General features: G+C 33.0%; 1 protein-coding gene and 3 non-coding genes across 4 annotated transcripts; 3 read left to right on the forward strand and 1 right to left on the reverse strand.

Annotated features, from left to right (window-relative positions):
* Positions 1-25,735: 25,735 nt before the first annotated feature.
* On the forward strand, positions 25,736-30,878 carry LOC123659546 (protein extra-macrochaetae). Its single transcript, XM_045594755.1, has 2 exons — positions 25,736-26,199; positions 29,608-30,878. Exons 1-2 carry the CDS (start codon positions 25,816-25,818, stop codon positions 29,647-29,649), a joined length of 426 nt encoding a protein of 141 aa, XP_045450711.1. The 5' UTR covers positions 25,736-25,815; the 3' UTR covers positions 29,650-30,878.
* Positions 30,879-33,625: 2,747 nt separating this feature from the next.
* Positions 33,626-33,698, reverse strand: Trnar-acg. The gene has a single exon. It is a non-coding gene; the product is annotated as a tRNA-Arg (tRNA).
* Positions 33,699-46,249: 12,551 nt separating this feature from the next.
* On the forward strand, positions 46,250-46,331 carry Trnas-aga. The gene has a single exon. It is a non-coding gene; the product is annotated as a tRNA-Ser (tRNA).
* A 6,385-nt stretch (positions 46,332-52,716) lies between these two features.
* Trnar-acg lies at positions 52,717-52,789 on the forward strand. Its single transcript has one exon. It is a non-coding gene; the product is annotated as a tRNA-Arg (tRNA).
* The last annotated feature ends 19,300 nt before the right edge of the window (positions 52,790-72,089 follow it).

The raw sequence follows: 72,089 nt of genomic DNA on the forward strand, positions 1-72,089 counted from the left end.
TGGTCACTGTGTGACAAAACCTTCAATTTTTTTTTGCCGACTGTTATAACTAAATAGTTTTTTTTTTAATAAAAATAGACATAAATAATACATATATAAATATATAAACACGAGTAAATTATATTTAATATATGTATTAAAGCTTTTTTAAAACTCATTGGACATTTTTAAGTTCTAATACCTTTAAAATAGTTAAACAGGTTATTAATCTCTTATTCAGTTTTTCAAGTATATAAATAATCTATAGCAAATGAAAATTTGAAGGTTAAAACTATGACTACTATTTCAATGTATACTCGTATGTTCATGTTTTTAGAAAACGTTTCAAAACGTACAACGAAACAAATTGTCACTTCATTCGTATTCTAAAACAGTACAGCAGTAACGATATTTCTGGAATAGCTCTTTGAAGGAACCGACATCTGCAAGGCAGATTCAATACATTTGCCCAAAATCCTGCAATCCAGATGTACGTGAGAACTTACAAAACTTTTAAAAGAAAGACATTACAAATAAAAACATTGAAATTTGAAAACATTTGGATACCTCTAAAAAAGACCTTGTATTGTCTTTTAACAAAATATACACAATGGTTTTTTACTACTTAATATTCAGTATATTTGTAGTTTTTTAACTTTATTAACTTTTTTTCTTCAATTATAAAACGCAGTTTTACATTTTAAACTAAATGTTACCTAAATTAAAAAGCCTATTTAAACTACGTAAGGAAAAAGATAAATGAATGAATACCTACTACTACCTCAGCTCGAATTCAGATTTCACCCGTACTAACCACACGTGAGAAATGAGAGCGCTTGGTTATTCATCGCGTTCATCATCATCCCCACAAACATTATCAATAGTTATTTTTTAAAAAAAGCAACATACAAAATGTTCTTCATACTTATTTCAATTACCATGCTTAATCTCAAGTCCATAACTTCTATATTTAGTGAGATATTAAGGTTTTAATACAAAAATAGAGTTAACTTTGCGATTTTGTGGAAAGAGAAAATTTTATGGAATCGTGTTTTCGAAACATATGAAAGATAGTTTATGTCCTGAACATTACCATACATAAATTTCAAACTTAAATATTCAGTAGTTTGGAAGATATAGACATCCTGCCGAGCGGAAAATAAGCAATTTGAGGTAGCATACACTCTTAGAGTTCGTTTTGAAAAAACAGTTGAAAATTTTTAATAACCTGTAATGTTATGGCTCTTATATAATTGTGTTTGCTCGCAAACGAAAAAAAAAACCGCCTTCAATTACATCAACTAGTAATACAACGTAGATCGACGAAAAATAGTTAGGCAACTACGCGTTATCAAAGATTACTCAAAAAGTAGTTATCAGATCTCGATAAAATTTTTATGCAACCACATGATAAACATCAGCTTTCGATTAAATTAAAAATTATCAAAACCGGTACACCCAGTAAAAAGTTATTGCGGATTTTCGAGAGTTTCCCTCGATTTGTCTAGGATCCCATCATCAGATCCTAGTTTCCTTATCATGGTACCAAACTAAGGATATCCCCTTTCCAACAAAAAAATAATTATCAAAATCGGTACATCCAGTAGAAAGTTATGTGGTATAATACAACGTAGATTGACGAAAAAAGCGTCAAGTAAAAACGCATTATTAGATATATCTCGAAAAGTAGTTGTTAAATCTCAAATAAATTTAAATGGGACCAATCGGCACACAAAACCTTTCGATTAAAACAAAATTTGTCGAATTCGGTCTACCTGGTCAAAAGTTCTGATGTAACATACATAAAAAAAAAAAAATACAGTCGAATTGAGAACCTCCTCCTTTTTTGGAAGTCGGTTAAAAAATAAGTACATTTTATTAGGTATTATGAATGTGTTAAATTAATATATTTTAATTATGTTATGCTGTGTGGTTACAGCATTAAAGAATATAGCCACCCCCTCTCTTCCCGTGAGTGTCGTAAGAGGCGACGAGGCGGCTTAAAAAGCCGACCGATGGTGGGATAACAATCCAAGTGCTGGCTTTGAAATACACAGGCTGATGACGAGCCCTGTGGTCACCAACCCCAGGCGGGGCGGCGTGGTAACTATGGTCCAAGCACATGAGTTCACGCCATTTTTGGCGTAAACTTGTGGAAGCCTATGTCCAGTAGTGAACTGCGAACGTCTGATGTGAATTTTGTTATATAGATTTATTACTTAAAAATTATATGTATTAATTAAACAAATCAGAAATAAAAGCGTCAGCGTCGGAACACGTCCTAGTTTTACTAGGCATTCACAGGACTGTCGATTTGTAGTTTTAATGATAAATCGACTGTGGTGTTAATATATACACGTTTAACAAAAGGCACGGGCATTTTAAGTAAGTAACCGACAGGTAGTGGGCTGGTCATCTGTGTCGCATGACCGATGGGTGTTGGAGTAGACGGGTCCTGGAGTGGAGACCGCATCTTTTCAAACGCAGTGTGGGACGTCTTCCGGCCTGTTAGACTGATGATCTACGTAAGATTGTCGGTGTAGGCTGGATGAGGATTGCGGAAAACCGGGATGTCTGGCGCGAACTTGGGTAGGCCTATGTCCAGCAGTGGACTGCCATAGGCTGAAGTGATGATGATGATGATGATGATGATGGGTATTTTGAGCCAGTGGATGTTAATTTTTAAATAAAAAAAGAAAAAAAGAAAAAGGTTGTCGAAACTATATATTTAGAAATGTATTGTTATACGTTGATTATGTTTAATCGCACACGAGTTATATTAGTTTGAAGTGTTTAGACAATGGATTTAATTTCCTTCGATATTACATATTTACTTAATAAACAAATATAGATGATAGATTTACCTGGACAGTTAATGTATCATAGCTATGATACACGTGCACGCAGCTGCGTGTATAAGATGAACACGTGTGACGATTGCGCGCCTAAAAATATGCGCTTTTGTTATACGGGAATTCTTAAGATTCTTACATTGTATTGTTAAATTTAGTCTTTAACACTGTCTATATTATGTTAAACATGTGTCTCCGATTGTGACATTAAAATTAGTGTTACGCTGCACGTACTGTAATTATCTCATGTCACATTTATGTCGATATTTAAATAAGGCTTAGACAGACATAGAAAATTATCAAGGCTTTGGAAATAAAGAGACAATATAGTTTTGTAGGCTTGTTTTTTATTGGAATAGATCGGAAAAGCGGAACGTATGGAAAGAACCGTAGGCTGTCGAGTGGGCGCAGATTGATCAACACGGTGATAGCGTATCGGCGCGAAATCTCTCATTACGAAGATAGCTACCGGCCTACTCCACGAACATCTGTCATTGTTCAACGCGCTTCTATACCTAACGTTGTACGATAAGAACATATCGATGATAAATATGTACACTCAATATGTGTGTAATTTCACTATGATACTTTAACCACATATCACACCACATACAGATGTTCGATTTGTCTTAGCCCTAAAATACGTCGATAAAGCGAAATATTAATACTAATTGCAACACACAACTAAAGAGCCGCATATGAAAATGATTTTTTTGTTGTAGAATGTTTTTCATTGTAAATTATAGTTGTGCTTACGCGTTTACGAAAAGTATCATGCTGAACGAGTATATCAACGCAGCTTGTCAATTTAAAGAAAGTCGATTTAAAAATAGTCGTAACGCAATTAGAAGTCATACACCTACATATCTACTAGTATGACTTATCTATAAATACGAAATTAAATATTAAACGAAAATAAATGTATTACACATTATGTCCGCTAAAAACTGATAGTGCGAAAACGAAACAATAAAAAACGACGCGTAATTGCGTAAATAATGTTTTGTTAAATAATAGATAATACACAAATTTTTTATATTTTCGTTGCGGCTATTTTATGTAGCTATATATTGGTTGCACACAAATTATTTTAAAGCTATATAATAAAAATGAAAAGGCAATAATATTACGGTAAGCGATAAAAAATTAATACCTGGAATTTATGAATAATTGCACCACATTTGTACTTAAAACCGAAGCTCCGATAAAACTAAGTGCATACATCAGATTGCGCCTGAAGTATTTACGCTGATTCAGATAAGGCCGATAATGCTAGAGCTATATGTCACAGTCTAATTAATGTTGAACAAGTTCTACCAAGCTACGAATACTTCTTGAAATAAAACTATGTTGAAGTTGACCCTGCTTTGTATGATAGGATTTAATTTTATTTAGATAGTAGGTATTATTATGATATTTAGGAGAGCTTAAAATGATTTCGTGCATACAAATAAAACTAATTTCTGTCTACGGAGTCTTCTTCTTTTTAAAACTATTACTGAGAGATTCCGTATGTCTAAATTGTGTGTGATTTCAATATTATAATAAACTTTAAAAAAGACAGAAATTTTTGGTAATTTTAATTATTTACATTTTGTTCTAGAAAATTCATTTTCATTTTATTATGTAAACAAAAAATATATATTTTGATTTAACATGTTTAGTGAAACATAATCATAGTAAAAAATATATATACCAAAAAACGTTAAGTACTTATATGAATCACTAAGAAACTTTTAAGGAAACTCGCTTCGTCATATTACAAAACTCGCTCGCTCAAATCACATATCGTCCCTTTCTAAAAAAAATAATGGAGACTCGCAATAAAAATCTACATTGTGCTATTGTTTGCCAATATTTTCTATTTATCGGTGGCCATATAATTATATTGTAGTAAACAAAGCAGTAGTGCATGTGTTGCTTTTTGATAACAACAAGCAATCTGCCGAACAGATTTACCAGCAAATGTTCAGCTTCCTCACACGTGCACCGGTGCACAGATTGCGACGCACATGGTGCAGATAAAGACTCGTTATTTGAAATGTTTTACAACCAGCTAGAGGCTTTCTAAAGGAAAGGAGGAAAGGTGGTCGCCTAATATGGCCATTCTGTAGTTTCCGCCAAGCAAATGGTAATCATAAAAAGGCAATAAACGGTCCTATTGTATTTTCTTATTCTGAAATTACAAGTCCATGTGTTGCAGTGTAAACAACAAGGAGGATCCGTAAATAAAAAATAGAAAACTTTATAGTTAACGTATAAAAACTTATGTCCATATTTATGTAAATCAATATAATTTATGTTCATTTTAATTAGGGCTATTAGTTAGTTTAGTTAATGACGTGATCATGGCTATGATGACACGTGAAATAATATATATTAAATTTCATTAAACATTTCAAGAAGAATCGGAATTATCTGCAAAATGTTGATATGCTAGATTTGAATTTATATTAAAAGTTTCAACATGTATTGTGTATGATCACGGTACGTCCACATTTTCACCCTTTTCATAATCTACGAAATAAAAACTAGGAAAAATCAGATCACTTAATCGTTATAAGTAACCACGTTATAAGTAAGATATGTAGACGATAAAAGTAGAGACACTCGAAATTAAGTACACCCAACTATGTAGTAATGAGGACGCTTGCCCAGTAAAAAAATTAAGTTATATAAATAAAAATATATTAAAGGCTATTACATAAAGGTGATTATTAGAAAAGCGCCCTGAAGCGAAGACTATTTGTCATTCGTCTCATTAATAGCTGATAGCAACATGATGTACAGCCTCGCATATTAGTTATCTACTCGGCCCTCTGTAGCGGTAATCGATTATGGTCAATGCTCAAACAATTTTGTATGAATAACTTGTACTAAATTATGTGGTTGATTGATGTATTTATTATATACGTAGTTTCTTAAATGTTCTATATTTTTAAACAAGCAAGAAATACAAACAGAAGTGATATTTTAATTGACTTTCATTTTTCTCACCTGCATGTTACATAATATATAGTTTAAAATGTTAACTTTTGTGGCCTTCACCTAACCTCTAGTGTTAGTTATTTGGATTAGTTACTTACTAATAAAGTAATAACTACATTAACAAATTTTAAGTAATTACTAAAAATAAAAATAAATTTATACCAATATCCTCAAAAGTCAAATGAGTACCAAAGTAATTTATTTATAACATTTGTAGCTAGTTACATAGTATTTTATTTTTTACTACAGTCTTAAAAACAAGATCCATACTGAAGCATAAAATACGAATTTTTATCTTCTTTATTTGAAACGTTGAAATGAGACGCGTATAAATGACAGTTCTCAATTCAACTACAAGTAGGATTAGCGTCGGAAGTAACAAAACGGTCATCTCCCTAATCAAGTGTCCAGACAAACATTACACGGTAGTACACCGACCGGTTCTGTGGTATAACGCGTCATATTAAATTATACAAGTCATAAAATTCGCAACAAAGTCACCCTTCTTGAACGCCATTTTTCAAAACATTGTCGCGTCATTTCTCATTGCGTCAATCAAGAGTCACTTGACGATTTAGTTCAGGGCTACCAACAGCCACCTCAATTAAAAATTATCTATCAACATTTTTGATATAGTTATATTATTACAACTATTACTAATTATGGTGAGTTTTTGTTCCCTTTTAAACTTAATATGTGTTTTCTACATGCTTGTTTTAATACATTTTATTCACTTTGAATCTTTTTATTTTATTTTAATTTTTACATAGGTATGATGTATAAACTAACGATAAGATAGCTGCCATATTGAAAGTAATATGGATATATACATTAAAAATACAATATTTTTTGTTCATCCTTGGCGAGGATTGTCTCATGAACTGTTAACCAGAGAATGATCCAATGAATATTTTTATTGATGCTTCCATTACGTTACAAAGGGATGTAGCTTACGACGCAGCGACGTGAACTCTAAATCACTACTCTACATTCAACTTTATTTTATTCTCACAAAGTTCATTTTTTATTTGATGTAGGCAATTTAATGAAATTGAATCTTTATAGAATACAATAAGGTAGAAAATTGGATGTAAAACGTCGAAACGAAACGTAAGACGAAAGTCATCAAAATAATGTAGCTAACAAGGAGATCTGCGGGACGATAAGTTCCTCTCTTGTCCGTTTCATATGCAAATATTGACACAATGTTGCAATCATTAATCAGTCCAAATGTCAGGGGAAAGACCTGAATGTGTCCAGATGTGAAATGCTCACGTGCGTCCATACATCTGACCCACCTTATCACGTATCAATCAGAATTATTTATGTACCAACATATTCTGTACCTGTCTTGTTTAATACAAAACAAATGAAGGAAAACTATTATTCACAACTAGCTATGCCTCACTGTATCACTCGCTTAATTAACAATCTCGTGGAAATGTTGGGATAAAAAGTATACTATGTGTTATTTTGGAGCCTTAAGTAACTTTTTGAGTGAGAGAGTAACAAATATCCATACACAAACTTTTGCATTTATAGTATTAGTAGGATAACAAACGGAAAAATTATATAAATACTGTAAACCTAAATTTAAAATTTATATACATTCATATAAAAACTGTTTACATCTTATAACCATCTTACAACATAAACACACAGTCGTCTGTTCCTATGATAAGCAACTTAATGCTTGTGTTACAGGTAACAGCCGACTGTTATAACTATTTTTTGATATACATAGAAATAATACATATATAAATATATAAATACAAATATTACACCTAGACTCAGGCGGTAATCGAACCCGCAACCCGCGGAACAGAAAGCACATAAACTGCGCCAACGGGCTAGTCTTTTATAATTTATTATTAATTGCAGTCGATTTTAACTTGCGTATTCGTTTTAAGAAAGCAAAGATTATATTACTTATTAAAATGAATACAACTATCATTTTTATTCCTAGCGAAGCCAAAAACGTATGAACTAATTCAGTTTACTTTTTAACCGACTTCCAAAAAAGGAGGAGGTTCTCAATTCGACTGTATTTTTTTTTTATGTATGTTACATCAGAACTTTTGACCGGGTAGACCGATTTCGACAAATTTTGTTTTAATCGAAAGGTGGTGTGTGCCGATTGGTCCCATTTAAATTTATTTGAGATCTAACAACTACTTTTCGAGTTATATCTAATAATGCGTTTTTACTTGACGCTTTTTTCGTCGACCTACGTTGTATTATACCGCATAACTTTCTATTGGATGTACCGATTTTGATAATTCTTTTTTTGTTGGAAAGGGGATAACCTTAGTTTGGTACCGTAATAAGGAAACTAAGATCTGATTATGGGATCCCAGAGAAATCGAGGGAAACTCTCGAAAATCCGTAATAACTTTTTACTGGGTGTACCGATTTTGATAATTTTTAATTTAATCGAAAGCTGATGTTTATCATGTGGTTACATATAAATTTTATTGAGATCTGATCACTACTTTTTGAGTAATCTTTGATAACGCGTAGTTGCTTGACTATTTCTTCGTCGATCTACGTTGTATTACTTGTCGATGTAATTGAAGTCGGTTTTTTTTTCGTTTGCGAGCAAACACAATTATATTACTCAACGTGTATATACACCAAAACAACAAAGAAATAAACAATTAAATACGAAATGAGTGAATGAGTGAACACAGAAATTTTTGAAGTTCTGTACGTGTTTACTCATTAAACGTTTTTAACTATTATCTCAAACAACAACATTTGCGGTGCAGCTGTGTTAGAAGATAATTATCGTAAACTTTTATAAGCGTCTGACGATACGTAACAATACTAATATTGTAAATTGGCTTGACATTCGTTTATCACATTCTTAGGGCCGGTATCACCGATTGCCGTTAAAGCTATCTGACATATGACGTTATGTAACAGATACAATTCTATGATATTTGATATTTCTTTCTCTTTTTCACCATCGATTTCCATTTTATTTATTGTATACTTCAATTCGCTACCTATAAATTATAAAAACTTGCAGTTTATTGTGATGAAACTGATGACTGTGATTGTTATTGGTCTTATTAAAGTCTATTCGTAATTTATATGCGAGAAAACTTCATCCACATCCAGGGAAATATGCCTCTAGAGCTATAGAAACAACATCAAAGATTTTAATGTTCCTTATAGAGGTGATTGGATCTCATAAGGAAAAAAAATAATTTAAATATCTCAAAAAGGGGTAAATAATTATATAAAATTAAAAATTACGATTAAATACGGTCGAAAATTATATAATTTTATGAATACTTTTTTTAATAAACTTATTAATATTACTTTTTACTAAAAACAAAGTTAACAGCAAATTTCATAAAATTACAATCACATCCTAAAAGTTATTATTCTGACTAAAAGAAAAAAGATAGTTACGTAATAAAATGCCGACACACATGCGTTGTAGATTTGTAAACGGCTATCAATAAAAGTTTCGAAATGTAAGTATTTCTTTGTTAAGAACTGCGAAACTTTAAAAATAATATTATTGGAATAGTTTCATTCTGATACAAAATCCAAAATACAATTTCAAGACCCTAGGGTATCAGGAAGGTCTATATAATATTCTAAATAAATAGGTCTTAAATTAAGTACAATTGTAAGCAGGTACAAACATTTTAAGAATGTACTTGTACATATTGTTGTTTTATATTGAGAATCAGTTGTAGGGCGGCCCGCCCTTGCCAAATGTGCGCCGTAGCCCGATATAGCGAACAATCATCACAACCACAACGCCGCCTTCTGTGCTCCAGCCCATGTGCCACACATGTGATATGTTATTTCAGTCTTTATATATTAAGAGGAAAGGGTACCGGCTCTTTCTCCATACAAACGTAGTCGACTGTTTTCTCCCTGGATAATGACACTAGATCAAATATTTTTGCGACATAGAACTCTTTGCTGCCATGATCATGCCCCTATGTTTTGATTTTTTTCATATTCTTATTATCATAGGAATTAGGAGACTTCAAAAACTCGAAATATTGCATAATTTTTTGTACATTTTCAGACACTAGTAAAAAAAAATATATGCATATTTTCAAAAAAATGAAAACATAGGGGCATAGCCGAAGTCTTCTTTTATTTTCTAAAAAAAAAATTTTAAAAAAATTGCCATGTTTGGAGGAGAAAACAGTCGACTACGAAACACTGTTTTGGTCAAAAATTATATACCTAAAACGGTCTGAGCTGCAGTTGTCCCTTTCTTGCTTTTTGGGGGATAGGTCTGGGGGAGGGAAGGGTCAAAGCAATACGTATATACGCCAGCGAAGTGATGCCTCATAGTCGACAATTATATCGATACACTAGTGATGTAATTTTAAGTCGATATTTTCTAAAATTCGTATTAACAAAATTAAATAATTTCTCTTTTCGTAACTACAATAAAACCGTATTTGTATATGCGGTTTTTATTGTAACACTGTGCAAACCTGGGCTAACGAAGGGTTTCGCTAACAAATAACAATGATAATTATGGTAAATAACTGTGTTGTTTGTTTTTGGTATCAAATTAAAGGGCTCAATACAAGGATTTCAAAAAAGTATATTATGATTATTATTACCGTAATACTAATAAAAAATACAATAAGAAAGTTAAAAAAATTATGACTCTGCTCTTTTCCATGCCTATGCCAAGCAAGCTGCGAGCCGCGCTTCTTCCTCGCCTCCTAGGCGAAAAACAACTTCGGGGTTTACTCTTTCCAATATATTTTTTTTATCAATTTCGGAATACTCGGTAAAAAGTTATGCATGGTCAAACATAAATAAATATAGGTACGTGGCGACTTTAGAACCTCCTCTGTTTTTTTCATCGGTAAAAAATTGCTTAGTTGTTTTCTTGACATTACTGAGGAGCAGATTATTAAATTTGGTCGAATCTATGTACCTATGCGATTCGTATTTGGACTTCGCAAATAGAATCATATTTCTGAATTGCGTAAAAAACTCAAGTGGCACCACTGGCGTAGCATTCCTTGGAACCCCGGGAACCTTGGGGCCCTGTATCAAAATTAGTAGGGGGGCAGGCAAATGATGGGTAAAGATTTCTCACAAAAAAATGCTTGCATTCAATTAAAATAAATATTTATTGATTATAAGTTATTACTTCCTCCTAGAATAGACAATAGTGAGTGTAGTCTGCTGTAGCTGTTCCTGTTCCATCGAAATCCTTAGGTAATTTTTTATCAGTTTTAGTTTTGAAAAACATCAAGTTAATACCTCCGGAAAACTGGATGCAAGGCTATTGAATTTTATCAGTAATAATTCCATGAGTTCTTTAATGGAACGAATGTTTTGAATTTCGGATTTTAAGCTAATTTAAAGAGCTTGTAGTTCCAAGCTGGAGAGTTATTAGCCTTGACCTGCAGCAATAGATGCGGGGGATCGTTCGCTTCAGCTTGTAAGGCTAATACTATTAGTGGATTCCTATGAATCTCCCGCATCTATATGCGGGGGATTCACAGGCGCATAGCCTGAAGAAGAGATTCAACGCTGCCTCCAGGTCTTACAGGTAGTAAATCGCTAGGGCAAAGTTCAAACACTAGCAGAATTGGCGAGAGACTATTGGGCTTTCCAAATGGAACCCGTGCTTTTTGTCTCTTACAAAAGCTGTCGAAGGTAACTATTTTTAGTCTACACTTCCATTATTGCACGAACGTGAAGGCTCTCTGGTACATTATGCGAAAAAGTAAGCGAAAATTCTTTGCACTCTTTTTGCGTCGAATTCAACTCTTGACGATGAGGGGAAAGCACCATCGAGCATTCCACGGTGCGAGCACGCGATGCGTAATGTGCACTATGAGCAGTGTCGTTTGTCGTGTTCTGCATTCTTTCGACGTCAAGAAGTCTAGTGGTGCTAATTGTATCCATCAGTGGTTTACAACCAATTTGCGAGATTCGTGCGCATTTTTACCGCGTACATTCAAACTGTGGATTACCTTGCTAAAATTTGGGGGTTTTCAAGCGAGTTCGAGTGTCTATATCTTTTCTCTTAAAGGCCATAGGTGATGCTAGCCGTTATATATCAGATGCCTTCGTCAGCTTGTGTGCTCCATTCTTATATAAAAAAAATAATTCATTATTAATAATGATTAACTGAATCCCGAAATAAACGATACAGAATGTTATCAACTATTGGGCGCACGCTTAACTCGGATAAAAGGGAATTGCTTTTCAGACTTCAGTCATTTCTGAAGTGAAAACTCTATAGGTATGTATGACATTTTTTTTAATTCTTTTTTCCAGGAATCACAAGATTAAGTGACATTGTGGATAACATTGTACTAATTTTTGCTTACACACCTTAGATAGGGGGCCCCGTACCATTGATACGGCTGATACGGCAGTAGTTACGCCCTGAGTGGCACCCAATTCCCTTCTGCAAGAATACGCATATTCTCAACTTACTTTACTCTATTATTTTTAACCCTGTTGTACCTGCTTATCTAAAGCGACGATTTCTTAGTGATACCCATGAACGCAGTCTTCGTTCTGAGGAAAGCTTACTTCTTGAATTTCCCTCTCACTCCTCTTTCTTTTATACTAAATCTTTCACTGTTCAAGCTTCTCGACTTAGGAATTCTATAGACGTGTAAAATCGGTTTGTATTTTTTACCGACTTCCAAAAAAGGAGGAAGTTCTCAATTCAACTGAATTTTTTAATGTATGTTACTTCAGAACTTTTGACTGAGTGGACCGATTTCAACAAAAAATTTTTCATCAAAAGTTGGTGTGTGTCATTTGGTCCCACTTAAATTTATTTAAGATCTAACAACAACTTTTCGAGTTATATCTAATAATACGTTTTTACTTGACTATTTTTTTGTTGACCTACGTTGTATTATATCGTATAACTTTTTACTTGGTGTACCGATTTTGATGATTTTTAATTTAATCGAAAGCTCGTGTTTATCGTGTAGTCATATTTAAATTTCATCGACATCTGATAACAACTTTTGAGTAATCTTTAATAACGCGTATTTACTTGACTATATTTTCGTCTACCTTTGTCGTATTACATGTCGATGTAATTGAAGTCGGTTTTTTTTTGTTTGCGAGCAAGTCGAAATCGGTCCACCCAGTCAAAAGTTCTGAAGTAACATATTATATACAAAAAAAATACAGTCGAATTAAGAACCTCCTCCTTTTTTGGAAGTCGGTTAAAAATCAATCTGATACGTATTATTATTTTCTGTTGGTGTACAATAAAGTGTATTGTTATGTTATGTCATGTTAATTAACCACTCTTTAAAAAAATTGAATCGATTACGTAATTTGCCTAACTAAAAAAACATAAATAAAATAATAATTGCAAAAGCCGCCTTCATGATTTTTGTAAGTGTACATACAGTACATGTGTGAAATTGTTGTGATTTATTTAGCTATCTTTGTGTAATTATTGAATTTTTATCTTGTTCCAGCCTTTTCAGTTGACTTTATAGGTAATAGTTGTTCTTCACGCAGGCGGCTATTCTCGTTTTTTTTTTTTTTTTAATTATAATATTATTTTTAACCATTGTTATATCGCCGCAATTATATGTTAATTAATACATATAACCTATAGGTATCTGTATTAATAACTGCGACAAACATGAGACATTACAAATGATATAGGTACTAAGACAAACGTTTTATACTATACTTACACTTATACTATATACTACACGTTATACACTATAATTATGTATGTATCTCAATACCCATTCTTACACACACCTCAACCATGTAATTACATACCTAATTCATAAATAAAGTACCTAAGTATTTCGATAATTACCCACAAAAATATAGTCATGTATCAAGTCACAAAGAGTATCCAAGTCAAAATAATAAAACATAATAATAAGTAGTTTACGAAATCCAATAATAGTAAGCCGAGTCACAGCAATACGATGCAGAACAAGTTCAATAAAACAAGCCAAATTCAGAAAAATAACAGTATGCGCTATATGTATGCGTAGTCAATCACAAACGAAAGATGCGAATACTAAAATATCGTCAACAATTAATAGCTGAATAGCTGGCGCACGCACACTAACAACGCGACAGTCACACATAAAAAAAACGGAGCGGAGATGGCGCGGGGCGCGGTAGCGGCATGCAGCGCGACAGAAACATTTTATTCAAATACCTATTTTTGAAAAGTCTCTCCGGTACCCTTTCCTCTTAAGCTTTACTGTATTACAATTTAACCGCTCTACAGATCAGTGGCCAAATCCATAATAATTAAAGTTAAAGCAACGAATTCGTACGTTCTCTAATAGAGTTCGTAGGGACAAAAGTTTTATCTTATTTAAAAAAATAAAGTGTATTAGAATAAATATTCACAAGGTATGTAGTATAAAAGTTCTGTATCATATCAGCAATTATATATTGAATTATTTTTAGATATTATAATTATCACCTTATCAAAAAGGGAATGACTTTTATTTTAAATTTAAGTATTTCTAATTAACGCAATCTAATTAAATACGTTAATTATTGTTTTCTGAAATTACGAAACTACGATCAAAAAGTATGTCACACTTGTTTCATTTCAATATAAATTAAAAATGACGATGCGTTGGCGCATCGGTCACAGTACTGACTGTTGCGGTAGCGGTCGCGGGTTCGATTCCGCTCGCGACAGATATTTGTATTGGCTATATAGGTGTTTGTCGTGGTCTGGGCGTTTGTGCTTGTGTATTGTGTGTTTCGGGACCCCGACACAGAAAAAAATCCTACTATGAGCTTGAGTGTGAAGCGTTTATTTATTATTATATATATATATATATATATATATATATATATATATATATATATACATATATATATATATATATATACATATATATATATATATATATATATATATATATATATATATATATATATATATATATATATAAATCAATAGATACGAGTATGTTAATTTATTCAGATTTTCTTTAACAATAATTTATTTATTTTATTTTTTCTGTCGTCAGAATTTAAATATTAGATCCTTGTGTATGAAATTGGCGTTTTGTATGGTCGGAACATAAAGTCGTTTTTATTTTTTATTTTTTCTATATAATATGTTTAATTAATCAAAGTGTGTACCATTGCTATCTATGCACTTTTGCCATTTTATCGGTAGTTCATTGATACCTTTACTAAAAAAAAAACACTCGGACAGGAATCAATAAAATGTTTGAAGGCGGTTTGGACTACTCCATCGGAGTTGAATTTTTTTTTCTCCTCTAATTTGGTAGCCGTCTGTTGAGCAGTGTGCGGTCTAGCGTTGTCTGGAAGCAGCTGTGGTCTAGAGCGATTGACTAGTCTCGGTTGTTTAGCAGCTAGCTTTTCCCCTCTCAGTTTGCAGTTGCACACAATCGACATCTGCCGTAATCGTCTGACCAGATTTAAGAAAGCTGTAGTGAACAACACCGGCACTAGTCCACCAAACGCTTACAAGTAACTTTTTTTGAGTCAATTTTTGCTTGAGGCAGGATTTGGCTGGCTCGCCAGGGTTCAGCCATTGCGACGAGCGCTTCCGACTATCGTACATGATCCACTTTTCATCAGATATAATGATTAGATTTAAAATTCCTTCATGATTGTGCCGGTTGAGTAATGTAACGCAGCCTGTCGGTCATGTGTACTTCATGAACATGTCCATCTTGTAATTAATTACAAGATACGCAGCTTAATAGTAGGCGGAAATAAAAAAATTGACAGTAAAAATTATAAAGAGCATAATTTTTTTTTTACTTTATACATTCTGTCTTCTCCTTTTTCGTCTTCCGCGACGTGTTGTGAATAATATACGATCTATAAAACAGCCGTGTTTGTAGTACAAGAGTATTTGTCTACATTGGCGTTTGGTAGTAAAAGTGTTAGTGTTAGGGTGTTTGCATACGCAGCTGTCGCAGCTGGCAGTGGCCCGATGTGAAAAGCGTAGTGCACAGATTCACAGAACTCAATAGCTCGGTAGGGAACTGGCACCTTACAGCGATGCTATCTGATGAGTTTTTCCAACATTTTCATTTTTTATTTTCATTGTTATAATAGATAATTTAGCACATTGGGTTCTTTTCCAACAATAGCAGCACAATTTATAAATTTCTCATTATTGATTAAAAAATCCGTAGAAAATGAGTTATTATTATTGATAAAAATGACAGTTACTCATTAAAACGATGGTAATAAAAATAAAACAATCTCAATGCACCAGCATACCGCAGAATAAACACAAATGCTTCATAGTTAAACAACCACACAATAGAAAACAAACTAAAACTCTAAACTGATGCTTTAACCAGAAACCGATAGTAAAAAAGCGCACAAACAAACCAATTGCGGCGTCAACTCGATAACAATACGTCCGTATCGCAGCATCTGCAATTAGGGCCACGAATAATTGAATCCAAAGGTTTAAGGGCGTTCCTTTCACCAAAAAACCAACATTCATAAAACCCTCATAACTTTAAAGTGAATCAAGATATCGGTCCCCGTATTACAACACCTGGCTTTCACCCCGACTCGGCTCTATTTTGTATTCAACTTGAGAACTACTCAAAAATATTAATAATGCTTTTTATAGCTCATTGGTTTCGCGGATTGCGAATATATTGTTAACGCGACCATTATGACTCGCCATTATTTCGTTTCATTGTACATACAACTGAAACGGCTAAACTCTTATTGGTGATGTAAACATTACTAGGGAACACAAACATATTTCTTAAAAATTATAACTATATAGGAAATATTCGTTGTATTAATATTCCTTACTCTATTTATTTCATACACTTGCATCCTGTTAGCTTAATGTAAAACATACTAAATAAGAAGTATTTTGTGGAAAGATATATACTAAGTCATCAGCATCATCATCATCATCATCATCATGAAAGAGATGTATGTAGAGATGTAGATCAGGAAAGATATGTACTAAGTACTTTATACTTATTAATAAAATAAGTACATTTATTCTTATGTAGAAACTACTCGACCCGTGCCCACTTCGTTGGGCGTTAATTATTGTTTTTATGATGCAAATATACAGTAAAGTTTTCATCTTACTCGATTTTGTCCGACCTGATTTAAACATACTATTATTTTTCACTGATTTTTGGTTCAAAAACAATAAAATATAGCCTATATCACTCCTGAATAGTGTAGCTTTCTGTTAGTGAAAGAATGTTCATGATCGGATCAGTATTTGGAAAGATTACTCCCTACAAACAATTAAAGTTAGAAACTTTACCTCTTTATAATACTAGTATATATTTATAGTATTGTAGATTGTAATTTGTATAAGATGATTTTTACTACATCTGATTAAAATGTACATATAAAATATATTACAGTGTGCGCAATTATCCAAAACTATATCAGGGTATATTTTTTACTATTGGGCAATATACGTCAAAGTGGGTGACACGGCTCAAGTCTGCTAGTACTAAAAAACTCTTAATTAATAATGCGGGTTCAGCTACAGTAGGCAGTTCTATGTGGTATTCAATATAGATTTAGTTGACGACACTTTTTGTTAAAAGGACAGACATTGATAGTGACAAATAAAAAATCACACTTGACGAAAATACTATATTAGTAAGTTAATTTACATTAATTTAGGTCACAAGGAACTACTATTATTGTTACATTAGACCATTCAGTCCAGTCTGTTACGTATGGCTATACTCGAAGTACTCAAAACAAAAATTAAATCCTTCTTACATTATCACATCATAATACATCATTCGAGCTGAACCCCAATCCGATACCTCTTTACGAATCATAATCCAATGTTCATTCATACTGACAACGAATGAGCAAAACGAATCCGTCTAATGGTCCTATAGTTCCTTTATCAGGGCCGAGTTAAGTGCCAACACAATGGAGGCAGCTCCCACGCGTGTCACAACACCCCTAACACCACATTGTCCAAACTACCGAGGTCCCTCAGTAATGCAATGTTTTCTGTTTCGCAATTACGAAACTTTTTTGATATGAATAATCAGGGTTCTTTAAAGACTGGTCGGTCGTTGTTGGGGTTATGTATCCCGATTGTAATGGTTCAATCCGCGTCGATCTCCGCCATTCATTATTGTAACGATTGTGGGAAAATAGTCGAAGTTTTATAATAAATCTGTGGGAGTTTCGTTTTGCTAACGCAATAGAATCGCTTTGTCTGAATTCATGTGTGAAATGTTTTTATAAACTTGTAATATAAACAAAAGAAAATGTAAAATAATATAGCGAAAAACCAGCACGTAAAAGTTTTTTTTATTTTTTATTATAATAATACTAGGAGTGTCTTCGCTCGAAATTGATAATATTTACATAGAGGCGGCTTAAATAGTTTATAATCATTATATAACAACAATTCATGACTTCTATGTACCAGATTTATGGTTTACCTTCCGTGCGTTAGAACTACCAGACTGCTCGCAAAGTTCGCTTCAATAAATACAAAATAAAATAAAATTTGAAAGCGGACTTGAGGTTTTATTGGTTTGAGTTACTGTGATTGGCACCTTTTATTGTATTGTTCATTTACACATATCACTGCTTCTATTGCGAACATGACTATAAAGCAATAATCAATGAATAAATATCTTTTAGCCTACCCTTGTACTCTTATCTAATATTAGCATGTCTAGACTATAGAGCTGTAGATGGAAGAACAATCTCAAAACTAAACCTCGAATTTGAAACGCGAAAATTGTACAGCCTGTTATTGAGAATTATCAATAAATTTGTATTTGCCGATTAGGTATTGCTACTCTCAGCGACCCGGTTGCGCGAGTTTGTTTGTCTAAATGTAAAATGAAAATCTACGAAGATTGCTAAAACTATATTGCAGCCACTAATCAATTAAAATAATAATTGAATTAAAGTTTAATAAAGCCAAGCTGGTTTCGAGCTGCTTTAATTTTTAATCATAAATTGTTAATTGATTGTAAATGCTTGATAGAGACCGTTTCGACTATTCATCGAAAGAAAACGTTACTCGCAACGTTATTTCACAACTTATTAATATTATATACAAAAGTGGTGCTTTTCTTACTGTCCCGTGCTATATATGACCCACTGGCCCACGTTTGAACTTGAGATTGTGTCGTATCTTATCTGTAATGCGTAATGTAGCTACAGCTACTAACTAAGATAATAGTAAAATTCGTTATATAAAAGCTTTTGAACTCACCCTCACCCGTATGAAAGAAAATATTACGTGGTCGCGTGACCGCCACGTGGGCCTCCCCCCACCTTCTCTGCGTTCATTACGCGATTGCTCGGTATTTGTTCATTGCACGCGCATGCTAGCGGACGTCTGCATTATTAAATGCCTTTTACGCTTATTGCAAATTAAACTCCCCTGCCTACATCGTAAGCATGTTATTAATCCTAGTCAGGGCTATCAAATTGTAATATCAAATTATGAAGATCATTAATCTAATTTTATATCAACTATTAATAAATTTTGAAATAAAAAGAACATTAAAACTGATATTATATTTTACTGTTAACTTTTCTTGCCAGTATCATCGTTCATATAATACTTGATGAATGACAATGTTTACAAAAAACATTACAGATATTCTTAAAAGATTTTCAAAATGTGATTTTATAAATCTACGCTATATATATTTACACAAATATATGAAATATACATTTTTGTATACAACATTGTTTATTAGTGTATTTAATTCCTATGTTAAGTATTCCAATATATATATATATTAAGTACTTAATACATAATCTCAGGATTTCAACAGTTTAACTGCTAGCAAATCTGCAGAAATAATAGATTCTATTACCTAAGCAATCTCTTAACATAAATGGAAAAACTTGGTGATTTAATAACAAAATCATAAAAGGATCGGTAAGATGCGCGTGCGCAGACGATCGGCCCACTATAATTATCCCGGCAACCTCTGACCCTGACCGCTTCCCACGCCGCAGAACTCTTGATTCACACGAGAACATGACCATTCCCACCAGAACTTACGATTATACTTGGACTATATGAAATTACTTATGAAATTACGAAGATTACAGTTACATACAGAAAATTTAACGATATTAAATAATTTTTGAAGAATTTATTGTGCTTCTCGATTTTAAACAACATTTAGCACAGTTTCTCAAGTTTTATAATCCGTATCCAGAATTTAAATTAATATTAAGCTTTGTAAACATAATATAAAGAACAGATAACCGTATCCCTGAGAATATAGCACTTCGTGCACAATAACTCCGCGCACGCTCCAATCTATTGATCTATGTCGATCAAAGCGATTGTTCAAGTGCATGCAGCGTATTCGATCTGCAATACTATCGCAGATACGCGGTCGTGCACGCGCTGACACGTGCCGGAAAAGCGCGTAATGAGCCCGCACCTGCATGCTACGAATTAAGGGATTTCTCGCGCCCTCCCGTGGGACCCGGAGGGAGCTCGCATCGAACTGTTTACCGTGTCAATAGGCACACACGGTATAATAACTGTGCTTTTATGGAATCCACATTTTGCATTATTTATTTCAGTATTTATGTCTAAGACTAATACATTTATAATTGTAAATTTAGACTGAAACATTGCAACACAATCCAAAAGACATTCGATCTGATTCGATTTAAGCATTACTAATAGGCGTTAAAATAATTTATAGTTCGACCATCGACGTTCGATTCCGTGCAAATATTTTAATTGTTGTAAATGCTTTCACGCACAGATCAATTGTCTTACATTTGAGTCCATTTAGGAAATGAATAGAGTAATATCGGGCTGATCAATCAGGGTGGTTCACGCGATGGGAGCGGCACGCGCTCGGCACTCCCACGACGAAGGGAGAATGTAAGCACTCCGCCCCGTGTCTAATGTACAGGCCTTAATGAAACTCGCTATTAAATAGAGTACAAAGTGAAATTGGACGTAGCAGTGTCGTTTACGAACTAATTAATATTTGTTTGGGTTTTGTTATTCGTGAATTAATTCGTAATGAAAATTGGGAAACAAAACAATTATTTTATCATTACTAAAAGTTATTTGCACTGCTTTGTACTGAAATACTCGCTTATCCCTATAAATGTACATTGTACTGAATTAATCAATTCTATTGTATGTCAATACGAAAGATAAAATCTAAATATTATATTCCGCGTTATTACGATTATTAAATAGCCTAAAGTTATGATATTATATATGATTACATAAAGTATTTAAGGTAGATTGCGTATAGATATTATTCTAACAAGTAAAACTTTGCACAATTTAAAATATAACACAATATAACAGTATGCGTCTTTGTGATATATGACTTAAAATATAACTTCACTAATATAAAGGACCGAAACTAATTCACACCTGCAAGAACAATGTTATGATGGACAGTTTTTTTTGTCTATGGCCACAAAAAAAGTCATAGACAAAAAAAATCTTTAAAGGACCTTGAGTTTGCTCAAGTGCTTATGTCGCTGATATTTTTATATTACTGTCTCTCAACCAGACAAAGGGTGATACCTGTTGCTTAAACAATTATATTGTCCGTAGCAAATTGCACGCAAGGTACTTAAGATTCAAAGTGAAATAGAAAAAATTCTTGTACGTGAGTGGACAATAATAAAATGTGTGAACAACTTTAAGCACGTTTCAACACCGGAACGGACATTTAGGTAAATAATTACCTGACAAATTAAAATTTATCGTGTAAAATAAAGGTTTACTTTACATTTTTTAATCTCATAAATGACGTCAAATGAATTCCATTATAATTGATTTCAATATAAAACAAGAGCTATTAATGCATACAGTACTTAAAAATCGAATTAAACTGTAGAATAATTAAACAGCATCGTTATTGATATCTAACTTTATAAATGAAAAAAATTAATTTCAAAAGTACATACCTATAGATACAATCTAAGTTTATTGGATTGATATTGGAATATGAATATATATGTATCGATAAACCAATTACTCAAATAGCATATTTAACATCAAATAACGGCCTAAACTTTTCAAATAAAGCAATTTACTACCTGAGTTCCTCACTCTTGTCCAAGGTGACTTTTTGTTGCTACATTTTTTTTTTCTTTTTAGTTCACTGTTAATATTACGATTCGGACCTTTGGTGCGACCAGAGGCGGCCTAAAGTCTTAAGTAATTTAAATTATCGCATCAAAAATTTTAATTACGTAAATAATACTTGTATAATATTGTGAAAGATAACCTTTGTAGACAAGTATCCGACTGACTAGGGTCACGTTGTAGACATTGATATTTAATTATTTATTTTATCCATCAGACTGATATGAGCAAAAAATCTTGCATTCATGTATTCGATTACATTTGATATGTTATATTAATTACTACTTAGTCATCGCCCAGAAGTCAAAATTCGACCATTATTAAAAATTTAAATTAAAGAAAACCAAAAAATTATGAAAATAAAGAACCTTTTTCAAAAAAATTTCAATTTGACTACAGACTGACAATCAACAAAAGAGAATAATATGCGTGTGTCAAATACATGATTGTGTGTGTAATTTTTTTTTATTGATTAAATATATTTTTATGCATAATTTAAAAAAATATATTAGCAATTAGCACTCCTTCTATATGTAAACTATAAGTGTGCGAAAATTCATACTCTTCCACGCATACATGTCCACGCAACTATCTTAAAAAGGGGTACAAAGTTTTTGCTTATATAGATATAATATTGAATAAAGTGGCAACGTTCATTTATGAACATAATTACAATGCACAAACAATTATCTTACAAAATAATACTTCGAAATCTCTACGATTAATCAGTAAATTATTAATTTGTTTTCAATAGTAATTGATCATTTTACAAACGCCTATAAATTGCAATATTTGTAAGTGAAACTATTTAAAACTTTGTGAGAATCCTAGTAAAGTTGTTGTCTGTAACCGTAAGCGAATAATTGTATTTGCACGCAAACGAAAAAAACCGACTCCAATTACCTCGATTAGTATATACGTAAGTAGACGAAAAAAATTAACAAACGCTTTAGTGGTCACTACGATTTTCGAAGGTTTCCCTCGATTTCTCTGGGATTCCATCATCAGATCCTAGTTTTCTTATCATGGTACAGCACTTGGCATATCTCCTTTCCAATAAAAAAAAAAGAATTATCAAAATCGGTTCACAAACGACGAAGTTATCCCCGAACATACATATATACAGTCGAATTGAGTAACCTCCTCCTTTTTTTTTAAAGTCGGTTAAAAATCTTAAAGATATAATTAATGGATGTTTTTTTTTTTAATTTGATAGAACTACCGAAAGGTTTAAATGTCAAAAAAAAGTCATACCGCACTTATTTTTAAAAATTTATGATCAGTAAACTCTGGCAAATTATCATAAATAGATTGACTCTTCAGAAATGCTACCACTCGTGAAACTCTCGAAAATCCGCATAACTTTTTACTGGGTGTACCGATTTTAATGATTTTTAATTTAATCGAAAGCCGATGTTTATCATGTGGTCACATTTAAATTTCATCGAAATCTGTTTACAACTTTTGGAGTAATCTTTGACAATGCGTATGTACTTGACTATTTTTTCGTCTACCTACGTTGTATTACTTGTCGATATAATTGAAGTCGGTTTTTCTTCGTTTGACTGCAAACACAATTATTATGTCATTGAATTGTGATTATAAACTACTATTAAAAATGTCGGATATGAAAAACAGCAACTTTACAGGAGAGCGCGGAGAGCAAAGTGTAAATATATATATAATAATATATATATTATAATATAAATAATGTATGTAATATATATACACATATATATACCATTTTACCAGGTAATTAATTGGGTGCTCCATTTACCTTAGCTTCCCAGCCTCCGAACCTGTCGCTGCAAAGTGGATGCCGTCACGTACGGCTATTGTTCCCTGTTTCCCCCCTCCCCCACATCAAACTCTGGACTCTAACATTATTGTTCGGACACGTCGTGATTTGTTGTAAATTCCTTGTAACACATTTATAAAAACGGACCATCAATTTGGTGATAAGAAACGTAATAACGATATATCACATATGATAAACCTGAAAATCCACTTTTGTTCTGTTGAAATACTTTTTATAGTCATTATAATCATTAACATTTATAAAAAATGGATCTTCAAACTATATGTTCAGGCATTTCTTCCGAACGACTTCACTAAATTGGATTTTTTTTTTGTGTTCAATAATTATATTGAACACAAAAAAAAAATCCAATCTCCAGGCACGGTTTGTATAATATGTTACTAACACATAATTTAATTTGATTTTGAATATCGATTTATTTCTAAAATAAATTAATCTTATTATATTATTATAATTATAAAAGAAAATTTAAAATATAGAACTATATACTTATTCACGAATAAAAAATATTGCAGTACGAAGTTCGCCGGGTCAACTAGTACATCTACGAGTATATACTAGTAAATTTAAGTAAGGTTTGAAATGCTGACATGTAGCTATATAGGTACATAATATTGTAAGAACTTGTGATAACGGTAAAAATTTAGGGCAATTTCTAATAAGCCGAAAACATCATTTGCTAACTAAATACCTTAAAAGAATCTATTACTTACCCAACTACGTTTTTGTCATAGAACAGAAAAAATTATTTATATATCCGAGAAAAATTAATAATAATTTTATTTATTTATTTTATACTTATTACGTATTTATTTATGTATGTATTATATTTTATGTATTTATGTACATGTTCATGTAAGTGTGTATGTAGTCAAGTATACATGTATTTTATATTATTAATTCTGAATAAGTTTATAGATTTATAATCATTATTATTAATCACTTGCACTTCTGTGCCCCGCGATAACAGCAATTCTCATCACCATGAGTAGACTGGTAAAGATCTCTTCTAGAGATAAGTTCGCCCTTGCTAACTTTGTTTGTAAATATGATTTTTACTTGTTTTTTTTTAAAGTGCAATAAAGAATATACACACAAAACACCACACCACAAAAATATTACAAACAAAGCATAAAGATAGTTACAGGCAGTGAAGTACAATGGGCGGACTTATGGCTTATTAGTCATTTCTTCCAGACAACCCAAATATAAAAAGGAAACTTATTATTTAAATTGGGTAGGTAGTGTAGATGTATAATAATCTTACATACAAATGTCTATATTCTAATATTTATAGAAAATGCATATATAAAAAAAGAAGAATAAAAATATTTATCTATTATTTTTCTAAGCTATTATTTTTTATCCTTTTTGTATATGTATACTGTATATTCGGTATTGTTGTAGCAAACACGTTGTAAAGTAATATATGAGTACGGATAGATATGTATGAGTACCGATAGGTACATAATAAAAAAAAAATGTGATAACTGAGCCTGTCTACACTGAATTAAAACATAATTACTCGTATTTATAACATTTGAAAGCCTTTAATAATAAGTAAACAAAACTAGAATGTAGAGCAACTGTTCTGAAATAAATTGGATAAATATTGTAAATCTAGCTAATTTGACTGCAATGTTATTTTTCCGTTTAATGAAGTACTTTGAGTAAATGTAATAAATGTTATTAGCAACTGTTATATGACCTCGTTGAACCGAAGTAAAAACAAAACCCTCAATGCATTTATTGTAAAAATAAAAAATAAATGCAAAATCAAATTAAGTCTCAAAACAAACATTACAGGACAAAGTGCGTGTCACGAGCGCAACGGCCTTATCCAGGGCCGCCCAGCGCAAGCAGACGCCGCGCACCGCCGCTGAGCCGCCATGGGAAAATCAGGCTTCGCCGCCCCCTCCGCGCGTATTGGCTCGCCCCGGCCCGCCCCGCGCCCCACCAGCAGCTATTAATACAACGTCGCGCCGCGCATCTTCTCATTCCTCGCTCGCTACTCAGCTAACGCACGCGTTTCGCGCCGCGATAATTATTACTAGTGTTCGTGTTTAGTGACCCTTAAAATGAAAGCCATATCGGCAGTGTGTGCTACTGGAGCGTCCGTGCCGGCTATCGCCAGCGGACGGGTGCAGAGGCACAGAGACGGCGAAAACGCCGAAATTCAAATGTATCTCTCCAAATTACAAGACCTGGTACCATTCATGCCAAAGAACAGGCGGATCTCAAAGCTGGAAGTAATCCAGCATGTGATCGACTACATCTGCGATTTGCAATCTGCTTTAGAAAATCACCCAGCTGTAGGACAATTCGAAGCGGAGGCTGCACTAGCGCCTGCGTGCGCTTCACCAACCAAGCCACAGCGGAGGCCACTTGGACCTCGCCCAGCGCCCAACACAATCTTACCTACTGACAAAACTGTATCATCATCACTGCACTCTAATCACACGGTAAGTTTAAAAATAAGTTAATAATCAAAATAACAAATTTAATTAATAAATGACAGTGGCGCTTTAATCTTCTAATTTGTAAAGTACAAATGCATATCTCTTAAATTTAATTTAAAAATACAAAATTTGTTTACAATGACCTTTTAAATTCAAACCTAGCACCACTTGAATAGACACTATTGCATAAAAACTTAATGAAATCGGTCTTGTCAATGTTTTTGCGGCGCGCGCGCACCTGCGTGTTTCGCAAGCGAGGGAAGGTAAAAGTGGAGATGCTGGGAGTTTCTCAATCCGTGTCGACGCACGATTTACTTTGTAAACAATTGTTTGACCTCACTTTATTTCTAAGTACATACTTTAATTTATCTTTGGATGACCGTTACTCGAGTACAGTAAATTACTTCTACCGTTTTTTTAATCACGTATGAATTAATTTAGATTGTTTTTATTGTGTTATCTTTATACGTATCTGTGTTCAAGTTCGAAAAACATGTTTTAAAATAACAAAAAGTTAAAATCAGTAAATAAGTAGTCACAATCTAGACCGCTACTCACGCATGCGTGACGGCTGTTTTGAATTTCAGCCTTGAAGCGCGGCCACCTGCGCCGGCGCCGCGTAAACGACCGTGTACTGACATACAATCTGAATATTCAAGACATTTATGCTGCCTCGTTTAGCATTCCGATTGACACCTGCGAATGACTACTCTAATTCTAGTACATAATTACGTTTAGATTTCCGCTGTTTTCGGATTAGATCGGCGAGGCTATAAATGCATCGCGGTGATGAGTTGGTCGTCGTTGCGGACGGCAGGTGCATCTCGCAGGATTTATTCGAGCGCCTTGTGTCTACGAGCTCGCAATGCGCGCTCGTTAATACTTGGTCGTGCCACGTAAATTTTAATCACTGCCAGTTGTTGGAACCGAGGGAAATGTTCAAAACAAGCGTGATTTAGGTGACGCATGGTGCCATGCGAAATTTACAGCAATGAAAGTGTCACGTATTTAGTGCATCTGACTTAAACAAAATTTATTCTTTTATTTTTAGTAACGGGTATATACAAGCTAATTTATTTAATGTAGTTAACACTAATTACATCCTGAAACAAGCTAAAGATCTGCTAACAACTTTATTGTTTAACCCAAACCTACTAGTTGTAAATTAACCCGAAGACGCCAACAAGAACTCGGAGATATTTACTAATACTCCTACACTATGCAGGAACTATCGGAATGTCGAGTAATTCAACCACATTCTTGAATACTAATGAGAATAATCAAATTTACAAGGACATTTGAACTAGAATACGCTGTCGCGAAAACAGTGATGCGGTCACATAGCTCCATATAAAAAATATATAAAAAATAAAATCAGCTTCGAGGTGATCGTGATGGAATTCCGAACTCCAACGTGAGCGTCGTGAGGCGGCATTTCACGGCGCTATCGCGAGAGGCATCGAGCGCCGCGCCGTGTGCCACAAACCGCGGTCACGAACATACGCCACGGCAACTATCGCAAGACGCGACTGTAAATTGTAACCGCAGCTGCCTGCCCCGAGGCTGTCACGATCGCGAAACTTATCATCGGGTCAATTCGATTGACAGAACGTCTATTTGGGTTTAAAACACTATTTTGTTACCCCGTTTTGTCTTCTTTCACTAAATCTGTTTGGTTTTTCACTGTAAACGCAATGAGCAGTTAAGTACCCATTAAACTGAATACAGATAGGCGTGTAATCCGTTACACCCCTCGCTTTACATCGCAGAGAACAACCCCAATTTATATCGTGCGAACTAATAATTTACGTATTACTTTTTTTTTAAAAGAAACGTATGTGATACAGTTATCTGTATTTATTAAATAAACGTATTTACTATTTTTACTTATTTATCATTAATTAACCACCCGCATGACACTCCTCTGCGTCGACGATGTCCATGCGATCTATTGGAGAACATAATAAATTAATAATTTATAATCGTTTGCTCGCAAACGAAAAAAAAAACCGACTTCAATTACATACACAAATAATACAACTTAGGTAGACGAAGTACTTGCTCACTACTACTTGGTCTCAATTAAATTTAAATGGGGCCACATGACACCGTTCGATCTTCGACCTTTTGATTTAAAAAATCATTGAAATCGGTCCATCTAGTCAAAATTTCTGGGTGTACATAAAAAAAACAGTCGAATTGAGAGCCTCCTCATCCTTTTTTGTAGTCGATTAATAACGTAACAAATATGAAGTTAATCATTTATTACTTATATTAAGTACAATATTTACAATGAAAGTTCTAATATCTTAGATAAATTGATGTATTCAACTCAGTGGCTCGTGACCACCTACACCTAAGTTCCCGTCATCATCAGAAGGTGGTCGGTTCAGTCGCAATAGCAGACAATAACATACCGCCAGGTGTCTACGCCCACGCTCACCGTTCTCCCGCGCCTCTGAATATCTTTATTCTCCGCTTACTTCGTACATAAATCGCCCATGTGAAAGTTTTACGATCACTACGCTTCTTCGAAATAATATAGAGGCGAGGCCGTGGCGTTGCGTAGACAATGCATCTGCACCGCGAAATGTCTTGGCAAACCTCTGCCGGTCTGCACACGTGCAACATTTTCGCCGATCGTTCGGTTTCCATCGACGATCGATCGAGGGCATTGTGCTGGTAACGGTCGTTCACAGCTGCGTGTGAGTACACGTGACGGCGCCGGTGGCAGATAGCTAAATAAATGCAACGTACCTATTCATTATCCAGCCGACAATGCTTCTCTCATAAAGGGATTTCACGTGTTCGCCTCGCGAAGTCCCGATCCGTTCGGGACATGTGCGCTCTCCCTTCAGTATGTCTGTAAATAGGGTATGGCCACGTGCGGCCGTTCAGCTGTGTCGCGGATGTGCGCGGACGGGAAGCGGTAATCTAACACGTAGGTACTCAGAGTTTGAAACTCGGAAAGATGCTCCAAATACGGCAATAAAAGTATTGCTTATGATAAAGCTCACGGTATATACAACAAATGTAATCATGTTTATTAAAACACCGACTACTGAATACTCATCGCTATTGATACTGAGAGCCTTTGACCAGACGCTAATGAATTAAAACAGTGTTGAAATACAACGCATATGTGGTGACAGATGGCCGGACGCGGGCGGGATGCGCATGTGCTACTCGATACACTATTTGTCACAATCACTAATAATCGTAATAACATTCGGTAGGAGGGTCGAATTTATTTGACCTGTACTATTTATATTAAAACATGATTCGTTGAGTAATTAAACTGTTAATGCCGTCAAATAATTATTTGATAATTATTAATGGCCCTATTTTTGTTAGGAAATATTTTAATCTTCGAAACTCAGTTATTTACTAATCTCTTTTTCTTTGTTACAGACACCGGAAAAACAAGAACAACCGGATAGGTCGATGTGCTAAGTGATAATTAGATTTAAGGACTCATATAATTATGATGAATGTTAAAATACCTCGCGGTGCACAGGACGCTCTACGAAGATAGAATCGTCGATATCTGTACAATTGGACCGGGAGCCTCCAGCCTCAGTTTCAGAGAAGTTCATCTCGCGATGATATCCTATGTACGATCTCGTTAAGATCAATAAATGTTAATTTAATTATTTTGTGGCATTATGCTAAAGACTTAAGCATTGTAATGCAATCGGCCGGCGTCCTAGGTCGGCAGGGCGACGGTTTGTTTTGTTATTATGTTAATGTAAAAGCTTTATTAGTTATTAATTTAGTATGGTGTAGATGAACGAGCGTGTAAATAATTATGTTGAGTAGTTTACGACATCTAGACAATTTTCTGCTTTTCTCTTACGAAATTTTAATTGTATTGTGATTGTGTTGTATGTAATATTACATTTCTTTTGGTATATAATATTTCAAAAAAATATTTTCTCTTAGACTCTTAGTTTAAAACGTTGCTTCCATTAATATCAAAGAATTGAATCAATTCAAAGTTGATTTACATATATATTATAATTTTATTTTAATATTCATTAGTGTGATTATGCATGGCGCTTTTGTTCGTCTTCTAGATTATAAAACTATTATTGTAAGTACTAAACGCAATATTTTCTTTTCATTAATTTATCATGATGCGTTTAGTAAGACTTGTAAATATTGTACGTATAAAAAAATATATATAAAATTTTAGTAAAAATTATCAAATTTGAAACACTATGATTTTTATATTGAATATAAGGTTGAAATGCTTTAATTATCTTATATAATTCTTATTAATTATGGTGTATTATGATTTAAAACAGACTGTTATAGTTTTAGTTATTCGGGATGTGTAGCAGTTTAGGTGATCAAACTAATCATATTGTTAAGAGAATATGCTGATAATTTATGTTGAATACAATCAGATGTAAGACTATTCATTTCAGAAAATGTTGGTGTTTACCATTATACCTTAATTCAAATTACTGTTTCTACAAAATATAAAAAATACAGATCACAATTTCTGTAATTAGTTTTATCATCATTTGTTTTACGAACAATTTACTTAATATCAAAAAGTATCATTTGACTGATCTAGATTGTACATCCGACTATTATTTTATTTCGTTTCAATGCACTGATTTTCCTATTGTATAATTACCGTTAAAAGGACAAAAAATAAAACAATATTATCAAAATGTTTTTTTTTTTTTAATTATGATCTCCTGAAACTTCAGAAACAACAAATTTGATCTACATAATCTTCTATATCTATAAAATCGTTAGGCCATTCATACGAAATCTCAAAAACCGCTAGACGCAATTAGATGAAATTTAGCAGGGTCAGGTAGGTTGGTGGGGTAGGTATTTTATAGTCGGTAGACATCCGCTAAAAGAACGGATTTTTCAATAAGGCCGCATTAAAGAGGTGTAAGGGCCCTTACAAGTTAGTTTTTTTTTCTACAAGCTTGAAATTCGACAGAGATAGGTATATAGGTACTGGTTAGTAGAAATTTTCTAAGAACGGATTTCGCGACAAGGGTCGCATTAAGTATGTTTGAGGGTTTTCGAAAGATTTTATAAAAGTCCTTATTTTTTAGGCTATAAACATGAAACTAGAGACATGGCAGACAAAGGCAGAGAGATAGTTCATAGTTAGTAGAGGTCTTCTAGAACGGATTTCGTGACTAGAGCCGCATTAATAAGGTCTAAGGACTGTTGAAAATTTTTCTTAAAATCTTTCATTTTGGTGCTATGAACTTAAAATTTGACAAATACGTATTTAATAGTTTGTAGACGTCCACCAAAAACGGATTTTGTGACAGGGTTGATCTAAAGAGGTCTAAGAAGACCTCTTTATTCTTAGACTTCTTTAGTGGAACACTCGCTTTTAAACATTTTTATAAATACTAAATTTTGTACTAAAAGCTTTACATTTGGCAGGGAAATGGTTAATATTTAGTAGACATTCTCTAGGAAACGATTTTGCGACTAGAGCAGTATTTAAAAGTTCTAAGAGCTTTATTATGTAAGTTAGCTTTAGTAAGTGCTATATACTTGAAATTTGACAGAGAGGTAGTTAATAGTAAACCACCTAGGACAGATTTTGCGATAGGAACGCATTAGAGGAATCTGAAGACTCTTGGCAATTGTTATAAAATACTATATTATTTGTGCTACAAACTTGAAACTTAGCAGAAAGATTACTAATAATTAGTAGAAGTCCGCTAAGATCGGTTTTTTCGATAGGGCCGGCTTGAAGGGATTATGTATTAGGGCTCTCATCATTTTGTATGAAAGTCCATCAATTTTAAAAACTTCCAAAAAAGGTTTTTTTAATTCGATTCTATTGTTTTCAAATGTATGCTACCTCAGAACTTTTGATTTGGTGGACCGATTTCGATGATTTTTTTTTACCCGAAAGATGTTGCGTGTCATCTCAATTAAAATTAAATAGGACCACCCATTTCATGTTAATTGAGATCTAACCAGTACATTTCGTCATATTCTTTTTCGTCGTAGTCAAGGCTCAAGGCTCGTTTGGCTGTGCACGAGAGGATTTGGTTCCAACACTCATGTACGGAAGTGAAAGTTGGGCATGGCAGAAGAAACCTGAAAGCAGAATAAATGCAGTTGAGATGAGAACGATAAGAATTTTGATAGGAGTTAAACTGAGTGACAGAATACGAAATAGTGAGTTATGGAAACGTTGAGGTCTGAAAGAAGATGTAGTGACAAAAATTGAGAAAGGTATGCTTGGTTTTGGTATAGTTTGGCCATGTCGAGAGAATGAGTGAAGAAAGATTGACGAAAAAAGTGTATTAGGCGAGTGTGAACGGAAGGGTCGGAAGGGGTAGATCTAGGCGAACGTTTCGCGACTAAATATGGGACGTCTTGAAAAAAGGCCAGGTCAAGAGTATCCTAAACCGAAGAACATGTATGAAGGGAATAATGAAAGTGGACGAAGCAAAAGAAATATGTAAGGGTGAAAGTGGAATATCCAAGTGAAAAGAAGTGGTCACTGCCTACACCTACGGGAAAGAGGCGTAATTATATGTATGTATGTATGTATGTACTTTTTTATCGCCCTATATGTTGTATTATACCGCATAACTTTTCACTGGGTATACCGATATTAATAATTCTTCTTTTAATCTAAATCTGATGTTTGTCATGTTCCATTTAAATTTGATCTAGATCTGATAACTACTATTTGAGTAATCTTTGATACCGCGTATTTACTTGACTATTTTCGTCTACTTACGTTGTATTACTTGACGATGCAATTGTAGTCAGTTTTTTTCGTTTGCGAGCAAACATAATTATTATGCTACAAGCTTGAAATGTAGTTTAAAGTTATTAAAAGTCCGCTTAGAATGGATTTTGTGATAGAACCGGATTAATGTGGTCTAAGGGCTCGAGAAAGTTTGTATGATAGTCCTTAATAATAATAAATCTATAGTTATGTCTAACAAAGTTGATAAAAAAAGTAGTAGGTATATCTTTAACACTGACTATAGCGATAATGAGATATAATTATTTATTGTCAATCAAAATTGTAGAAGTATTACATTTTTTAACAGAAAGTTGAAAAAAATCGTGAAAACGGATGCAAGTATCACGCGATTGCATCACGGCCAATTATCGCCACTACAATATTTGATCAGCTGCGCTTGTTAGATTTTATAATAAAAATTTCCATTTAAAAATAAACGTTATTACGCTGATATAACGTTGAATGTAGTTAAATCACGCTCACTAATTGCGAACAAACTAATGTATGTCATATTAATACAACAGTAAGAGCTAATGTAATAACGGGCCTCTCGTGTTTGTCCATCAAACATTAGCTCAATGTCGTTTCTATTCAACAATATGGCTAATTAGATGCTTAAGTAATGTAAATATATGATTTTATAAAATTATCAAAAACAATGCGATGTTGCGACCCTGCCAGGATTCGAACCTGGAATCTTCTGATCCGTAGTCAGACGCGTTATCCGTTGCGCCACAGGGCCAGTTGTGAAATCTTGTGAAATAGCTATTCTTCATGTCAAAATAGCTTTATTATAACTGTTTGCTAACGAAAAAAAGATTAACTTGAATAAGATCGACAAGTAATACAGTAACGTAGGTAGACGCAAAAATAATCAAAAAAATAGGCATTACTAAAGATAACTCAAAAAGTACTTGTCAGATCTCGATCAAATTTAAATGAGACCACATGACAACTATCATATTTCGATTTAAAAAAGAATCATCGAAATTGGTCCACTAGTTTATTTATTTATTTATTTATTTATTTATTTATTTATAGAACACCAACAAAGTATACACCAAATTTCAAGTACATATACAATAACAGTAGAGTCTGAGTGTAACTTTAATTATAGGTGATAACTACATTAAATTTGGGTTTAATTTTAGTTATGAAGTAACACATAAAAAAATACAGTCGAATTGAAACTACCTCCTTTTTTGAACTCGGTTGAAAATAAATATGCATAAAACTTTATTTATATGTTATTATTTTTCCAATTACGAATACATATTATGTAAAGTATTAAAATTAAAAAATATTAACCACTGATAAGTATATCTACAAATATTATATTATATATTATTTATTATAATATATCTACACAAACATTTTTTATGTATTAATTAAATTAAAAAATTTTTGATTTTATGTATGTAAAAATTGTAACATCTCCGAAAACAACGTCTTTTAAACGTCTGTGACCTTGTTAACCTCTCAGTAATTTATTATTTTTTGTCAAGTCATAATAAGATTAAAATTAAATATATGAAAAAAAAATCTCACAAGAGTAATTCGACCGTATCATCCGAAACATATGTATATAGAGAAGTTGTTTGTCTAATTCATGATCGTGCAGCCAAAACTGATGGACGTAGAAACGTGGATTTTTTTTTGTTACACATTTGATTTTTTTTTTCGCTTCGATAAAATAAAGAAGAGGAGCGACAATTATTATTTGAATAACAAAAATCTTCCACAGACCATTAGATTTTATAAATATTTACTAATTGTTTAAAAATATCAAGACAGTTGATAGCTCCACACCTGTTTGCTAATTTTATACAGTAACAGTTTGAAGAATAGATTATACATAGTAATAATTATTATAGAACTACTCTTAATAGTAAAGCTGACATTATAGTTCTTTATCTGTGTGTATTTTGTTTGTGTAATCTACTGGTAGTGCAGGCTTAGAGTACAAATGTACCAGTCGCACTAAACCGTACCAAATCTCTCGTACTGATAAGCTATCAAGTGATAACACTAATGTGATTACGCAGGTGTGCCCGCGTCGCACCACTTAGCGCGACCTTCGACCAGCGCAAGCCTTTGTACCTATTGTTAATTTTTTATCTAGATTATTAATTATTAAGATTAATAATCATTATTTATTTACGAGAATTTATTTGGTTTTATCTAGATTAAAAATGGCAATTTTTTATCAATGAACAATAAACTTTATTCATTGTGTTATATAAAAACTATTATTTCCTCTAAGCAAATGTTGAGCCAATAAAAAATCATGTTTTAGAAAAATTATGGTTTATCAATATGCAAAGTAAGTAAGGTGTAGGCTGGATGAGGATTGCGGAAGACCGGGATGTCTGGCGCGAACTTGGGGAGGCCTATGTCCAGCAGTGGACTGCAATAGGCTGAAGTGAATATGCAAAGAAACAAGTTCCTTTTAAAGGTAGATAGATAAAACAAAACTAAGGTTACGATTAAGTTAGTATACCAACCCGCCCGCCAAGCGTGGTGACTATGGGCAACACACATGAGTTCACGCCACTTTTGGCGCGAACTTGTGAACGCTATGTCCAGCAGTGAACTGCGCAAGGAGCGAATAGGCTTAAGTGATGAAGAAGTCGTCTAGTATAGGTAAATAAAATCCGAAAAGTCATGTATTATATACTTAACAGGAAATGTTTACACATTTTACATAAAAAAAGGCAATTGTTATTCATATTCAAAATAATTGTGTTTGCTCGCAAACGAAAAAAAAACCGACTTCAATTATTCATCGATGAGTAATAAATACAACGTAGATCGACGAAAAAATGGTCAAGTAACTACGCGTTATCAAAGATTACTCAAAAAGTAGTTATCAGATCTCGATAAAATTTAAATGGGACCACATGATAAACATCCGCTTTCGATAAAATCAAAAATTATCAAAATCGGTACACCCAATAAAAAGTTATTGCGGATTTTCGAGAGTTTCCCTCGATTTCTCTGGGATCCCATCATCAGATCCTGGTTTCCTTATCATGGTACCAAACTAGGGATATCTCCTTTCTAACAAAAAAAGAAATATCAAAATCGGTACATCCAGTAGAAAGTTATGCAATGTAGGTTGACGAAAACAGCGTCAAGTAAAAACGCATTATTAGATATAACTCGAAAACTAGTTGTTAGATCTCAAATAAATTTAAATGGGACCAATTGGCACACACCAAATTTTGTCGAAATCTGTCCACCCGGTCAAAAGTTCTGATGTAACTAACATAAAAAAAAAATACAGTCGAATTGAGAACCTCCTCCTTTTTTGGAAGTCGGTTAAAAATACTGGCAAATTTTATGTTAAAATGTTATGTCGAGCTGCGTGTTTTGTTCGCGTTAACTTACAAACAAGTATAATATGGTAATCGTTGCACATAAATTTATTGTACTATTTTAGATTTCATAATATTATGAAAATAAAATAAAAGCCTAATTGAAAAGAACTAGCTCAGGTGTTTACAGGCTTTTAACATTAAAAATATTCCTATCGTTCTTAATTACTCTGTTCTATGCTTTTAAAACATTTCCAGATATTAGTAAAATATGCATATATACAGAATTCGATTATATCTTGATTTTATTTTTCTGTGTAACATTTAACTTACATTGTTGCGTAGTTATGTGGGACACTGATAACCAAATGACTTCTTATTAGTATTCGTGTAAACACTAACCTGGCACAAAGAGATACACAATCACCGTTGTGGTATGATAAAAATTATATTCATTAGTGAATTATAGGTGGATATTTCTCTGTAAAGTGGGCAACTCATTGTCTTAGACCGATAGGTAGGTATATTATGAAAAATTTAGTTCATTTTTTGTAGGTAGTTAACTTAAAAAGATAATCAATAATATTGTACGATGGAGAGCGGTAAATAAGGGAATTTACCGTTCTCCATCGTACAATATATCTATACAAATAAGTAAAATTGGAGTGTCTGTTTGTAATATTAAAATAACCGCTTTTTACTAAATGTATATACACGATGCATATACCATAATAACATTTTTTACAATTTTTGTCTGTCTGACTATCTGTCTGTTTGTTCCGGCTAATCTCCGAAACGGCTAGACTAATTTTGACGGGACTTTCACTGGTAAGGAGTAAGGAGTAACTGAGACTAGACTTTTATTTTAGAAATTTATTCATTTTATAACTCTGCGCACTGAACAATAACTTTTTGTTACACTCCACGCGGACGAAGTCGTGGGCACAGCTAGTATTAAAATAAAGTTTAATACATCAAAAACGATTTCATTTCAAATATCAAAAATCTCACAACATGACCCTCTGGATGAAAAGGTGTTTGTCACAAATTTTTTTTCCATAGATATATTTAAAATTCAATGTACTTCACTGATACTATCAGATGAATTCATCTTTTAATTAAATAATACACATAAAAAACTAACAATATTTACCAATGTAACGCACAGTTTCCTTACAGGCTATTATAAGATTTAATGTTCGTTACTGTCAATGATTATAGGTTAAAAAAATTTTGACCTGTGGGAAAAACTAATCACTGTTCGTTCAGACAAGAATTGGCTTAAAGTTGCCCAATTTGCAAAGAAATGCCTAGGTACATAATATTATGAAGGACTTAAGTTACAAAAGAATTATAACTTTAATTTTTTTTTATATAGTTTCTTGTAAAAATTTAACTAATTATGACAAACAAAATCGCATAAAACAAATCACAAAAATTTTAAGCATATAATCTCTTTTATGTAACTATCCACTGCGCATACCGGTTTCATCCTGGATTCCATGGAAAGATCGAAATAAAATACCCTTTATGTTTTTAAATCCCAATTATCGTTAAAATCTTTCTGCTCCCCAAATATTGTCTGCGTGAAAATTTTGTCTGAATGTTTTTTCATCGTATAAATCTTTTCCATAATCTTTACCGATTTCCACTGCAATATCTTTCTGTTCATTCCAATAAAATTAGCAACTGTTGACTTTATTGCTATTCTAGTGCGGTACTGTCGTTGGGTGCTTTTGACTCAAACATCAGATAAACAGAGTGTTTATTTACGACCTTTTTACTTTAAAAATGCTATCGTAAGCCATAATATACATTTATTACGTACATACCTACTTAGGTATTAAATACCAAACAAGTCCTTGAGGCTATAAGAATTGAGTATTGAATATTGTTAACTTCTGTTTTCCTAATTATACTTACTCGCAAACACACATCAAATAACAGTAATTAAATATTTAATAGATGTTAGCAAATATGTATTTTAAGTATAACTCATATCCTTTATTCCTATTAAGTCAATCTTCTTCAAAGATTTATTTAAGTCTATGACAAGGCACACAAATAATCTCATATCTATTTTTTATACGGAAACGCTAAAAATATTTATTACTAGTGTTATCACACTACATCATAATCATAGTTTCTAAGATATAGCGGTACTCGCGGACAGGTGGGCCGTCAGGTGTTTGCACTTGTGAGGTGTGAGCGCACCGACTCTGATAAGAATACTGATAACAACAAGCATGCCGAAGCGCTCTAGTGTTTACTTTGAAGCTTTGGCTCTCCTTCAATACCTACCTAAATGAAAAGTCTTCTAAGCAATTACTAAGTCGTTAATGCTGTAATTGGTAACTGCTAACCATGTTTGTATCAACTTACTGTTAATGTTTACAATTTTATTTAAAAATACGAAATCATTTTTTAACATAATAATTATTGGTTTTAAATTAATCATTATGGCGCGCGTTATTACGTGTACCTCGTACGAGTATTGTATTATTCATGTGAAAAGAAGATGGTACATAAAATTTCATTAAATAAATATGTGTAATATATTAATTTCCTTTTTTCTAAAATATTACAAATCTGTAGTCAACTGTTCAAGTTTTGTTACCTAATCAGACAACAAAATGACGGTTTTTACACCAATGTCACACACACATCAAAATTACATATTACATGTGACATTAGATACATATTTGTTTATTTAATTTTATTTGCGGACGTATTGTAAAAATAAATCGCACTAAAACACTACACAGACGTCATGTCGAATTTTTCAATATTAATTAATTAATTAATTATATATATATATTAATATTCATAAATTATTTAAATTATATTATGACTCAAAGTATTTAAAGGTAGCTCACTAAATCAGGTACTCCTATAAAATAATATTATATCTTAGTCTAAAATCACTCATACTAAACAAAACTGAATAATACTCGGCTCTCTTACTCATACTTCAAAATAATACTAGCCTACAAACAATGATTGGATAAAATATCTGTTGATAGAAATAAGATTTTATTATTAGTATATAAATGTATTGGACTCGACAGCCACATGGTAGTCGTTCATTTTCCTGCAAAGCAAAACACGAACATTGCAAGGAGCTGTGTAAACAAGACAACACAACGACGTTTCATGTCGCTAAGCATGTCCACAATTACTTGCAACGATGCGGATTCGTAGCAAATTCGGTCTTATTTCTTTGGTATTATGGAGTTCACAATGGTCGATAGTTTGTTGTGAGTTATGTTACATTGATTACCGCAACTGATTGCAACAAAAGGTGTAACTGAGAAACGCGGCTGTATTACCCATAACAAAGTAGTTACTATTTAAAACACTATTGCTATGTATTTCTTGGTTTCAGGAAGTTTACAGTGAAAATTCTTATAAATGAGTTTATGGCCATTTTTCCCATAGATGCCATTTTTCCCAGACAACAGTCTGGGAAAAATGGCATCTATACTTATGTCATAACTCCACCCTTTGTACTACACAATAAGAATATTTTTAAGCATGTATTTGTAGTGTAAAATAAAGTATAAAAACACAAATTTTATAGAAATTTTATTAGTCTAATAAAAACATTAATATATGATAATTACGTAAAGATTATTAAAATGTTTGTGCTGAATACATATTTAGGTATACATAATGTTATATTAATTCATATTATTTTCCTAACAAGGTTTCCTTAGCATTACGTGTATGACAACTAAAGACTATGGGTTACAATCCGGGCAAACACCTTTTTTTATACAACTAGGTCGACAAACAAACATAGGGCTCACATGATGGTAAGCTGAGGAGTGGGTACCTGAGAGACTTTTGAAAAATAGGTATTTGAATAAAATGTTCCTGTCGTCTGTGTGAGTAATTTATATAACATAACAACATAACAATACACTTTATTGTACATCAAAACAGAAATAATACATATCAGATTTATTTTAACAAAGTATCATAAGGTACAAAGGACGGCCTTATCGCTGAAAAGCTAAATTAATATTATATTTAAACGTTAATTGATAAAATTGGATGTAATTCATGACGTTAAAATCTATTTACCAAAATTAAGCTTAAGATCTTGAAGATAACTGTCAAAGACCAGGTGGACGCACTAAACGCGCACTAAATGCACTGTCTTGCAGACTTAAAACCACTACGCAAACAAAACATTAGCCCCATTAAACCGATTATATTGCTGATAAATATAGACGTCGTACGAACACTTGTTTTCTTCGGTAATCTTTATAGATAATGAAGTTATTCTAATGTATTGATAATAGCTAGCGACAGGAAATAAACTGGACCGTACCGAAAGAGAGACCGAAACACAAAAGTGTCTTTAGACATTTTTTGCTTATAGTTTTAATACATACTTTTCTTTTTTTAATATGACTATTATTATTTTTTTTATTTCACCGCTAAGCCTTTGGTATAACCGAAGATCTATCAAAATTATTCCATCATTCCATATAAGTCAAACATGATTGAATGAGTGTGTGAAGCTCAATAAATACAGCAGCAAACCGAAAACATTACATCCAAGATTTCTTCTCTAGTTAAAATAATTTCTTTAATTTTCAATGGAAATAAAAATAGAAATAAGAGTCATTACGACGAAATAGTAAAAGCGTGCAGGAAACATTAAACCAGTTCAATATTGATTTCGTTGCGGTGTATCGAACTTGTTAACCTTTCACGAAACTACTCTTCTCCATTATTCATACTTTAATGTCTTAGAATGAACTTTGCGCTTAACCACCAAAGTGATTACTAATATTCATATTCATTCATATAATTCACTTATTATTTACTATTAGAATGACAAAAGCAATCGTGAAGTAAACTTATTTCGATGTTTGTTTCGATTGTTGTGTTTGTTGTCTTGTTATTGCTTTTAAAATATACATATAATAAAGACCTCAATATTTCTATTACTATTAAATGGGTAATATGTACATAAAATGAAAATAAAAACAAGATAGGTAAATTTGATAGCAAAGCTGTAAACATCATTGAAATATTTTATTTATTTTAATACCGAGGAATATCGGATACGCACCCTCAGATATTAAAGTTGAATATTCAATAACGATAAGAAATGTTCAGTCAGGACTCAGAGCTACTACTCGTATTATATTCAAGCGAGAGGTCGGCGAAGTGAAACGTTACGGACTTTTTAAATATTCAAAGAGTGTAAAGGGCAACAGCGCTGCGCAATACGAACACATATTTCCCTCGGGTCTTCGCCTGCCCTAAGTATTTATAATACTGAACCTTACCTATTTATATATGTACTTTAGTGTTTTTTTTTTTTCAAAAGTTTTATGGTTAAAACCATTAAGAATATGTATCAATTGGTATCAGTTGGTAATAAGTTAATTTATCCATATAAAGCCTCGATAGAAAGTACGTATTTGCAAATTACTGTATCTTTACATTTAATTTTTAAGATTCCGTACCTCAAAAAGAAAAAACGGAACCCTCATACGATCACATTGTTGTCCGTCTGTCTATCAAGACCCTTTTCCTCAGGAACGCGTGGAGGTATCAAGCTGAAATTTATATAAAATACTCAGATCTACTGTCCCTTAGAGCTGTGAAAAAATCAAACTTCTAATCCAACGCAATCAAAAGATTAAACCATGTATGCTGTAAATTTTGACACTCGCAAGGGAAACAAAACCTTCAGGGTACTTCCCGTAAACTCAGAACCTTGAAATTTTATACGAAGCCACGTCTTATAGTACAGATATAGGAAGAATTGCGAAAAGCATAAATTTCTTATTAGTTACATCATAATTATAATAAAAATATCTTTAATAACTTTTGTACGCAACCTTCGGTGCGCGAGTCCAACTTGCACTTGGCCGTTTTTTTTTTACATTTAAAAACTGAACACTACATAATCGGTTACTGTCTTAATATAAAAAAGGATTTAAATAATATAGTTGTTACTTCGACAAATATTTACCTGTATATTCGTATCGACTATTCGAGCGTTTAAGGCTTTATATAAGACTACATAACATTATGTAAGCTCAGCTCGCAATAACAACAGTTTCGTACGTGTAATGTATTGTTCTTGTTTACAGCTAAGCGAACCGTACATTGTTGTGGTTACGCGAGATGCAATACATTGTTTCTCTTTGATTGTTTTTTTTTGAAACTATCTAACGACTAATTGCTTTGCTACAATTGATTAGTGTAGGTAATATAAATACACCCGAATCATGCTGGCAAGTAGACTCAATAAGTAAAAAATATATGTAGTATCAGGAAAACCAACGTCCTGTGTTTCCTTTTATATTCTTAATTCCTTACTTCTCTCAAACTATGTACATATGTTTAAAATTAATTCTACTTTATCGTAAATACATCTGCTTTTTAATGTGCTTAACTGCTTTACTTTAACTATGACTGATAAAGAAAATCGTCATAAATCTGTAAATATCAGAAACTGCAATAATTATTATAGGTACTAAGGTCTTGTATATATTGGGACTTTAAGGGGAAGAGAGAAGAAACTGTATTTTTTAAAAATCATCTCTTCAGGGTTTGATAATAATATCTACTACAAGTATCTTTGTAAAGACTTTTTCTGCCTATTTGAATATTAAAAAATATATAACTGTGCTAATATTATAAAGAGGAAAGGTTTGATTTTTGTTTTTTTTTTATAGTGAATAAACTTAAAAATCTAGACTGATTTTAAATTAAAAAACAGTTAAAAACTTGTAATAATGTATGAGCGATGTAAGCAAAAAAATTAGTCTAATATATATAAAAATTTCGTATCACGATGTATGTGGGCGATAAACTTCGAAACTACTGAACCAATTTTTATCATATTTTGTAAGCATCTGTAATTTGGTCCAACTTAGGAGATAGGGTAGTTTTTATCACAATTGGACCCGATAGGTGGCGCTGCTATTAGTATGTACGCAATCAAGTTTAGTTTTTTTCTGTTTTCCGGGTAGGACAACGTCTGCCGAGTCCGCTAGTATAAATATAAAAGTTACATTCGTGAGTAGATAGATGATAGATACTTACGACATCAATGAGCACAAACTCATCTGTTCTAACAATGTTTTAATTTAACTTGATTACGCAATAATTTATTTCATAAAACTTTAATTATATATACAACAAAAACAATGAAACCAAAACCAGAAACCGTGGTGCATTCAATGTGTCGATAAACGCGTCGTAAAATTGCCACGTGGACACGGAATATCATTCACTTGTACCTACAACTAGTATAAACAATAAGGTAATTTAAAAGGTACGTGTGTGTGTAATTAACGAATCCGATATCGCTAACAAAATACTAGACAAAATATATTAATAGTTTACTTTATTTATTGTCAAATCTCATTAATAAAATCACGTTAGTAACAATTAAAGCGTGTAGGTATGTGTAGGTATAACTTCATACGCTTACAATTCTAAGTAAAGTTTCATAAACTGCTTATTTAAAAAAAAAACTATAAAAAATATATAATTTAAACGATTTAAAAAATATATATAAACTCTTTTCTACTTGTTTCCTAATAAACATAAACCTGGATGGATATTTGTATAATTACACTGACAGCTTTCTTTGGTCTATCGCATTATATTCGATCTATTGCCTTCCAAGTGGATTTAGATACAAAAAAAATAGATAAATATACACGAAAAATGACAATGTACACGATTTGTACACTTGACATCTATATATTATAAGAATGCAAAAGTAGATTTGACATTATCTCGTAAACAATTGTCACTTTAAATAGGCTTATATAATAGTAAATCATGATATAAAAATATATGTATATATGTATTCTGTGTGTAGTAATATAGTAATATTACGCTATACTGTGTCTGTGTATGTTAACTGTGTCTTTGAGTCGACGTGCAGCGGAAGTGACGCCCCAGTCACCTCGTGCATTGTGTACCAAATAACCAATGTTATCTATGTTCTATTTTTAGTTAGCTATAGTGAATGTTGCATGACATGGTTAACAACAAAAGGGCTGACATCCTTTTATATCTTGATGTCTTCACGTCCTCTGATTTAGATGACAAAGGTCCTTACCTAATTAAGAGACTATAATTATCGAATCACTATAGTATGCATTGAAACTACACTAGATATTAATTCCGTTGTGCTAAAAATCGCTATTGAAAGCCTTTTTTTTTACAAACATAACATTCGTCGTAAAATAGCTTCTCATTCAACTGTTCTATTTCTTTATTTTAATACGTTGACAGCCTGCACAATGGACAATGTCACCATTTTTTTAAAATAAATTTTGCATTTTTAATAATTGTTGCATGTATATTCGTAATCATCTAGGTATATGACACATAAAAAATTCTATTCATTCATTAAAACTAGACACTAGAGAAGTTATAAAAATCTCTACTCAAATATCAAAATTTACTATAGGTTTAGATACATTTAGGTAATTTGATTTTGTTATGTAATGGGGTGTAACATCCTTTAGGAAAAAATCACTTATACTTACTTTATTTCTTACCCCGCCATAACAACTTTTTCATGAAAAATAAAACCCAACTCCAAAGCAAAAACAATCACAAATTCCCACTCGCTAACGTATGAAACGAGAATTTAATAACAAAATAATTAAAAATCTCCCGCGACCGTGGTTGCTGTAAAGTATCCGAAACGTTGGGCATTTAAAAAACTTAATAAACCGCGATAAAATCCGAAAAAGTTGTTTCATTTAGAAAAAAAAACTATTTATTTGTGTCGTAATACATATATAAACGTTATATACTCATAAACAAAATCAATAATAAAAACTTTAAATACTTATAAAAAAATTTATCAAACCAAATACCACGTACCTACAATTTTTTTTATCTGAAACGATTGTACTTTATCAATAAGTACGTTTTAAGTACATTTATTTACTCAGTGCGTAAATAAAATACTAATCAAAGTGTACAAGGAGTGTGTAATTTGCCATGACGCTAACATAGTCAAGACAGCAACAGGATGAATACATATAATTTTTTCCAGTCGTCTCCGTTCATAGTACATAAAAAATATAACTCATCGTTAGATTAAGATGCTAACTTCCCCAAACAGAAAATTAAAATAACAATTTTAAATTCTACCTTTATACTAATTCTGCACTCTCTGTGTGGCTACGGCATTAAAGAATATAGCCATCCCCTCTCTCCCCATGGGTGTCGTAAGAGGCGACTAAGGGATAACACAGTTCCACTACCACCTTGGAACTTATAAAGCCGACCGATGGCGGAATAACCATCCAACTGGTGGCTTTGAAATACACAGGCCGAAGACGAGCAGCAGCGTCTTCGGTGCGACAAAGCCAGCCTTGCTATCACCAACCCTCCCTCGTGTGTGTTGCCCAGCGTGGTGACTATTGGCAACACACACAAATTTACGCAATTTTTGGCGCGAACTTGTGGAGACCTATGTCCAGCAGTGGACTGCAATATGCTGAAATCTGATGATGATGACTCATTCTGCTATTTTTAGTTAGTTAATCGGAGATCTGAGAACCGGCCAACATCTATTTTTCATAACCCTAAGTTGTAAGAGGGGCTGATTAAGGGGGTTAATTACATACATGGCAAATACACGTTTGTGGGGTCAGCTAGGTATACAATATATTAATATAATCTTTATGAATAACTTAACGTAACATAAAAACGTCATGTTTATTCATATAACGCTATCAAATATATGCGGCAAATAATTCTTTTTATACAAAAAATAAATAAGCTAAAATTACAGAGAAAATAAATAAATCCAAAATATGTATAAAAATAGCGGAGCAACACGTATCGCGTATGTGTTATTTCACCACCAAGAAATCGTTCCACTTGTAAAATGTGTTTAAAATACTTGAGTACACATTAATATTTTACATCGTATCAATAGTTCTACAATTTCGATCGTCCATGTATAGCAGTCGTGGCCGAGCGGTTAAGGCGTCTGACTAGAAATCAGATTCCCTCTGGGAGCGTAGGTTCGAATCCTACCGACTGCGAACTTCTTTTACTTAACGAGAAACTATTATTTTTTATTAAACTGTAAATGTAACTTATCAATAAAATTAAAATTTATTGAAGTTTTATATCGTATCTACCAATAATTTTTTTAATAAATAAGTTATCATACAAAATCACTACCCATTTATTTATAAGCGACAAAATTAAATGGAAATTCAACACAAGGCAACAACGCGTCGTTTGAAAATTACAAACTATACAAATGTCTTTCTCATGTCTACCTACTATTTGATATTAAAATAGCTGCACGAACAGCATTACACAAACATAACTCAGAACAACAAAACTAACAGGCTTCCCACTCATTGATCGGTCGGAAGATGGCCGTTCCAGCCAACCAGGCTCTCATTAAGCCTGCACGTGCGTCGCCCACGGCATTGCATACTTTTACCAGGGTTGCGACACAGCTCGAAGTAAAAGTGCGGATCGTCGAGCTCAAAACGAAAATATTTGAGAATATAACATTCACAAAACAACCGAGCTACGTTAAGCGAACAAGTTTCTTATCTCTCCATTAAGTTCTACAAATACATTCGTAATGAGATTATGCCGAAAAAACAACGTAACGCGAATAAAAACACAATTTGCAACTGAAATGAAACACTAAACCACATTAGCTCCGGCCAACTGCCACCCCTGTGCAAAATAACTTTTCGTCATGGGATTACGAGTCCGGACCAGGGATTTAAGGTTTCATTACTTTGTTTCTTTTCTCCCCGTTGCCCCTACTATTGCTACCAAAATACCTATACATTATATCTAATTATAAACAATCTTAAAATATTATAAGTGAAATATTATATATAACTTTAAATATAAGTAAAATAAATCAGTATGACGTGCTTCTTTTCACACCGTTTCACTAAATTACAATTTTTTCCTATATTTCACGTTATCTCAAACTAAAAGTAAAAAATAAATTGAAAACATAGTTCTTAGTTCTCACTACACCTATTTTTATATTGATTTATATTATTATTATATTTAGTAAATATCCCTTATATAAATAAATATTTTATATGAAATATAATACAATAAAATGTATCAAGAAATGTAAAATACATTTATTATATATCTTACATGTTGAACTTGAATAAGATTGAATTCGAGAAACTGTAGTAACTTTAAATTTCCCCTTATAGAAAAGTGAGGCTATAGAGTCAAGTTGGGGACGGAAAGCGTAGCGAGGCGAGACCTCTAATGTACCAATATTGCGGACGAAATGAATATATTCGGCCCCTCCCCCGGAGGGCCAGACAAGTGCACGTTTTGATTAAGTCACCGATATGAATGTATGGAGGCCCAAATTAGGAGGGATAAAATGGATGCACTCATATAAGAGTTTATATCCTTGGTATATCTTTGTTTCGTAATTATATGTACATTTTAGCATAAAGTATACATATAATTGTGTTTGCTAAAACTGAACATACAGATATATATATATATATACATATAAGATATATATATATATATACGGTCGAATTGAGAAACCCCCTCCTTTTTTGAAGTCAGTTAATAAGTGAACAACTTTTGTAAAAATTTGTGAGAGCCCTTAGACCTGTTTAATTCGGCCCTATCGAAAAATACGTCCTAAGCGGACGCCTACTAACTATAAACTACCTCCCAGCTAAATTTCATTCTTATGCGTACAGCGATTTTTGAGATTTCCTGATAAGTCAATGACCTAAGGATTTTATATACATAGAAGATGTTATATATATAAAAATTTAACTTTCACTGTAAGCTATTATCAAATTGGACTTAAGGAATTTAAATAATAGTAAATATAGATAGCAATTGTCATTTTTTTATAGACAAATATTAATATTTAACTAATAGTTACGAATAGCTGCTACCGCGCAGTTGCATAACACTGTAATAAAATGTATCAAAGAGTTCAGTATTGGAAATAAAAACCAAATATCTAAAACGCATAAAAAACTAAAACAAAGTTTGTGTGCAAAAGTTGACAGTTGTTCCCATTCCGACCAATCCTTACTACAGTACGTCCCAAGTGTCTCGCTAATACTCCATATGGCGTTACACAGTCTGCTACGAACAAATAACCAACACTAAATGATCTTTGACCGTAACGTGTACAATAGTCACAGGAACGGTTCAAGTTATGATGGTTTAATATTCATAACATTGCAAGGGCGGAAAAACTGATGCAATGCCATGTGCATGCATTAGGGACGATGAGACAATCGGACACCAGTCGAGTCGATTAGTTCAAACAACTGGCCTCTGTGTACGATATTACGGGACATTACTTAATTAGACAATCCGTGTAAAACACATATGTATGTAGCTTTACTTTTTTATTCTAATCTAATTTATGATGTGGAAGCTATGATTGCCCTATATAGTATGTATGCCCTATAATATGCCCTATATGTAAGCTGTGTGGCTACGACAATAAAGAATAAGCCACCCCCTCTCTTCCCGTCGGTGTCGTAAGACTAAGGGACGGTTCCACTACCACCTTGGAAATTATAAAGCCAACCGATGGCGAGATAGCCATCCAACTGCTGACTTTGAAATACACAGGCCGAAGACAGGAAGCAGTGTCTTCGGTGCGACAAAGCCAGCCCTGCGGTCACCAACCCGCCTGCCCAGCACTATAGGCATCACACATGAGTTCACGCCATTTGAGAGTGAGTGAATGATATGTATGTTAGTGCGTTTTTACTGTACTTGTGTTTATCTATATTTTATTTTAAAAAATACAAAAATTGTGTAATAATGTGGTAAATGATGTCAGGTATCTATGTCTATTTTGTCTGTAATCTCTCTTTTTCTCTCTGTATTTTGCTTTAGCACTGGAAACATATAAATGGTTTTCTCCCCGTGATATTATTTGCTTATAAGTATTACACAACGGCGCATATTTGCTTAGTGTATATCTCATTCAGACTGCACAGCATTCTTGCATATTCGCATTCAGCTCTTGATGTTTGCAAATTTCTTATGAGCGCTCATGTTTCCTGAAGTACCGTCTGTCTGGCGCCGGAAATGTGACACGCACACTTGTTACTAACTTAGACGTGTTTACTTATATTCGCTAATGAATGTATGACTTGACTTATTAATTATTATTAAAACAAAACAGTCAACTACATAAACAATTTATGTATAAAAATACAAAATTCTTTATATGATGCTTTTACTGATTTCCAGAACAACATTTCGAGAAGTCTCATCTTGTCCAAAATTTAAAATCTCGCCACATTACGAGTTATAAAGTGGGTTCCAAATATAATTTATTTGTACTAATTCTCACAGGAAATTAGCAATTGAACAAAAGTAATTTATTAATTACGGATAAATGATGATAAGTGATTAAGTTCGATTTCAGAATAATGGTATCAATTCATTTGTCAATAATTGAAGTGTTATAATTTATTATCATTTTGAACTGCAAATTCTTTCACCTTACTAATAAAGTAAACCTATTATTTGATTTTTTTAATCAATAATCAAAGAAGAAAATTAATCGTCATTTTCTTTAAACAGGTCCTCAACGTCTCAAGACTTTGGCTTATTATACCATCTCACAAAAATGTTCAACAGTTACACTAACAACAAGTATCTGCGTCTGATAAAAGCATCTCTATTCTATATAAAACGTATTATATACAACAATGTCCATTTTTTAAAGCTTAAAGAACAGTTAAACGAATGTCTAATAATTATTTGTTTTATAATTCTTTTTCTAACTGTCGTACACATTCGTGATGGATTACAAGTTATTACAACCATTCAAGTGAGTACATAGTTTAAATTTGCTGATCCCTTACAATCTACCTATATCTTCCACTTCATAGCATTAGCAAATTTGAAAATAAAGAATTTTAAACTGAACAAAACGTTTATGACATTTTCAAATACACCACAAAAATATTTCCCAGCTGGCCTAAAAAATTGCATCTTAGGTATAAAAAAAAAATTATAATAATCCATAAAGTATAGTTGAGAACACAGTATAGTTAGCTCACAACTGCGTGTTTGCAGTTCACACGGCCGTCCTCCCACGCGCCCCGCGGTTCACACCTTAGTGCTAGTTAGAAATTGGTGACGTCAACCGCTCTGAAACATTGGACAATATTTATAGACACCTAGATTGATATTAGTTTAACTTAATAATAATAAACTTAAGATTTGTTAAGAATTTCGTTGGACACTTAAACTAAACACTTACTGGTTTGCTGAAGTTTGTTTGCAATTACGACTGCACTTCTGCTATTCATAATGACAAATCTATTTGATTTCCAAAACCTTTTACTACTATAAAAGTACGATATTGTATCTAAAGAAAACTTTAATATTTTTGTTTATTAGTGATAGTTCTTCGTGTGTAATCGAAAGAAGCTACTCGTAGTAGTTTAAAAAAAACATTAATTATTATATACCGATATAAATTATAAAATATATTTCAGATCATCACTTAAAAGTGCTCCTTTTTATTCACACTTTCAGTGTATAATAAATGAGTAGGTGTTGAAAAGTGCTTTAAGTGCCTAAATATTAAGTACCTATTACAATCTTATTGCGTCGTTTTAGCTATTTGACGCTAAAGTCTGTAATTGTTTTTAAAAAACTAATATTATTAACAATAAAAACGTTTTGTATAAAGCACAAAAATATTTCATCAAACAGCCCAAAAATAATGAAGAAAATTTTTGAGAATACCAACTAATAAAAATATAAATATTACCTGAATGAAATAATGAATTGTCGATGTCATCTTACAGTATAAAGTTTTTTTAGAAGCGGAGCTAATTTGTCCACATTGTCAAATTAATATTCTTTTTCTTCTATATACTTTTTCGTCAGAAGGAAAAATAATAGGTCATTTGTTTTATATAAATTTCTAGTAGAAATAGAAAATATAAAAATTTGTATTTTTACAATTTTATAGAAATCGTACATTTATAATAGAAAGTAATAAAAATATATTTTTATTAGGCAAGCGGTGTGAGTGCGGACATGCCGGATAGGCCATTTGTTGACATATTGATGTTCACAAGAATATTGTGAAAGAAACTTCGGATCATAATGGTCGCCCTGATGTGTTTTATAGTATGAAAAATAGTTTTGTTTAGTTGACACGAAAATATAAAAGCAATCATAAAAATGCAACGTTATTAAGACGGAATCCGTGTCCACAACTTGGTGTTGACGACTGCAGTCATTTTAATCATAAAACTCTTTTGTGGTATGCAATGATTTTTATAGAAACACATGTATGTATATTGTACTTTTCGATTAAAAATTATTACCTACTTATAAATGTAATAAATCACTCGAACGCATAAAATGTAGATACATAAATTACTCTTAATATAAAAAGCAACAACTTAACAAATAATAATAAAATAATACATGAAGTAAAAAATAAAAGTAAGTAGGTAGGTATAATATTTTTCGCAGTAAATCAACGCTGAAGGCGCAGTTACGCCGCGTGCGGGAATAATGCTTAGGTACTAACGAGCACACGCGACCCGCACACGATCTGGAGAATACTTATGTTTTAATTAGGAAAACAATTCTACTAATCATTTACTTAATTATGTAGGCTAGTGGGATATACTCATAACATTATAAAAGATAGATAATATAATAAAATTTCTATATATGTATAAACTAACATAATCGAAAGTTCCTAAAGTGACTGTGGTAAATCATCGCAGAGTCATCGCATAATCATTCATACATAAAAGCAGATGATGACACCAATATCGCACAAGAGTAAATTCATAATCAAAATTACTTTGATATTGTAAATTTACTTGAAAACCAACTTTGTTATGAAAGTTCAATCATTTATAATCCTAGTAGTATTCATCATTACATAGTTTTTAAAAAAAGTCGCTTCCCGATGTCTGTACTTACTTTGATGTTTAAAACTACGCAACGGACGGATGATGCGGTTTTCTTTAGTAAATAGAGTAATTCCAGGGGAAAGTTTATAAGTATAATACACCCATAATTTAGTAACGGAACAGTACTTTTAGAGGTTCCTAATGTGATGTCGTACATAAACATGTAAGCACATTGCAAATATTTATTTTATATTTTATATTTAGTATCAGCATTGCACTAGTGCGAAGCCGGGGCGGGTCGCTAGTAATTTTATAAATTTAAAAGCTTTTATTTAGAAGTAAGTAAATACGTGTTCTAGTAGTTTTGAAATTTCAAAGTTAATAATGTGATCTAATGAATAATTTCTACGCGGACAAAACTACAGGCAGCAGCTAGTATGTAATAGTGCTATAAAATTTAATTTCAATATTCTACAAGAATATTATTATAAAGAACTATAATATTATGTTACACATTTTCGTTATATTGCTTAATGGCCCTGTGGCGCAACGGATAACGCGTCTGACTACGGATCAGAAGATTCCAGGTTCGAATCCTGGCAGGGTCGGAATTTCGTTTTGGTTTGTATTTCTTTTTATAGATTTTTTGTTATATATTTTATTTTTATTGTTGTACTAGAAAATTGATTATACAAGGTTTTCTTTTGATTAAAAATAATTATGAATTTTTTTGTGAACACAGCAATAAATGTATAAATGTGGATTAAAAATCTTATAAAAAGTAGTAATTATAAACTTGACTGAAATAACTGTATTCCTAAGTATTATATATATATTTTTATATACTTTACAGTTTTTACCTACAGAATTCTTACCTACCTATAACTGCCTATAGAATTAGAAAATTTAATAAATTCCAATTGAAAAATGCAAAAAATAAAAAACAGTTAACGCTTCTAAATCTAAACCACACAAATATTTCGTCACCTATAATAAATTATCGATATCTGTATCTCAAGATTTGTTAAGTGTCAAAATACACAAGTTGAACTAAGTATGTTTTAAGAGGTAAACATGGAATTTTAAAAAAAAATTTCATCTTTTATTATAATAAAAGTACGTTAATAACGTAAAGTGAACTAAGCAAAATTACGTATTATTGTGATATTTTTTTTTAGTTATAAATTGTTATGTAAATATGTAAAAGTAGCTATATCATACATACTTATTTATACAGAACTTATAATTACCTTACATTTAATTAAATGCATGAAATACGTAATTTAGATTCTTAAATAAAATTAATACAATCGTTTTATTTAGGAATATTTACTTCATGACCGTTCACATAACTTCAGAAACGATATCTTTAAATTTTATAATAGGAGGTTATTTTAATATATGTAAATACTTTACCAGAATACCAGCTGTTCGACTATTTATGTGAGCTTATCAGTTGAGGTCAAGAGCGCGCCTTCCGCTCGACTGCGATAAGCGACCGCAGCATCCACGGCCTTAGTTTATTTATACACGGTATCAAGTTTGAAAAACACCGATAGTGTCTCCATGGTATGGTTTTTGTCGAATGTGTCGCTGAGCAGATAAGAATATTTGAAGATGTATGGCGTAGTCGTGCTTTTGTTGCTACTCATCGTTAAAATTACGTAATATCGCTGACGCAAAATCTATGAAATATATAATATGTATATATATATTCATTCATTACAGCCTATACAGTCCACTGCTGGACATAGGCCTCCACAAGTTGACGCCAAAAATAACGTGAACTCATGTGTTTTGCCCATAGTCACCACGCTGGGCAGGCGGGTTTTTTGACCGGATATATATATATATACATATATGTTTTTTAATAAAATTTTCATTAAAATATATATAAAATACATTAAGTTTTATTATATTTAAGTTTACAAATAAACATTTTTTTGAATTTGTAAACGTTTCTAGTGCCACTTTTAACGTAAAGATTTGGATCTATAAATATTTTTCGTAGCTTTTAGCCCCTTATAAGTAAGTCAAACATCCTGTCGAAACAAATATTAGCCTGCCCGTCGCGAGATGCTCCGGACATCGCGGACATGTGCTAAACACCTATCTCGTGTACATTCACCATTATAATCTTCGACGTATTTTTTAAACTTTGATACTCTGTTTACTCTAAATACTTTCGAACCTTCCTTCTGTTTACTTACGATAAAGAAGGGTACGAAACAAAAAATATTTGTGTGACATATTCAATATTTTATTTACTTAAGTAAAGGATTTTTGAAATACACTTATCTATTAGTAATTCTTGAGTCAGATTTGACAAATTTTGATTTTTTTTTAGTTTTACACTTTTTAATATTCTTACTATAATTTCACCTCAGTCAACGATACTTAAATTTTCTAAAATCAAGAGTCAGCCATATAAACATACTAAGGACGCCTTGGAGCAGTTATCATGGGTTTTTGACTGTTATTGACACTAATGATCGCGGATTGGCGGGTTTGGTACTTGTCATGACAAATATTTATATAAACCAACTAGCTGTGCCCGCGACGTTGTCCGCGTGGAATTTAACAAAAAAAGCGATTGTTCAGTTCGCAAAGTTATAAAATAAATAAATTTCTAAAATAAGAGTAGCCTAAGCTACTCTTTACTACATCTGCTATCTGCCAGTCCGTCAAAACCGGTCCAGCCGTTTCAGAGATTAGCCAGAACAAACAGATAGACAGACAAAAATTGTAAATAATGTTATTTTAGTATATGTACCGTGTATACATTCTTATACATTTATTGAATAGCGGTTATTTTAATATTACCAACAGACACTCCAATTTAATTTATTTGCCTCAGCATCTTCTGTATTCTGAGTTTATTTGTATAGATTTGCAATTGTGTGCATTCTTTTTCTTATGTTTACCGACACAGGCAAGGTATCAGATTACTAGAGGCAGTTAAGCGTAAGACGCTTTTTTTATTTATATTAGCGCGGATGAATATGTATGCTTACATAATTTCTAGTCAGATCAGATTATATCTTTAAATATATACCTACAAACATCGCAGGATCCGTAAACATTAACTTGTGAAACCTTGATTTATAAAATCCTCTGTCATAACGTGTAATATAATAAAAGCTACTAACTTTCGCCACGTTTTAACATCAACTGTTAACATTACCATATACTACTACAAAACTTTAGTAAGGAATATATTTGTCAACCCGCTGTGGAACACCGTGGTGGATTAAGCTCCGACCCTTCTTCTACATGGAGGAAGAGGCCTATGCCCAGCTGTGGGATGATAGAAATTGAATCGATCGATCGATCGACTACAAAATCCAATAAAATTAAAATTCTTTTAAATTCTACGATATTTTTTAATGATTTTTCATTTCCTTTTGTGAATGGGTTTATAACATACACATAGCTATACATTGCTATATCTAGAAACTATGATTTTCTGCTTTCAAATTCGTTGACCTTGTATATTAGATTTAATCAATTACACAATGCGGAGCCATATATACACATGAAACGGTTTCGACTTCAGTTACACCAATTACCATAAATGTAATCGGTTTTTATATTGAAATGCCGCTCTCCAACATAATCTTACGATGATACCGTTATCTTATTACTATACACAAGGATACAACAATCAAAAATAGTTTTTAAAGAATAACGCTGTAAAATCTATCAAATTAATCTGACCGACAGCCAGTGTGATATCACATCAACTTCGATGTTAAGATGGTATTAACATTATTGTATGCCACGCGACCACACCATCACATGTGTCACCCTGTGTTCACTCATAAAGAAATGATAAAGCAAATCTTAAAATATGCGCAAAATAAAACACAATCGTTATATCATGCACATAATTATAATAACTAAAGAATCAGACCCAAAACAAGAGAACACTAGAAACTAGAAAATTTTGGAAATTTAATCTATACAAATAAATAGAATTGGAGTGTCTGTTTGTAATATTAAAAGAACCGCTTTTTACTAAATGCATATGGATGTACAAGGTACATATACCAAAATATTTTTTTTTACAATTTTTGTTTGTCTGTCTGTCTGTCTGTTGGTTCCGGCTAATATCTGAAACGGCTGGACCGATTTTGTCGGGACTTTCACTGGTAACTAGATAGCTGATGCAATAAGGAGTAACTTAGGCTACTTTTATTTTAGAAATTTGTTTAGCTTGTCACTCTGCAAACTGGACAATACTTTACTACTTTTTTTGTTAATTCCACGCGGCCGTATTCGTGGGCACAACTAGCTATTAATAAAATAACATCTTTATCACACAAAATATAATACAGAATGAATGAATATGATTGGAATGTATCTCCATTTCGTTCCGATTAACGCTATGGGAGAGTATCACATGAATAATACGTGTAGAGATGAAAATTGTAATTATGTAGAGACATACTTGACAATATATTTAGTCACGCCGCGATACGGTGTCACTATGAGACCGGTCACGGTTATCACTTCCAGCCACATGGAAACGAAGGGTGATAAGTATCTGTACAGGAAGACAAAAATAAATATAATAGGAAATAAACTGATTTTAACTTAAGCATACTTATTTAAATTTTACGGTGTCGTAACGTCAATTAAAACGTTTGTATTGAAATTAACGTAGTTCGTATATATCTTTCGTTTTTTTATATCACTAGGTCGGCAAACAAGCGTACGGCTCACCCGATGGTAAAAGACTACCGTAGCTTATAGACGCCTGCAACACCATAAGCATGGCAAGCGCGTTGCCGACCCAATCCCCAATCCCCCCCCCCCCCCCCCCCAGAAGCTCTGGTCACCTTACTTACCAACAGGTACACAATACTGCTTAAAAACAGTATTATTTCGCTGTGATCTTCTGTAAGGTATATATCTCTTTTGATGATCTGGTTTTTTAAGGCCAAAATAATCGTTAAACAATACAAAAGAATAAACAAAACCTTTCTTTTCATGAGCTTTATTATTGGACCGCTGAATTTCTAACAACACGTTACTTAACTTTATTCTTATTTACTTTAAAATACCCTCGGGTATATAGTTCCAAGTAAACATTTTCGTTGTGACTCAACGAAAATTCAACTTCCGGTCCGCCACGTGAACCCATTTCCTGTTCCGCTGAAATGGTCGTTTACATCGTGAGAAATCTATATTGATTTTTATTCCCTTAAAATTTTTTACATTAATATTCAACATTACTGTGTTATATTATTATTCATGTTATCATTGCGTATATTATTGTTTTAAAAATCAATATTTAACAGATATTATTTTTTATCTTCTTAATTAGATATTGTCTAATAATTTTTTTTTGCAGAAATTAGTCATAAAATTACTGTATCAAAATTTTACAATAATATACATATTTACAACTCACAATTTAAGAACTAAATATTTACCAATGAATTGATTACATTAATGAATTATTGATATCATGATTACATTATTACACTTAAGCGATTTTTCCAGTAATCTTATGAACTTATTCTAGTTCTATTTGTAAAGATGGACTGATATATATTCGAAAATTGGATTTGCTCCACAACGTCAACAACTATAATGCACACAATAAGGATCCTTTCAAATATTTATCTTTAATATCATTCGATATTTATTTAGGAGTTGCGTTGATAGTGATTTGCATGACAACCCGACTTTTTTCCATCTTATCACATATCTACTAATGGGCTATGTAAAAGGCTCCTCACATCCTACGTTAATTGCGATTAATCGCAGGAATTTTGTTAACATCTACGACCGCGCTATTAAGAGCGAATCATTTTCAACTCATTAGTCTATTTGCTCTTTTATAGATATCCGATTGACAATAATTACGCGTCCTATTTTAGATCATTAATTACACACTAATTGACAGATAACCTAATACATGCTAATTAAGTGACTAAAGTAAACTTTTAATTAAGTGACTTAAATGCTGTTCTTCTTGAATTACTAGAAATGATTGCAGTAGTAAGTGCATATGTACAAAGAGAGTATATAGAGTGCAGGTAAGACATATATCGTCATTTGACATGCTGATTTAGTAAATGCTGCTACAAACGTCAGTTGCGTGTCCAGTTCAGTCAGTGCGTGTGTTCAGTTCGTTTGGACATGAAGGTAGGTAATGTAGGTAAGCTATTGACTTGCGACAACTTTCAATTAATTACTATACTAGCGAACCACCCTTTCAACGTACTAGAGCAATTACTCACATAAAAAAGGTAAAAGCGCGTTTCGCTATAAATATTATATTACTTCAATTTTTGTTTCTTTATTTAAGGAGTTTTAGTCCATAAGGACTACGCCACTCCATAGGAGTATCGCACATGTTACATACAAGAAATCAATGAGGTTGTCGTCGCATACCAATGTTTACGATTTTGTGCAATAGTTTAGCCGGCTCTGCTTAACCTCTAAGTTCTTTAAAGTTTTGAGCTATTTGCAGCATATCATTTCTGATATCTTAATTTCGAACACATTCCAGCATAATGTGAACTACACCTTTACTGATGCCGCATTCAGTACACAACGAAGATGGTACCTTTTTCATCAGCATTGGAATGTGACAGGAACGGAGTCTAAATGGTGTTTGCTTCGACGTAAAAATGTTACCATAGAACAGACGAAATAGCAACTTTTTTTTATAAAAATCACGTAATATTTTTAATTTTGACTCGACGTCTTCAGTTGCAGTTCTTTTAGCACATAAATTCATATCATATTATATTTTTTATTGATATAAAATGTACCTATCAGATTTATTTTGATATAAGTATAGTTGTGTTAATTTTCTCACCGGAACACCGAACGACTGATGGGCCCATTGATCAAACCTTCCAGTAGATATTCCAATAGTGTAGAATATTTGTCATTTTCAGCTTCAAGAGATTGATCTGGCAATTTATATAAGTATGTATTTCCAGTCGAAACAGAATCCATTAAAGTGCGAGGCGGTTATGTTTATATGTACATATATTTGTGTGAATGCTGGATGCTTTCCTTTGATATAACCTTAATAATATACAAAATGTAACGTTGTTTAATTTTAACTGTATCTTTTTATATTTGTTAACTAACCTTTACTGGGTAAATCGATTTTGATGATTTTTTTTTTAAATCGTAAACTAGTGCTCGTCATGACGTCCCATTTAAATGTGATCGAGATCTGATTAGTACATTTTTAATTATTCGTAATAATACGAATCAAATTGACAATTTACCGACTGACTACTTATAACGTATTACTTGTCGGTGTAATTTAAGTCAGTGTCTTGGGTTTCGCTCCAATACTATATCCAAATGCAATACTACAAACTAAGTCTATATTTGAACGTGTTGTTTGCGTTTTTTCCTCAAACCTTTGTTTTATTTTTTATAGCTTTAAAAAAAATACAGAGCTGGAAATACAAACTTACATGCTACATTTTAATATCGCTGAGTTTTTATTTATTTCTATAGAATTTGTCTAGCGTGACTTTTTTGCGAAACATCTATAACTGTCGTAGTAGATAAGAGGAGAAGAAATAAGTCTTAAGTATATTCTACTACCTATTATTGTACTTTTTACTTTCTTAACATACTTAATAATTCTTTCATTAGTTAACTTAAATAAATAATATGTATAAAGTAAATTTTATATACCTACATGGAGTAGTTCTTGTAAATTCAACTACGTTACTTATTCTGATAAAGACTAAAAATATTTTAATTTTTTTTTCTCTTTCTATTTTTTCGTGCGTTTTCATAACGCGGGTAAAGTCACAGTTCATATCTGATGGCCCGGGCGTGGCTCACTACACCCCAGGGACAAGGTATGTGATAGGGTTTCCCCACACAACGTTACAGCTATTCCAATTTAGAAGGAATTTTCATTTAACGTTTTTGAAATATCTACACGCAGAGCATTAAAGTTCTTTCAAAAATAAGGTTAATACTTTCGTATCAAACTTTTTTATTAATGCTTATTGTTATTATTATTTTTTGGTTAATTAATAATATGATTTCATTTAATTTTTACAGATTTCTTATATTCATATTAAAAAATGCAATGATGGGTTTTCAACTTCGTCATTACGGTGTTATAAACTATTTATTGCAATATATTTAAGTTGACAAAACCACAAAATTCTGTATGTAAGCCTAGTATACTTGTATAGTACAAATCATTGAGACATTATAGAGTGGATGTGTTATGGCCTCGAGTGATACTTACACCAAACAACACAGTTTTCCACTCAGCACTTTAACCAAGCAGAATAGAGCAGACGTGCTCATAATAAAAAAAAATGACCAACCAGCTTCTCGGAAATAACCAGCTTAGGAAATTTATGTGTACTTACATACATATTAGTCATATTACATACATATTACATCAGATATTTCAACAAACTTGATAATTACAACTTCGTAAAAATTCACACCTATACACAATACTTGAAATAATTTTGATTTAATCAATACATATAATAAAAATGTGTGCTGTCTGTACATTTAAGATATAAAAGAGAAAACAATTGGGACCTTTGTCAACGCAAATAGCACCTAAAACAATATGATTGTCAGAATTTTTGTCTGTTTGTCTGTGCGTTTATGCACGCTAATCTCAAAAACGGCTTATCAGATTTACGTATGGTTTTCAATAATATATTATGGAAGCTTAGCTTAACATTTAGTGTTTGTTTCATGTCTTTTGGTTCATAAATAAAAATGTTATACCAAATTAAAAAATCACGTTGAACATGTAAAGTCACTTTTCCACGCGGACGAAGTCGCGAGCACAGCTAGTAAATACTAAAATGGTAGACAATTATCTAATATGCGTCATCTGTTAACTTAGACACATATAAACAGACTTTAATAAAATAAAGAAATCCTTCACACATTTGAATATTGTTACAATGTAGACTATGAAAACATAGGTATATTTGTGTATATAACGCCATTTAAACAAAGTAACACAATAAATACATCTAATAAATACAATCCAATTCAATAAACCACTACTGAAGGGGGGTGAGAATTGGTCAAATTAATCTAATTTAAGTAAATCGACAGTGGAATAAATCCTACGGGCGAGAGACCATACAAGTCTACGAGTCAGCTGTAGGCCGCCCTCGACTAGAAGCAATTTAATAAAAAGGTTTCCATTGAGCGTTACGACAGCTTTTAAGTTACTGTGCACGTGCGCTGTTTGTGCAACAATTGAAGAAATGTTTTCTTTTCGATGAGGGACACAAATGGTTGGAATTCATACAAATTAAATTTAATTACTCCAGTACAGTTACAGATAAATGAATGAAAAAAATGTATTCCGCAATTTATGGCAATTACATTTGTGGTACATTATTATTATTATAGTAATAGCCTTTCTATCCCTAGCGTGTTTAATAAGTGAAAATGATAATTAATACTATGGAACGTTAACGCAATATTTAGGAATGTTTTATCATAATTATTCGTTCATAAAAAGAGAGAATGCTATTCGCAGAGGTTCATTAATTAATATTGGTGCGTAATGATATAGCTTATAAATCAAGTAAAGATATTGTAGCAGTCTCTGTCGAGTGTAATGAAAGTTTAGTGATGTGCCAGATCGACAAAAATGAAAGTCCGCGGATACGGATCCGGATGTCAAGATCCATGATTTTTTTTAAAGTGGGATAAATCCATCATGGATATAACCTTATATGCATAACCCTCCAGCGCGGGGGCGCCAGGGGGTTATGTCAGACTCCTACTGACTAAAAAACCACCACGTGTGAGCAGTCGTCCGCCTGGGTGCGGTGAGATGGGGTCGCGATAGCATTCGCCACCTCGCCCCGACGGTAGGCCCGGATAAAACGTCCGGGCCCCGGCACAATAGTGGGGTGGCCACGCTCACAACAAGGTCACCCCTCAGACGTGTGGGGTCGTGTCGTCCAGCCGGTCGAAGTCCCCAGACTATCGACCGGCGACCCCACTAGGGGGGGGGGGGAGGAGGTGGGCAAACCGTCTCCTCCGTGCCCGCGTACGTCTGCGCCGATCTCTTTCTGCATCATTACCTCTTCGCAGAAGGAAACTGCCGCCGGCCACGATCTCTCGCTGTCAAGCGTGGCCTTGAGGACACTCGGCAGCGAGAGATTCCGTCCGAGAACCGCTGAAAGTGTACGCCGCTTGGGAACCGCAGCGTGTAGAGCGCCGTATTTTCTGGCGGTCCACACTCGTGGTCGGCTGGAGTCACATCCCGTCTCGCGATTTGGTGCAGGTACTTACCGATGCACCCGTGTCCGGAAAGTACCTGCACCTACGTACCCTTACCCTAACCAAACCTTTTGTTAACCTACTTCCAAAAAAGAGTAGGTTCTCAATTCGTCTGTATTTTTTTAATGTATGTTATTACCTCAGAACTTTTTACTGGATTGAACGATTTTGATGATTCTTTTTTTAATCGAATGGTGGTGCGTGTCATGTGGTTCCATTTAAATTTAATTTAGATCTAATTAGTAAATTTCAAGTTATATCTACATATCTACATCGATCTGCGTTTGTAGTTATTATACCGCACAATTTTTCACTGGCCACACTGATTTTGATGATTCTTGTTTTACTCGAAAGCTGATAAAATCTGAAAAAGTTGTTTTAATAAGAAAGTTATTTGTTTTTTATTTTCTGATATAAAAGTAATGTCATAACTTTCTATATGTAATTGTTAAATGATGTGGATATCTAGCACGCCGGTATGAGAGTACTGAGACTTTTTGTGGAGTTCTATATTTTCAAGCAACTGTTTACTTTCAACATTTACTTTCAACGTAATAAAAAACTAAAACAATTTGTAATGATAACAGCCTACTATGGGTTAATAGATTATTTTCTTATTAAGAATAATAATTGTTTTTAATTAATTATAATAACAACCAGAACTTAAGGCTTTCTTTGATAACTGTTGCAGTGCAGGGAAACCCAGACCGGCTAGAACTCAGACTAGAAATAATCACTACAGAAATAATTAAATTTAATTAATATTTATAACTAGCTGACCTGGCGAACTTTCGTACTGCCTTTTTTTAAATATAATAATTACATATATCAAAATAAAATATAGCCTATCTTTCAAGTTAGATCAAACAGCACACGGTGTGCAAATTTGATTAAAATCGGTTAAGAAGTTTAGTAGTCCATCCAGGAGTGACGCGTAGTGTTCATTATATACATAGTATAAAACAAAGTCGCTTCCCGCTATCTGTATGCTTAGATCACGGATTTTGATGCGGTTTTATTTAGTAAATAAAGTGATTCCAGAGGAAGGTTTATAAGTATAATACGTGCATATTATAGTAGAAAAACACTGATAGTTTTCGAGGTTTCTAATGTAGTGTCGTAACAAAACACATTTTTATCTTTTATCTCTTTATATTTTATATTTAGATTCAACATTTCACCTGTGCGAAGCCGGGGCGGGTCACTAGTTTATAAATATTAAGATAATAATAATGAAAATAGTATATATGCGTGTGTGTGTCAAATACATGGTAGTGTGTGTAATGTATTTTTTTTTTATTGATTTAATATATTTCTTAAGTATATATATTCATTGCATTCTACACTCCTTCTATCTTCTATAAACTATAAGTATGCGAAATTTCATACTCCTATACAAAGTTTTCGCCTCACGTATTATTATATATATGTAGACATGTAGTTGCTACAGAACATAGTCCGCACGATATCTCTCCTAGAGAAGGGTGTTGATTAAATTACTTGACATGCGCACGGCAATTTGTATCTTTCTTCCCCTATGAAAATACAAAGAATACTTCGTCAGCTAAATCCTGTTACTGTTTTATAATTAAATAGCTCTTTGTTTATAGGGATAATAAAAAGTGACTGAAGATTTTATGTCTACTGTTAGGTTCAACTTAAGAGACGACATTTTTTTGATATTCTAATGCGATTTTAAATTTGCGTCTGTACAGCACATCTGTCTTTGTGTCTATATGTCTGTCCATGACGTTGTTTTACAAACAGGGTAGACGTAAACTACTCCTTACAGATTATTGTGAAAAGAGTATAGCGATATAGTAAATAATGTTAAATATCACACAGCCGAACCGCCCATGGTCTCTAGTAATCTATAATATTATAGAATCAAAGCAATAAAATTACAATACATAAACAGTAGATTATTATAATTTAGATTGCACTTGTAAATCTAGAGTGAACACTATTTCAATTCGAACCTGATGCACGATTTGCGGACACAAAAATTAACATTTATAGAACCAACTAAAAGCTTCACTCATCGCGGCTAGTCCACTTATACTTCCTACTATAAACAATAACATGGAAACTTTTTAACACGTCATATAGTTTATACTCTAGCAGTCGGCAAACGAGGCGAATAATTCGACTTGTTAAGAAAATACGCGCACGTGCAACGAGCGAGCGTGGTACAAGTGACGTCTGCTTGAAGTTTTCCTTAATATACGAATTATTTGTACTAATAACAAATTTGATATACTTGTCCTAAGACACGATAAATTTCTTTACTTTAGATTATTATTTAGTTTTTTTTTTTTTGGTATCGCAAGGGAACCAATTTACGGGTGATATCTAGGATGCCTGGGTAGGCATTCCTAGACCGTCTGTTGGCTTCAGCACTTGGGGGTGCAATACCGACCAAACCCCTGCTTTCAGCCGCTTTAATTGGAAGGCCCCGGATCTGCAGGCAACAGGATCCCTCCAGCGACAGGCTGGCCTCGGCGAAAAGGCCAGACTTCTCCTCCATGGGGACTGGCCGGCTCACCTCTGAACAATCCCGGCGACGCCGTGTCTAGCACCCGGGTTCCCATCCCGGCCCGACACGGGCACAGAGGCGTTACTGGAGTCGCATTAAGTAGCGCCTCCTACGCACCCCCGTTCGTCGTCTGCGGACGGAGGCCTCGTCGGTGAGTATTATTTAGTTGTACCAAGTATAGCTAAATTTAAAATAAATTAAATATTAAAAATGGAATAGTGCAATAAGATTTGTACCTCCACGAAATGTAATACCTTTTTCTAATAATAACCAACTATATATATTGTATACTTTAATTGAAATAAAATGTATACAACTGTAATTACTTAAAAGTCAAATCAGTATTATAGAGAATAATTATTCAAAATTTTGTAAGTACTAAGCAATCCCAATTAAAACAAGAAATAAACTTTAATATCATACTTATATTCTAAAATGAAGCCTCATATGAATTTAATTGAAAACATTAAACTTGTACCACACAGTTATACAAACAGAGGGCGGCGCCGACGCCGAAGAGATTATGATCGGCGTGATTAATAAACTATCGCTGCGCGAGCGCCGGAGCCGTGTACATGTAGCGTGGATCCCAGCCACTTCGGATAATCTTACGAACGAACATGACCCTGTGCGAGAAACTTTTCTTTTTCTAATATTATTCATTACCTATATTATTTATTAAAGTTGTATTTATCTATGTAGGTACCAATTTTATAGAAAGTTATTGCTCACAGAGTACAACAACAAAAATATATAAATCTATTCAAACGCTAAAGATAGGACAATTACAAATAGATATCGTGCAAAAAAGGCTAAAATGGTTTCGCATTGAAGCTCGCAACGATACAAACTGACTAACCAAATAGATGAAAGACATCACGAATGTAATAAATAAATCAGGGAACGCGCAGGCGTCACCGTCGTCAGCTATGACGATGTGCGACGTCTAACAGTAGTCGCCTTAATGACTCATTCCTCTCAGTACTTCACTTTTCATTCGGACTGTTAGACCATTTTTTATGATGAGTATTAAAAATTCACAAAAAGGTATTTGTTTCCTATTTATAATTTTGTAGTACAACAATGCGACCTCAAGATAAAAATGCTTCTACAATCAAGAATCTACTTAAGAGGAAAGGATACCCTCTTTCCGAGGTGTGCCCGTGCCCATAACCGGCCACCTGGGACTTCTTGGCGTTACTTTGTCATCTACCCTCAATTTTGGCTCATACATAGAGGCAAAGGCTCAAACAGCTGCCAAAAAACTTCGGCGTCCTTTCGAAGGTGGGACAGTACTTCACTCCGGAACAGCTTCTAAATTCATATCAAGCGCAAGTTCGATCATACATGGAGTACTGCTCTCACCTTTGGGATGGCTCAGCCAAGTACCAGCTGGAACTTCGTGAGTCAATCGAGAGACAAGCCCGGAGGCTCATCGGTGATGATGCACTGGTCACTGCAAAGCTAAAATATTTAACTGCCATGAGCATGCCCCTATGTCTTGGTTTTTTTCATATTCTTATTATCATAGGGAGTAGGACTCTTAAAACACTAGAAATATTGCCTAATTTTTTATACATTTTCAGACACCCATTTAAAAAAAGTACGCATATTTACAAAAAACCGAGAACAAGGAGCATAGCTGGAAGTTTTTTTTTAGTTACATAAAAAAAACATAAAAAGAAACTGGCATATTTTGGGGAGGAAATAGTCGACTACGAAATGCTGTTTTGGTCAATAATTATCTACCTAAAACGGTCCGAGCTGCAGTTGTCCCTTTCTTGCTACGGGGCGCGGCGGCGGCATACAGCGACACGGGAACATTTTATTCAAAGACCTATTTTTCAAAAGTCTTTCAGGTACCGTTTCCGCTTAACGTATAATTCGAATAGTCAAGACACCTTCTTGCTGTCTCCTTGACAAAGCGTCGGTGAACAATCCTTATTTACAACATGTAATGGCATGGCAACTTTGCCCGACTATATTTGCCAAACATTTATATGATTTACCAGTACTTATACCAACAATATAATAAAAAAATTAAACAATTACAGTAGTTGTCAAATACGTCTAGCAATAAGCACGCAGTTTTCTTGACAAATATCGAACAGCGGCTTATGAACGTACTTCTACAGGCATAGGTATAAAATTAGAATGAAAATTCCGGTAAGTGCTAAGTATGTCGTGGTGATAGGGTTCAAATCGGTGGTAAGTGAATAGAAGTAAATGTGGTTAGCACAAGTGGAGCGCAGACGCAGCTGTCGCGCCGACCAGACAACAGTTGTCGGCGAAGTGTGACTTGATGTGCTGTACGAGTGCGCAACGCATTAACCGAGCACTGATTTACTGTCGACTATTTTTTATTAACAACCGCGTGATTATTCATTCTATACAGCAAGTTGAGCCTAATTTATTCAGAATCTAATCCCTGTCTAACTAACACGCGATACTAATGTAATCGAGCGGAGCGATAAGCTTTGACAAATATGATCGATGTTCTAATTTGACTGGCTTATGATTGTCTCAGCCTGTCACATTAAAGACTAACAAATTTAATAGTCTAAAGCTGGAACATCATTTGAGAGACTCTAAGGATAGGTTGGAATCTTGAATTAAAATTGAGAGAAAAATTCATTTACTATATAAGTGTATTTAAACAATATATACAACCGGCAACCAGCGCGTCAGAAATAAATCATTTCCTTGTGTATTCTATTTTTTCAACATATCTGTTTAATTTACCTCGACCATTATGTTACCATCCAGTCATGTATTAGAATATGATATTACCGTTTTCCTGTAGTTAATTATTATTAATGTCCTCAACGAGTTAGATGTAGCCGAGTGTTATTTATTGTGAAAACGTTATTTATACTACAAATAAATGCGATGTGATATTTTTCATGTGTCGCTCGTCAGAAACTGTTCTCGCTCAACAGCCCGCCGAATACCTTCGTTGTTTTTAAACAAAATATCATAAAAACTTAGATGCTTGTAATAAAAACCTTTGATAGGTAGTAAATATTGTTATCATAAAATAAAAAAATGAAAATGACTTAAAAGAACTTGTTAACCTTAACAGTCCATATTTTCATATTCCATCTATGACTTTAGATGTACCTATGACAAAAATCGAAAGCGATAAATATAACTAATGTTTTACAGTGCATATAACTAGACTGGGTGTCAAACTAAAAAAATATTTATTTATTTATACTTTATTTTACACCACCACAACTATACAATACACATTAAAACATAGTTTTAAGATAGATACCGATTGTGTAGTATAGTGCGAGGACTTATTACTATTTAGCCATTTCTTCTAGACAACCCAATTTCTAAAAAAATTTTATGAATAATCAATAACTCTTTATTTATCATTCATTTCATGTTTTAATAATATTAAAAGAAGATATCTTTAAGTGAGAACACGTTATGAAATCCGTTTTAAAGGAAATTCATCTTAAGAATTTAAAATGAATGTTATGTTGCTGAGAAAAGTGTGAACCATTTGTATGTTATTAGCATATACTTACACAAATGCTTAATGTAATATTAAAATAATTAATAATGTCCTCTTTTCAAATATTTAAATTTAAAATGAAAGTCTTGAAAAGAGTAACATATAAGAGTTACGAAACTAATTTTAATCAATAACTAAAATTCTAATTTTGCTTTTTAGAATTAGCTTCCACGGCCACACTGGTTGCAAATTCTTATAGAAGATTGATAGCGAATTTTTATTACGATCATCAATATGAATACGACCTTTGACGCGTACCAAATAATATGTATATCATAAACTCTTGAAATCTATCGCTATACATATGATTTGTCCTGGTTATTAATTAAATTTCATTCCTTGTATAGTTTAATAGAAAAAATTATCATCGCCATACCAATAATTTGATATTTTATAAAAGACCGAACTCTCCGAAATAGGCGTATGTTTTCCAACGGAAGCGCGCTATATGCCCTCGTGATTAAGCCAACAACTGGTGTGATTTTTAAAGGAAAAATGTCCAGATGAGCGCTGTATCTTGTGACATGAACGAAAATAATTTGACGCAGCCGTTCGGCGGACGACATACGGGGACACGTGGGCACGATATATTACACGCGAGCCGCGCACTAAAAATATTGTGTTGGCAAATTAATGGGCATTCCCGACGGTAGGTTGTGGGATGAAAGGAAGTGCCTTTTATATGTGAAACGTTGGTTTTGTAAGAAAATGCATGGCAGCCGCTCGCACCTGTCCGCGCGCTTTGGAACTGAGAGTGGAAAGCGACAGAGTTAATGTGCGAGACGAATAAATACTAATTATCTTATAATATACTGAAGAAACTCAGAATTTAAATTTACTTTCCTTGTATCAAGTAAATATAATAATAAAGTTAAAAAATACTCTTTTTTTTATTTACTACAAAAATATTTGAAACTTAAAATAGTGTGGTTGGAATTTCAAAAAAGGTGGAATGCAATAATTATGTCTATCAGAAATGTGTGCTATACCATCATTTAAATAGGAATACATTATGGGTACATACTGGGATATACTTATTTTCAATACAAACAAAAAGTATTTAGAAGAACCCTTTTTAAATCAATTATTTCGGAAGTAATATAAGTTAGTAAGTAAACTGATCATGGATCTTGCTGAGCACCAACATTTCAACTCTTTCTAACCATCACTCGGCAGCCCTGCGGAACGGATATTACAAAGAAGACATGCGCCAGTGTGCGTTAGTTTCATAATAATTAAGCAGATTAATATCCTCCGGGGTGTTCATATTTCGCCGTCCGGCCTCTGCCGTCTGTCGACTTCTTCCGCCACCCATTCTACATATCGCCCACGATTTTTATACTGAATAACTCATTAATTTAAGAAATATGACAGTTCATTTAAAGTGTAATTGTACCGTTATAATGAAATATTAATGTAATATTTTATTCATTATGTTTTGCATAAGCTTCTTCTCTTTTTCGACTAGGTACTTAAAGATAGTTCAAACAACTAATGTGCTCAATTTTTTAAAGTTTATTACTTCTGTTATTACTTAAGGTTACGGTTATTTTACACTTTACTTACAGTTTTATTAACATCATATAGCTATTTTGGTGTTAATACAATCCTGCTATAGACATCTATGGTCTACTCACTGTATAACAATAAATGTAGTGAAAAAAATGTAGTGAATTTTCCGCCTATAATCATTGATAGAGGTAAATTGTTAACGAATAGTTACTAATTTCATCGCAAGCTAAAGTAATATTATTTAGTAGATTAGATTAAAGTTTTTTTTTTTTCTTATTTTAGTAGGTGTCATAACTTGTGATCCATCGTTTTAAGTAAACAAATCGTGACATCTGTTTCAGTCTAAGTGTTACATATAAAAATCTTCAAATTAGTTTCGTTTCTAACAACTAGATATAGATTCGAAGTATATCGCCATTAGGTATAAGTAGCGAGAATCCTGATGCAGGGCGGGCGGCGCAGTATAAATACTCGGCACGTGCGCCAGCGCAGCTGCCCGCCACGTGGCCGCCTCTTTACACATTTAAAAATAGATCATTGTCTCGAATTATCGCGGACACGCCCACTAAGCAGATAAAACACCACATCAAACGCTAAGCTGTAAATCGGTCGTTTATACGGCAACCGACTCTGTTATACCACCTGCATCCACGGCACCTTACGTCATGTTTTTGTAAGTTCATGAGTTTTTTTATTGATTAAATGTTTAGACAGGGCTTGAAACAGTATCTAAATCCAGCGCACAACACCACAGCAGAGACTGTGTAAACGAATAAAAAATCTACAAAGTAGCGAAACGGTTAAAACGATTCAATACTTCACATTTGACTACAAACGACGTCTGTGATTTATTTCTGTACAATCTGGAAATTTCCATATACTACGTCCAGATATATACCTACCGAGTAAGTACGGCCGATATCCCCTCGCTAAAAAAAGGAAACAAAGAGACAATCGGGCTCACTTCCGTAGCAAAATGCTTCCGCTAATGATAAGTTCCCTCCTCATTCATGCTTCCCCTCTACGTCTTGAAATCTCAAGACAACTTTTTGAACACAATGCACAAAATTTATATTTTTATTTGCAGGCAAAAATAGCATCCATATCACCAAGTCTGGAAAATTTTGATATTCTAATTTTATTAACGTGGCCTCAATTTTTACGCTTCGTTTATGAATTTACTAAAAATCTACATTTTTTTTCAAATTGAACAAAAAACTAGTCTGATTTCTTTAATATCGCAATATTTTGCAAGTCACATAGTATTCCATTAGCTTTATATATATATATGTCCTTCTTGCAACATATTGTGTAGAAAAGGAATTTGTATTAAATTAATTTATATTTATAGGTATGGATCACTGACGTGACAAAATACTATGTTGAACTCAAAAAAAGCAAGTACTGAAATTGAAGAGGTTACAGACTCATGTATAATACAATTAATTATGAATGAAAAAAGAGATCATAACATACGAGTATCACACAATTATTTAGATGTAACAATATATAATTATCCAATTAATTCAACCACTGCTTCAATTTAATAAATGTCAAAATCGATATATTAAGCTTAAATTTCACACCAGAAAATTTACCTAGATTTTTTGAAACGTCGATATAATAACAGCTAACATTCATTAAATATTTAATAACAACGTTATTTAAGCTCTGATAAAAATTAACTAAACAAATGCAGTACGTAATATTTAAAAACAACATGTTCTTCATAAAAAGTATTCAATTGATTATGCTATTTTATAGTTTTACATATTGCCAGTTAAACGTTTCACGGTATTCAACTTTCTATCTAGCATCAACATACCAGTAAAAGAGTAAGCACATTTCCCCCTAAACCTCTCCCCTAGCGATCAATAGCCGGCGCCATTTTGAATTTTCCGACCAATACGCGTTGTCAGGGAAAGCGGTAACCATGGCAACGCTACGTTTTGCCACTCGGCCTGAAGGGGAAAGTCAAGGAGGCTTTGAGGTAACCTACCTCCACGATAAACATGTATATACAGACTACGTAATAAATACAACAATCGTAGTGTAT

The sequence above is a fragment of the Melitaea cinxia genome, chromosome 14, assembly GCF_905220565.1.
Source record: "Melitaea cinxia chromosome 14, ilMelCinx1.1, whole genome shotgun sequence".
NCBI lineage: Eukaryota > Metazoa > Arthropoda > Insecta > Lepidoptera > Nymphalidae > Melitaea > Melitaea cinxia.

Coding starts and splice junctions, on each gene's coding strand:
- LOC123659546 (XM_045594755.1), top strand. CDS start 25,816: ATGAAAGCCATATCGGCAGTGTGTGCTACTGGAGCGTCCGTGCCGGCT. Junction 26,200..29,607: donor CACTGCACTCTAATCACACG/GTAAGTTTAAAA, acceptor TCTTTGTTACAG/ACACCGGAAAAACAAGAACA.